Here is a 72089-nt window from a genome sequence, read left to right as displayed (position 1 = left end):
AGGAGATTTGTTACTCTGACAAAACATCCTTGTCAACTTAGTGACTCAGAAAGGTAGTAAAGATCACAGTAGCTAATTTGTACATTAAATGGTTCTGACAGGAATATTTTACAATTGGAAAATTACATAAGAAGCTCAGTGAGAATTCCCATTTAACCATTGCAGGCCTGATGTAGCATTATCTTCTCACTGCATTCAGATCATTCATGCAGTCAAATCAGTGACTATCTGATGCGTGAATCTTAATTTTCCTGGATTCAAACGGAAAAATTCAACATTTTAGAAACTATTTATTTATCATTTTTAGCTCCAATAGTGCAGTTCAGAACCATTGCTTAAACAGATCATTGAAAAAATGATTTGCAATGTTTGTGTCCACTTAAGGTGAGGGATACCTTGTGTTGAGGAATGGTACTGTTACACTTTGAGAACCCCAGTGTCCATATCAAGACTGCTAAAATTATAACTAGATGCAATGTAAAGCTCCCTCTATTTGGGCCCAACAATGGGGTAGATTTTCAACTCGTGCCTGGGCTTAAATCAGATATTGTGGATTGGCCGCGGGAATGGAAATGGTGCTTTTTACAATGGGCGGCCAATCCACAACGCCAGTTTTATGCCTGAGTGGAAAGTTGAAAGTCGAGCCCAATGTGTCTTTATCCCACCTTCAGAAGCACACTCCTCCTCCACATCATTTTATTTTCCGCTCTGCCTCTGAGCAATTTAATGCCAGTTTGTGGGTAGTTTTGAGCCTAAGGTCTTTACTCTCTAGGAACTGGATAGTGACCACCCTGTCGAATTTCACATAAGGCACCTTACAGCCAGAAGCGAGGAGAAATGTCATCTCGCCAGTTTAGGGCAACTCAAACCAAGATTTCAGAGATGAAAGAAGAAAGATCCAACCCTTTGAACCAGCTAGTGCTTCCTTAAATTTGCTTTTAGATGAGTTGCTGGGCCTATGCACTCAGTTACAAGGGAGGGGCAGGAGGCTGAAGGCTGACATGCAAGTGCTGCTAGTATTACTAAACATCTGTATCATTGTTGAAATGGGTTTTTAGATTGGCACAAATGTGGCCATGGTTTGAATGATAATGAGGGCACTACAATATGAAAATTTTCTAAAGAACTTAAATAACACTTTCATAGGGAAGACTTCATCCAACAACAGACGGATTCTAGAAGATGACAGGCCCATTTAAGAATCATGAAATAAACATTCAAAACGCCAAAGGGAGTTAGCTGGCAGTTCTCCCAGAGTATAACCTCCCACCAAAAAAACATAGAAATGTTGGCATTCATGTTTTAATGCACCAGCCATTGGATCAAACAACATCCTATGTGACTGTGACTGATGAAGGTAAATTATCGCTTCTTGACTTGTCTGCAGCCTTTGACATGGTTGAGCACACCATCCTCCTCCAACACCTCACCACTGTCGTCCAGCTGGGTGGGACTGCACTCACCTGGTTCCATTCTTATCTATCCAGTCATAGCTGCAATGGCTTCTCTTCCCGTTCCTGCACTGTTACCTCTGGTGTCCCCCAAGGATCTATCCTTGGCTCCTTCCTATTTCGCAACTACATTTTTTTTATTCGTTCATGGGATGTGAGCGTCGCTGGCAAAGCCAGCATTTATTGCCCATCCCTAATTGCCTTTGAGAAGGTGGTGGTGAGCTGCCTTCTTGAACCGCTGTAGTCCTTGTGGTGAAGGTACTCCCATGGTGCTGTTAGGTAGGGAGTTCCAGGATTTTGACCCAGCGACGATGAAGGAACGGCAATGTATTTCCAAGTCAGTCAGGATGGTGTGTGACTTGGAGGGGAACTTGGAGCTGATGGTGTTCCCGTGCACCTGCTGCCCTTGTCCTTCTAGGTAGTAGAGGTCGCGGGTTTGGGAGGTGCTGCCGAAGAAGCCTTGGCGAGTTGCTGCAGTGCATCTTGTAGCTGGTACACACTGCAGCCACAGTGCGCCAGTGGTGGAGGGAGTGAATGTTTAAGGTGGTAGATGTGGTGCCAATCAAGCAGGCTGCTTTGTCCTGGATGGTGTCGAGCTTCTTGAGTTTTGTTGGAGCTGCACTCATCCAGGCAAGTGGAGAGTATTCCATCACACTCCTGGCTTGTGCCTTGTAGATGGTGGAAAGGCTTTGGGGAGTCAGGAGGTGAGACACTCACTGCAGAATACCCAGCCTCTGACCTGCTCTTGTTGCCACAGTATTTACGTGGCTGGTCCAGTTAGGTTCTGGTCAATGGTGACTCCCAGGATATTGATAGTGGGGGATTTGGCGATGGTAATGCTGTTGAATGTCAAGGGGTGGTGGTTAGACTCTTGCTTGTTGGAGATAGTCAGTGCCTGGCACTTGTGTGGTACAAATGTTGCCTGCCACTTATCAGCCCAAGCCTGAATGTTGTCCAGGTCTTCCTACAAGCGGGCACAGTCTGCTTCATTATTTAAGGAGTTGCAAAAGGAACTTAACACTGTGCAATCATCAGTGAATATCCACACTTCTGACCTTATGATGGAGGGAAGGTCATTGATGAAGCAGTTGAAGATGGTTGGGCCGAGGACACTGCCCTGAGGAACTCCTGCAGCGATGTCCTGGGGCTGTGATGATTGACTTCCAATCACCACAACCTTCTTCTTTTGTGTTATGTATGACTCCAGCCAGTGGAGAGTTTTCCCCCTGATTTGACTTCAGTTTTACTGGGGCTCCTTGATGCCACACTCGGTCAAATGCTGCCTTGATGTCAAGGGCAGTCACTCTCACCTCACCTCTGGAATTTAGCTCCTTTGTCCATGTTTGGATCAAGGCTGTAATTAGGTCTGGAAATGAGTCATCGTAGCGGAACCCAAACTAAGCCTCAGTGAGCAGGTTATTGGTGAGTAAGTGCTGCTTGATGGCGCTGTCGACGACACCTTCCATCACTTTGCTGATGATTGACAGTAGACTCAGGGGGCGGTGATTGGCCGGATTGGATTTGTCCTGCTTTTTGTGGACAGGACATACCTGGGCAGTTTTCCACATTGTCAGATAGATGCCAGTGTTGTAGCTGTACTGAAACAGCTTGGCTAGAGGCGCGGCTAGTTCTGGAGCCGGGATGTTGTCAGGGCCAATAGCCTTTGTTGTATCCAGTGCGCTTAGCCATTTCTTGATATCACGTGGAGTTAATTGAATTGGCTGAAGACTGGCTTCTGTGATGGTGGGGACCTCAGGAGTAGGCCGATATGGATCATCCACTCGGCACTTCTGGCTGAAGATGATTGCAAACAATCAGCCATGTCTTTTGCACTTGCATGCTGGGCTCCGCCATCTTTGAGGATGGGGATATTCATTGAGCCTCCTACTCCCATTAGTTGTATAATTATCCATCACCATTCATGACTGGATGTGGCAGGACTGCAGAGCTTTGATCTGATCCGTTGATTTGTAGGATTGCTTAGCCCTGTCTATAGCATGCTGCTTCCGCTGTTTAACATGTGTATTGATTTCTTTGTGGGTTCAATGAGGAGGCATTTATGAAAGAGAATGTCTTTTAATCTAAAGCTTTGTTCAACTCTTTTATACAGCTTTTACAGGAGACATGATGCTGTGATGCATCTAGAACGAAACTGAAACTAAACTCCACTGCCTTGCTTGTCTCGGTCACATGACCTCTGCTGGTCAGGCACAAGCAATCAATACCTGCAATCATGCTGCTAAGGCATCATAATCGAACAGGCAAATACCATCTCTATTTGCTGATATCATTACATCTCCTTTTCTTAAAACAAAAGTATTTTACTTTTAACTAACAACATGTTTTCTTTGTATTAATCTGCATTTTAACTGTAACACTTAATGAACTTACATTATCATTATCATGATCAAGGTTTTTTAACCTTGCTTTGTGTGTTCGCATGAAATATGTCAATACACTAGAACTTGAAGAAAGGATAAGATAACATTACTTCCTTCTATAACAATAGTCCTTAAATTTGCTCAATGAGTCTCTCAGGAGGCTTCACGTGTCTTGAGGATTTTCTGATTGATTGTCCTTGAATCTGAGTTGTTGCCTCAGATGATTGGTTCTCAGCTGTGTGATCAGGTTGTCCAACAGTATCAGTCTCTTGACCTGCTGTGGCTGGTCCCATGAGAAGATCTCGACGATTTCTTCTCAGAACAGCACCCTCATCTGTCTGAATGGTGTATGATCTTGGTTGAACTTCACTCAGGACAGTTCCCTTCTGAGTCCATCTGTTTGTTTTGTCTTTCAACCTTACTTGGTCACCAGTGTGGAGTTCAGGTAGGTTTTGTGTTCCTCTGTCATAGTAGTACTTTTGCTTTTCTTTCTGTTGTTCTTTGAACTTCCTCACTTTCTCCCCCTCTTTTGTTTTCAGGAGGTTCTCCGGGATGGGTAGGTTTGACCTTAGCCGACGTCCCATCAGGAGTTGGGCTGGTGACATACCACACTCGAGCGGCGTTGTGCGGTATACAAGCATGCTTTGGTAGAAGTCAGTTCCACTGTCTTTTGCCTTGTACATCAGTCTTTTCACTGTCTGGACCGATTTTTCCACTAGTCCATTGGACTGTGGAAAGTGAGGACTTGACGTTGTGTGGACAAAGTCCCACTCTTTGGCAAAGTGTCGGAAACTTGCATTGTAAAACTGAGGTCCGTTGTCTGTGAAGACCTCGCTTGCCACGCCATGTCTGGAGAATATGGCTTTCATACATGTTATCACAGCATCTGCAGTGGTGGTGTGCAGTCTACAAACCTCTGGATACAGGGAGTAATAGTCTGTGACTACAAGATAGTCCTTCCCTTGACAGACGAATAGGTCAGCGCCTACCTTCTGGTAAGGTCTGTCTGGTGCTGGGTGTGGCTTTAGTGGTTCTACCGGATTGCTTGCTCGATATTTCAGGCATATTGTGCAGTTTGACACCTCATTTGTCACATCTTGGTTGATTCGTGGCCAGTACATCACCTCTCGTGCTCTTTTCTTACACTTTTCGATTCCCAGATGTCCTCCATGGATCTTTTTTAGCATCTCTCTTCTCAGACTCTTTGGGATAACTATTTTACTTCCTTTGTAGATGATGTCTTCGACCACTGATAGTTCCGCCCTGCAGTTCCAGTACTCTGCTATATCAGGTGAGCAGTCTTGCTTCATGTTGGGCCATCCATCCAAGATGCTTTTTCTCAGTCGTCTCATTGTTTCATCTTTGTTTGTCTCAGTCTTTATGAGCTCCATTTTTGCATCTGCTATGGGCAGTGCACTTGTGATCATGTCCACGTAGGCGTTCACTTTGTCATCCATTGTGGTGTTTGCGGGCTCACTTGGGTCTACAGCTCTGGACAACGTGTCTGCTGTATACATCAGCTTACCCGGTGTGTACGCAACATTCAGTGTATAGCGTTGCAGCCTGATCATCATTCTTTGTATTCTAAGTGGACAGCTATTTAGTGGCTTTGGGAACAATGCAATCAAGGGCTTATGGTCAGTCTCTACACTGATTGCTTGTCCTGCCACAAACTGGTGAAATCTTTCACAGGCGTATGTGATGCTGAGCAGCTCCTTTTCTATTTGAGCACATTGCGTCTCCGCGTCTGTCATTGAGCGCGATGCATATGCAATAGGTTGCCAGTAGTCATATTGTTGCAGAAGAACGGCACCGAGCCCACTCTGTGATGCATCTGATGATATCTTGATGGGTCTCGCTGGGTCATAAAACCTCAGAACTGGTTCCTCTGTGAGCAGTTTCTTTAGGTCGCTCCATGACTTCTCATGCTCATGATTCCATTCCCATTCTATGTTCTTTTCAGTTAGTCTTCTCAGTGGCGCCATCTTTTCTGAGAGGTTGGATATGAATTTACCCATGTAGTTGATCATTCCATTAAACCTCTGCACGTCCTTTTTGCATTGTGGCTTTGGCATATTCTCAATGGCGGACACCTTTCTGGGATCTGGTCTGATGCCCTCACTGCTAAGGATATCTCCCACGAATGTCAGTTCTGTCACCCCGAGCTGGCATTTCTCTCTATTCAGCTTCAGGTTTGTTTTCCTTGTTGCTTCCAGCACTTTTTTCAGTCTCTCGTCATGCTCAGTTCTTGTGGTTCCCCATACTATGATGTCATCCATTGATGTATCAACTCCCTCCATGTGCTCATAGATCATATGGATAGTCTTGTGATACACTTCAGAAGCTGAGGCAATGCCAAATGGTAACCTTAGGAATCTGTATCTGCCAAATGGACTGTTGAACGTGCACAGTCTTGAACTTGCTTCGTCCAGCTTCATCTGCCAAAATCCTGATGATGTATCTAACTTGCTGAAATATTTTGCATTTGCAAACTGTGCCATGATTTCCTCACGTGTAGGAAGCTTGAAGAGCTCTCTCTTTATTGCTCTGTTTAGATCTCTTGGATCCAGGCAAATTCTGAGCTTTCCATTCTTTTTGTCCACTACGACGAGGGAACTCACCCACTCAGTTGGCTCATCTATCTTCTGAATCACGTTCAGGCTTTCCATCCTGTCCAACTCTGCCTTCAGTTGCTTTTGAAAAGCAAATGGGACTTTTCTGCATGGATGTATGACCGGTGTCATACTTTTATCTACTCTGATCGTGTGTTCTCCTGGAATGCAGCCTAGACCCTTAAATAGGTCATTGTACTCTTTCATGAGTTCATCATAGACTGTCTCTCCTTCGCTTTCCACAATGAGGACTCTCTTTACCAGGTTCAGTCTCTCACAGGCTTTTAAACCTAGTATGGCTTGCACATCCTTTGGCACCACGATTAATGCTAGCGTGTGCTCTCTGTCCTTGTGTGTTACTTTGAAAATGCATTTTCCTTTCACTGGTATATCAGTACCTGAGTATCCTGTCACTTTCACTTTTATTCCATGTATCTTTGGTCTGGGTCTAATTTTCTTAAAATCAGTCTCTGATATCACATTAACTTGTGCTCCAGTATCCAATTTAAATGGAATGTGTATGTCATTCACTTTTAGTGTCAACATCCAGTCTCTCTCTTCTTTTTTGTTTTCAGACACAACATCTACATAGAACTCCTCTATCTCGCTTTCATCTACTGTATGGACCTTGCTTTGTTGCGCTTGGTTCTTACAGCAACGGGCATAATGGTTGTTCTTGTTGCAACTATTGCATGTTTTACCATATGCTGGACACTTTCTTGGTGGATGCTGTGTACCGCATCGACTACATGACTTTCGATTGTCCCTTTCATTTTCGTTCGCTGGCCATGCCTCTTTTTTCACATTGGCGCTCTTTTTGTTAACCGGTTTGTGTCCGTTCATTCTCACTGCATCCACGTTGCAGCTATTGTCACTGAACAGCTCCTTTGCCTGCAACTTCACAGTCTCTGTAGCCCTACACAGTGCTATGGCTTTTCCCAGGTCTAGATCTTGCTCTCTTAGCAGTCTTTCCCTTAGACCATTATCTGGAATACCACACACCAGTCTGTCTTTTATCAGCGAGTCTGTCAGTCCCCCAAATTCACAGGTTTTGCTTCTGTTTCTCAGTTCAGTCACATACTGATCAATAGTCTCTCCCGTTTTCTGTACACGTGAAAAATCTGTGCCTCTCAAATGTCACGTTACGTTTAGGTATGCAGTAGGCCTCAAACTGTTCCATTATTTTATCTAGCTTCATTTTGTCTCCATTAGCAATGAATGTGAAGTTATTATACACCTCCAGCGCTTCATCACCCACGACATGTAAGAACAGTGACGATTTCCTTTTATTACTTTTCTCGTCAGCTCCGATTGCCGCTAAATACAACTCTACACGTTGTTTGAATCTCCTCCAATTTTCAGCCACATTACCTGTCAATTGAAGCGTCGCCGGTGGGTGTAAACCTTCCATTCTTTCACTTCGTTAGCTATTCTCTAATGGTAAGCAACGATGTTCTCTTTTGGCTTGCTAATATGTGGAGAGCTGATTTAACTTCAGATGTTTTCTCTTCATCTCTTTCAGTCACTTCTGACACCATGTATTGATTTCTTTGTGGGTTCAATGAGGAGACATTTGTGAAAGAGAATGTCTTTTAATCTAAAGCTTTGTTCAACTCTTTTATACAGTTTTTACAGGAGACATGATGCTGTGATGCATCTAGAACGAAACTGAAACTAAACTCCACTGCCTTGCTTGTCTCGGTCACATGACCTCTGCTGGTCAGGCACAAGCAATCAATACCTGCAATCATGCTGCGAAGGCATCATAATCGAACAGGCAAATACCATCTCTATTTGCTGATATCATTACAGCATGCATATAGTCCTGTGTTGCAGCTTCCCCAGGTTGGCACCTCATTTTTAGATACGCCTGGTGCTGCTCCTGGCATGCTCTTCTACACTCCTTATTGAACCAGGGTTGGTCCCCTGGCTTGATGGTAATGGTAGAGTGCGGGATATTCTGGGCCATGGTGGAATACAATTCTGCTGCTGCTGATGGCCCACACCGCCCCATGGATGCCCAGTTTTGAACTGCTAGATCTGTTTTGAGTCGATCCCATTTAGTACAGTGGTAGTGCCACACAACATGATGGAGGGTGCCCTTAGTGTGAAGACGGGATTTCATCTCCATAAGGACTGTACGGTGGTCATTGCTACCACTGCTCTCATGGACAGATACATCTGTGACAGGTAGATTGGTGAGGACGAGGTCAAGTAGGTTTTTCCCTCAGGTTGGTTGTCTCACCATCTGTCGCGGGCCCAGACTGGCAGATATGTCCTTCAAGACTCAGTCAGCAGTGGTGCTACTGAGCCACTCTTGGCGATGGACATTGAAGTCCCCCACCCAGAGTACATTCTGTGCCCTTGCTACTCTCAGTGCTTCTTCCAAGTGGTGTTCAACATGGAGGAGGTACTGATTCATCAGCTGAGGGAGGGCGGTAGGTGGTAATCAGCAGGAGGCTTCCTTGCCCATGCTTGATCTGAAGCCATGAGACTTCATGGGGTCTGGAGTCAATGTTGGGGACTCCCAGGCCCACTCCCTCCCGACTGTACCGCCACCCCTGGTGGGTCTGTCCTGCCGGTGGGAGAGGACATACCCAGGGATGGTGATGAAGGAATCTGGGACATTGGCTGAAAGATATGATTCTGTGAGTATGCCTATGTCTGTGGGACAGCTCTCCCACTTTTGACACAAGTCCTCAGATATTAGTGAGGAGGACTAGGACTTTGCAGGGTGTGCTGTTGTCTTGATCTGAAGCCAGTGCTGAGGTCGATGCCAGGTAGTCTGTCCGGTTTTATTCTTATTGTTTTTTGTGGCTCGCTAGGCCATTTCAGATGGCAATTAAGAGTCAACCACATTGCTGTGGGTCTGGAGTCACATACAGGCCAGACCAGGAAAGGATGGCAGATTTCCTTCCCTAAAGAACATCAGTGAACCAGATGGGTTTTTATGACAATCCGATAGTTTCATTGTCACCATTACTGATACTAGCTTTTTATTCCAGATTTATTTAATTAACTGAATTTAAGTTTCCTAGCTGCCGTGGTGGGATTTGAACCCACGTCTCATGGATCATCTGAAGTTACTAGTCCAGTAACCTAACCACTATGCTACCACTGCCCCTCGGTGACAGCATCCAAAAACACAGTGTCAGGTTCCACATGTACGCTGACGATACCCAGCTCTACCTCACCAACACCTCTCTCGACCCCTCCACTGTCTCTAAAATGTCAGACTGCTTGTCCGACATCCAGTACTGAATGAACAGAAATTTCCTCCAACTAAATATTGGGAAGACCGAAGCCATTGTCTTTGATCCTTGCCACAAACTCCGTTCCCTAGCCACCGACTCCATGCCTCTCCCTGGCAACTGTCTGAGGCTGAATCAGTCTGTTTGCAACCTTGGTATAAGATTTGATCCTGAGCTGAGCTTCTGACCACATCCCACCATCACTCAGACCACCTATTTCCACCTCTAGAACATCACCCGATTCTGCCCCACCTCAGCTGATCTGTTGCTGAAACCCTCAGCCATGCCTTTGTTACCTCTAGACTTGACTATTGCAAAGCACTCCTGGCTGGCCTCCCACATTCTACCCTTCATAAACTTGAGGTCATCCAAAACTCGGCTGCTCATGTCCTAACTTGCACCAAGTCCCGTTCATCCATCACCCCTGTGCTTGCTGACCTACATTGGCTCCCAGTTAAGCAATGCCTCGATTTTAAAATTCTCATCCTTGTTTTCAAATCCCCCCATGACCTCGTCCCTCGGCCCAGAAATTCGGGTCTCCACGGGTGAGTACGCACGGGGTACTCACGCGTGGGCCTGATGGAAGTGCCGGTTTCCTGCATGCACTGCGCATGCGCAGGAAACCGGCACTTCCGTTCTCTGAACGAAGGGGTTCAGAGGTCGAACGCGTGCGCGGGAGAGTCTGCGCGTGCGCTTTGAACTTACGTTTTTTTTTACAGGTTTTTCCGGGAGGGTAAGTCTTTAGAATTTAGAAATGTAAAAAGCAGGCGTAAGGCCTGCTTTTTACAAGGTAAGTGGTCAATTAATTAAAATTAAAACATTTTTTCCACAGGTTTATTATTTTTAAATACTTTAAAGCAAGGTAAGTTTATTTTTAGCCCCGTTAGAATATAAAATTACTTTTTTCAAAAATTTAAATGATTGTTTAAAATAGTTATTTAATGTAATTTATAGTTTATTTAAAAAGTGTGATTTAAAAAAAAAATGTATTTGAAGGTTTACTGCTCTTTTGGGGCCGTAGTATTTATAAGCCCTGTCAAGACTTATGAATGGGCTTTTCCCTCCTCCGATTGGCTGCCCATGGCCCACGTGATCCCAGGGGACGCATCGAACTAACTGCGCCCCTGGGATACGCAAGCACCGCGCGCTGGCAGCTGGACCAGGCCCCGGATCGGAATTCCACGGGGGCCCACAGCTCAATTACCGGCGCGCAAGGTAAGTGCAGGTTGGGGGCTTACACCAGCGGGAAGCCCCCGACCCGAATTTCTGGGCCAAGGTTCAAAATCAATTAACTTTAAAATATCTGGGCAATGCAAATCAGGCCCAGTTCCACCAATCTTTTTTAACTAGATATCTTTCCACTATATACTGGTTTACATCCTGGACTACACAGCCTACCTTACCATCTCTAACTTATACAGTGTGTTGTGAAATGAAGGAATTGGAAAAACAGCATCAGCTTGGAAATCAGGTTTAGTGTGTCCTGAGCTTCACAGTCCATTGAACTCGGAGCTAGGACTAAACATTTAAAATGACTATTTCCTCACGAATATCAATGACAAACTGAATCCTGCCTGAAAGGGAAACAAAGTAATAATTGGTCAAGCTCGCTTTTAAATCAGGGCAAGCTCCTTCAGCCTGTTTTAATGTACACATCACTCTTTAACTGCCTTACGTGTCGAGATAATTCACAAGTCTTGTGTTATAAGTCTTTATGAATATGTTTTATTAATATTATATATTAACAATTATTATTTTAATGTCCCTTCCTGTATAAAAATAAAATAAACAGTTTAAAAAAAAAAATGGTAGTTAAACATTGCTCCAATATAGTTAGCAGAATACTCTGTGCAATGATGCATGTTTTGTGCACTGGTGCATGCTCTGTACAATGATGTATGCTCTGTGTGGTGATGCGTGCTTTATGAGGTGGTGCAAATTCAGTATAATGCATGTTCTGTACAATGATGCATGCTTTGTTGAATGATGCATGTTCTGTACAATGATGTATGCTCTCTGTGGTGATGTGTGCTTTATGCAGTGGTGCATATTCAGTATAATGCATGCTCTGTACAATGATGCATGTGGAGATGCACGCTTTATGCAGTAATGCGTCTTCTGTACAATGATGCCTGCTCTATGCAGTGATCCCTGCTTTTTACAATGATACATGCCTCCTCCATTCCTTTCAGTTTGTTTGCTTGGAGGCATCTCCTCAAAGCAGGAGACGGAAGAATCTGGACCATGGCTCTCTTCACACTACTCCATCCTCAGTCAGAAGGTTAATTGGAGATGGCTAAGGATCTCAAATTTTTCAAACTGCGATGCCTTGCAGTTTTATGGCACTTCACCTAGTACGCTAGCTGACAACTGATTAGATTCTCCCACTCAAGACAAGTAGATAAGAGTATTGAATGGCTCTGGGGCTTGATTCATTCCTGAGGCAAGTGCAATTGGAGTTCATGGTTGCCATTATTTATGTTTCATATATTTTTATTGTAAATTGAGCTTCTTTCCCATTTCTCCATTTCATCTCTCCAAATGGCTGTTTTACAAACTAACTGTCTCCCCCTAAATGATACAGGTTCTCGTTTTAATTAAGTATCCACCAGGTAATGGCTGACGACTCACTCCTGGCTCATATTATATGGCTAGTACTGCAAAATATGGTAAGTCACTCCTTCATGTACATTTTGTTCCCTTTGTATATAGTGAGTTCTATATCTATGTAGCTTATAAATCACATTTTACAGTTTATTTAAATCTCATTGCAACATGTTTTCTACAACCTGAGTGAATTGAGTGGTGGTGTAGCAGAAAAATTAGTATATAAGCAGGAAGAATGTGCTGGTTAATTCACTTATCGAATGTCTCGAATAGGTATGAGAACCGTGTCAAATTATAAATGTCTTGTATCTGCTGTACAACTGACTTGCAGCGCTCCTTTGATTTGCTTTGACACGTGTTTGAGATTCGCTCATACCACAGTCGGGATTTATGTCTTGTGTTTTATAGATCCCTTTTAAAGGGAACATTATTAAAAGAAAATAACAATCCTGCAGCAGGATATTTACTTCAGTGATAGTGCGCAAAATTGTCTGGCTCGCAGGCTATGGAATACTATGGCAGTCTCGAGGGTACGTTTATTACCTTTTGCCTCTGTGATCTCTAATATTAGGCAGCTGTTTAGTAATAACAATGGTTTTTCAAGCAATATGACCAATCCACTGCAGTGTGAGTTTTGCCAAATACTATTTGTCACTGGGCATCACATTAGTTGAAAATAGAACAATGATTACCTGGCAGTGATTGCACAGTTGTGTCTCTTTTACAATAAGTTCTGTTTTGGGGTCAGATCTAGAAAATTGAGTTGCTGGTGACACCTTTTTAAAAATTCGTTTATGGGATGTGGGCGTCGCTGGCAAGGCCAGCATTTATTGCCCATCCCTAATTGCCCGTGAGAAAGTGGTGGTGAGCTGCCTTCTTGAACCACTGCAGACCGTGTGGTGAAGTGCTGTTAGGGAGGGAGTTCCAGGATTTTGACTCAGCGACGATGAAGGATCAGCGATATACTTCTAAGTCAGGATAGTGTGTGACTTGGAGGGGAACTTGGAGGTGGTGGTGTTCCCATGTGCCTGCTGCCCTTGCCCTTCTCGGTGGACGAGGTCGCGGGTTTGGGAGGTGCTGCTGAAGAAGCCTTGGCGAGTTGCTGCAGTGCATCTTGTAGATGGTACACACTGCAGCCATGGTATGCCGGTGGTGGAGGGAGTGAGTGTTTAACCTGAGAATATCAACCTCACAATAATAATTATTGGCAGCGATTGGGATTCAAGGGTGTTTGCTCCGGTATGTTGGCAGTGAGATATATCCGGGAAAAGGATGCGGTTGCTATGGGAAACAACCTGACATTTTCTAACATCATGGACTCACCCACATTGTTTGCCAGGGCAACGGAGGGTTTCTCAAAATGAAGGTGACTTGAAGAGACTTTCTAGAAAATGTGAATGATGATCTAATGAGATAACCAAAATCACATGAGGCTAGATGTCCCACTGGAGTGACACCGGGGAACCAGCGTAACTCCAGCAGCATGTGGTGGAAAATTGCAACAGGAGCCAATTTGCCATTTTCCTGCACACCTCATCACTTCTGGGATTCCCAGGATGCCTATTTGTAAAATACATGTATGGGCAGGGATATTAAAATGGTATGCCAATGATGAAAATGCATCATCTGACATCTTGGCACTTATACCATAGCGATGCTGGATGCAATGGTGCCTGTTTATCCCTGGCATCCAGCATTGTTTTGGGTAGCCGATGCCAGGAAGCCTGCCCAGAAAAATGCAAATGACCCTCAAGAGGTCAGAGCTGCATCCTTGCGGCAGGTGCAAGTCCCTTCATGCCGCACATTTGCCATCATAACAGCCAAGCAGAAGATCCAAGCTCTTGGGTGCCTGAGAGTTGGAGTCAGCTTTCATAGTATTCTACACCATTAAAGAAATGTTGCAAATTGCTGGCATGGCTTTTATGGAAGCACTCTTCATCTGTTTGCCAAACCCAAGCCTCATTACAAAGTCTGACTTAGAAAAGCCTGCTGTTACTCACATTGGCAGGAAGATCCATACCTTTATAATGTGTCTGGCCCACTGTGCGATGCGGAAAACTGTCAATAGCGTCTGGCTAAAACTGGCTTTGGAGTGCGAGAGAGAACAGGAGAAATCAGACTCCGTGAAGGCAAAATAATTCCTCCTTCACCTAATACCTTTGAAATGAAAAAATAAGAGTTCTTTATTCATTTTTACCATATTTGGCAATGTTAAAATTTCAAATAAACCATCATGATTGAGTAGTACATCTGATTACTTAATATAGCTTCCACGGTATTATCTCCAGTGACACCTATAATTCGTATTGATTGTTTTTGCAGTAAAGTCCAGAGCTCAGAGTGTTCCAGACTGGGAGGACAGTTCAATTCTATTTCAACTGGGTACAAACTGGGGAGGGAGTTTCAATAAAAACTCACTATTTATTTTATTCACTCAACTGATAAATGTGCGGCCATCAGCAATGATGACAGCAGCAGTTTTTAAAGTGTTATTGACAGACTGATTATACTGTAACATTAACAGCCCCATTTCACTTACATTTATTGACCAGCCCTATCACCGGGAAGGATCAATACTTCAGCTGAGCCATGGCCGCGGGTGAAGAGAGGAAGAATTTTATATGTTGTGTCAGCTCCCCAACTGAGCCGAAAACCAGCCTACAGCTAACTTTGCTGATAGGCTTAATTGCTTTCAATTTCATCAGCCAGCCAGCAGGGTGGATAGGGCGTCAGTGTCCAGTCAGCTGTTTTAAGTGACATGGAGAAAACCTCTAAAAGGAGCTAGCCCCAGTGAGGAGATGCAGTGGAAGCATTCACCTTCACCAACCAAACCAATCGCGTGGTCGTTTTTAATTTGCCAAGTAATGACTCAATGGGCTCAATTTTAACTCAGCCATCAGGCGGGCTTTGAGGTGTGTGGGGGGTTAAAATAGCAAAACCTGGGGGTCGGGACCCCCCCGCCTGGTTCCCGACACCTAGCCATTTTAACCCAGGCGTGTCTGATGGTCCTGAATCAGTCCTGCCTGCAACAGGCGGGACTGGTCTTTAAGGCCCTTAAACAGCACTCATTGGCCTTTATAATCCAATTTTAACAGGCCCTTGCCTGTTTAACCCTTTTCCCACGTAAAACACACCTGGTGGGGATCACGCCTGTGAAACCTGGCATGAGCACTATTGGCTTGCTGACTATCAGCTGCAGGTCAACCATTAAAGAGGAGATTTGATCAGTCATCATTTGCAGGTGGCAGGACTTAGTTGTCTCAGGCCTGGGGCAACTTTTACCAGGCTTAACCACACCTGTGGAAGGTTGGAGCCTCATACACTTCTCCAGTGTGACCTCCTGCGAAACCCCTCTCACCACCCTCACTCAGTGCTTCCTCAACTGAGGCATCTGCCAGAAGCATGGGAGGCCTTTTTTTCCTTCCCTTCTTGGCATTAGAGGACCTCCAGCACCAGGCACGGCAGCAGCAGAACCAGGAACAACAGCAGCACCAGCAACAGCAGGAGCAGGAGCAGGAGCAACATGCTGCTGCTCACCCAGTTGAGGCAGCACAGGCCAGAAGGAGCCATCGCATGGAAGCCCGTCGGCGCAGGAGATGCCTGCCAAACAGGGTCTACAGACACAGGGTCAGCTACCTCAACATGACAGAGCAGCAGTGCCAAAGGTGGCTCCGACTTTCGCAACAGGTAGTGACTGACATCTGCGCAATGATACAGCAAGACCTGCTGCCCAGAGGACCAGGTGGACACTCCTTCCCAGTGGCCATCAAAGTCACCACCGCACTCAACGTTTTTGCATCAGGCTCATTCCAGGGATCAGCAGCAGACATCAGCGGCATCTCCCAGTCGGCCGCACACACTTGCATCACGCAGGTGACCGATGCCCTCATGCACAATCACATCCATTTCACCAGGGATTGCACAAATGTGACGGCGCGAGCGGTTGGATTAGCTCATCTGGCAGACTTTCCAAGGGTGCAGGGCATCACTGACTGCACACATGTGGCCCTTAGGGCACCCCATCACAATCCAGGTATTTTTGTCAACCACAAGGGCTTCCACTCCCTTAACGTTCAGCTGGTGTGTGACCACAAGGAGATTTTGCATGTTTAATAATAATAATAATAATAATAATTCAACTTTGTCATTGCACAAGTACATGAACAACAAAATGTGATCTTGCAAGCTCCCATGACTGGGAGAAGCAAAGCCGCTGCGTCGGTACGCGCCGCCATTCCACTTCCACCATTCCTCCTGTCCGACAATCTTCAGCCCAACACCCGGGCCTGCTCACCAGCCGCTCCTCCTTCCGTGACCTTCTCACCAACCGCCCCTCCTCGGGGCTCTTCCCGTGACCTTCTGCACCTGGTCTTCCCTGATGGTCACCCCTCCAGGTACTAACCAGGCCTGGCTCTGCTTAGCTTCCACAAGCCTTGCCAGTGACCCTGTCCCTAGTCCCAGGAACAGTGCCAAGTACCCTGGCAATTGCCATGACTCCTTCATACTGCGCCAGTCTAGTTTGCCTCCGCTATTCAGTCCGCCTGACCAACTTCACGGATGGCTGCTTGGAGACAAGGGCTATCCCCTGAGGACTTGGCTACTGACTCCGTTGAGGAGGCCAGCCAACGAAGCTGAGGAGCGCTACAACTCCAGCCACATTTCCACTAGATCCGTAATCGAGCAAACCATCGGCTTGCTGAAGATGCGCTTCAGATGCCTGGATAGATCAGGTGGAGCCCTGCAGTACTCAGCAGCCAGGGTCTCCAGAATCATCATGGTTTGCTGTGCACTCCACAACATGGCACAGCGTCGTGGTGTGCAGATTCCTGAGGACAAAGTAGCTCCTCACAGACCCTCCTCAGATGATGATGATGATGATGATGAGGAGGAGGGTGAGAACGAGCATCTTGCAGAGGCCCATCAACCAGCGGCAGCATTACGCGAGGACATTGCTGCCCGGGATGCAAGGAACGCACTCATCCTGGCCAGATTTGCTTAGCCTATTAAATCAAACTCTTTTGCCTCGCAGCTTCTTACCTGAGCAGCGACAATGGCCAAACCCTGTGGATTCCGAGCTATTTGACCAGCATCCTGACAACTGTAAGTAATCCTAAGCCCTCAACGTGAAAGCCCCATTTGCGAAATGACACACGCCAGAACTGCAGCAGTTGCCATCAGAATTTTTATGCCAAACAAACAACTGATGGCATTTTTACAAAATACACAACATTTCACCCAAGTGACTACCCTTGTGACTATTTGTGCTTTATTTTCCTCTTACGCGTGCTCCTACATAGTGGTTCCCCTGTGGCTTCAGCAGATGTGGAGGCCCCTTGCTCACTTTCCTGCTGCTCCTGTCTCGACACCTTTGGCGGGCGTCCTCTGGGGTGGCGAGCCTGTAAGGGCTCGTCAGCAGTCTGCTGCTTCTGCGGCTGTGCAGGAGTTGAGACGTCTATCTCAGTTGGCTGTGGACTCCGGCTGGGCTCTGACCAAGGGCTCTGCAGTGGCATGGAAGTGGGCGCGCTTGGAGAGGAGCCCCCACTTCCTTGAGGTCTGCCACCAACCTCCCTCTCATGGGTCAGATCCCCCTCAGTGCCTGCAAGTGGCTTGAGAGCACCTTGCTGCACATCAGGGGGGCCATGGGGACCCGTATCTGCAATGGCAGTCCTACTCAGAAGGACTTTCTTGAAGGTCTGGTTTCTCTGTTCAATAGAGGCCCATCGCTCCTCAAGAGATGTCATTCTATTCTGAACACTCACCATGTTTTCCATACCCTGGCAACTAACCTCCTCAATGGCCATAGCCCTCCTCTCCTCTACCATAGTCCTCCTCTCCTCTACTGTAGCCAGCCTTACCACAGAGGCAGCGATCATTTCCACGTAGGTAGCCATCCTTTCCGTGTTGATGCATTCATGCGCCACTGACTCCACAAAGGCTCTGCTCATGTTCGCTATGGACTCCTCCATTCGCTCCACACTCGCAGTGACCCTGGAGACAAAACCTGCCAGAGACTCCTGCATCTGTGCATGGAGTTCCATCACCTCTGATCTTACGGATGGACCCAGAGGCAGAGGGTCGACATGCAACTGAGCCGAGCTGGCAGAGTCCTGCGCCCTCCGACGAGGACTCTCCACTGTTGTCCCTGTCTCCACAATCTGCTGATGCTCACTTGTGAGCTGTGATACACCAGGTGACAACTCTACTCTATGTCCCGAAGGTCCCACCAAGGCGTGAGTGTCTGCGCTGGTGCTGGGTGCGCTTATTTCTGCTGACGCCCTCAGAGGTTGCAGATTCCTCTGAGGAGTCTGGCATCTCAGGCTCTTCCTCCTGCACACTGGGGACAAGGGCTCTCGATGGTCCTGTGGGGGTGTCAAGGAAAAAGTTAGAGATGTGATGCCAAGGTTACATGCACATTGCATTTTGCAGATGATCATAAGTCCATATGATGTAGCTTCAGATTCATTATCAGCGACTCATGCAATGCCAATGAGAGAGATGGAAAACTATTCTGTCACCAGCTTGCGGGGATGCACCTGTCTGTCCTTCTCCAACCTTCGCATCTCTGTCAGCCCCGACAATCTCCAGGACGGCTTCCTCCCAGGGGGTGAGCTGGGCTAATGAAGGCGGCCCTCCTTCTGTCCTGGCTCGCTCTCTCCTGCTGTGAGCTCTCTTTTCCTGCAATGAGGGAGACAAGTGGAGGTTGAGTGAGAATGAAGGAGTGAGTGCAGAGATTGCATAGCAGAGATACTTAGAAGGAGGCAAAGATGGAGTGAGGTTGCAAGACCAAGGGCCCTCTCTGTGTGTTGTCAGTTGTGTTCAAAGCATCAGAGTGAGAGGGAGTGTGAGGGCTGCATGGTGGAATAGTTAGGTGAATGTGAGCATAGAGAGAGAGGGAATGGGTAAGGGTGCATGGATGTGAGTGTCAAGTGGGATGTGGAGTAAGACATTGCTAAAACTGAGTGCTGGTGAGGAAAGGCAATGGGGATCAGATTGAGGGTGATGGGAACTTCATACAGTACTTACTTTTCCAGTGCGATGAAGGTCCTGGAATCTTTTCCTGCACTGCATCCAGGTGCTCCGTGTGAGCCCCAAGGAGTTGACTTCCCCAGCCACCTGTAGACACACAGCCTTGGTCTGACTGGGAAGCCTCTTCCTCCTTGAAGAAGGGAACATGACCTCCCTGTGGGCCCTAGCACCATCCAGCAATGCCTGGAGTGAAGCCTCATCAAATTTTGGGGCAGCTCTTGCCCTCCCGCTGGCCGTTGCTCCTGCAGGCTCCCGTGCCATCTCAATGGTGCAGTTTGGAAGCCTGCAGAAGAAGCAAGGCTTGCTGTGGACCTTAAAAGCAGCAGCAATGATGACGTCATATTCTGCGACTTTCTGACTGGAAATACTCAATTGCCAAGGCTTCCCACATGTTGGAAATCAATTGGCTAATTGAGTTAAAATTGCATTAATCTCACAGGCCCATTTAGATTTGTGTGGGAAACACTAAATTTGGGGAACCCACCAATTCCCCACACCTGAGTTAAAATTGACCCCCAAGTGTTCCAATTGCCTCTTGGAGTGCAAGGGGCGGGGAATGTTACGATCCGGGTCGAAGTGCTCAGCAGCGCCACAAATTAAAGGGAAGGGCCCCACGGTGCGAGCGCTGTAGGTTTATTTTTAGATATGTGGGCCAGCGGGGAGTGGGAGAGCTGTGCGATCAGCCCGGTACTCATGCAGAGTGCCGGGCTGACCAATCGCGACACGGACGCCGCAACTGGTGTCCGAAAGTAATTATAAAAATTAATCAGCAGATTTTTATGGATGGCCACCCACCCCGCCTTTAAGTTGTGCCCCGCGAGCGGCTGGTCTCGCGACCCCTGCAGCTGTCGGTAACATCGTCTGGCGCTGCTCCTGGGCGCAAGGGGGAATTTTTCTTCCGAGGCGCTACTGGGGCACCGTGCCTGGAGATGACATCATGATCTCCGGACGCAGAAGATCGGGGTGCTACCCAGTAGCGCCGCCGCTAACCTCCCACGGAATTTCAAGGGAGGCGCGGTTATCGCCTGGGGGGGGGGACGCGAAGCCATTCGCAAAACCGGAGGCGCAAACGAGGGGAATTTCGCACCCATAGATTTCATAAATGTTTTTAAAAAGGGAAACTGTTTGAACTCTAGCTTTGAAGACACAAAACTCCTCAATTGAAATGTGATCATTGTTCTTTTGATTTGACAAGTGGCTGATTGCAAACCCTGTTCGCTAGATGCCAGGGTCCAGATTGACATTATTATTACCAGGTTCAGTATTCATACACTTGATTATCAGAAATCAAATGCCTCCTCTGACTACAAATGACAGGTATTTTTCTATTTAATAATTATAACAATTAAAGCCTTTGGAGGAAAAATTTGGTTGCTTTGCACCTCCTGTTAGCGCCCTAAGAGCAACTAGCGCCTGGGCGTGGCGATGTTTGCGCCGCTCGCGAAATTGACCAGAGTTTTTGCGGCGACACTAAACTCTACCACCGTGATCTCCTGCGCCCACAGATCGTGACGTCAGTCGAGCGTGCAACACCCCGGTGGCGCCCCGGACTGGATATTGAGTGGCGCCCCCTTCCTTTCCACCTGCCGCAAGCAATGACAGGGAGACTGGAACGTTTTGCAGTCGGCAAGGGGCTGGGGGAGCGCTATTTAAAGGCGCCCTCTTCCTGCCTTTTTTTGTGGTAGACATTTTTGTACCACTCATTCTGACAGAGAGAGAGAGATTCTGAGAGAAAGAGAGAGAGAGACTTCTGCAAAGAGTCAACGCTGTGTAAAGTAGTTTTGGCTACTGAGCATCACTTTGCAGGTTCTTTTGGATTTGACCTTCATTGCTTCGATTGTCAAGAGACTATGGGGGTTGCGCTGATTCGGGGCGTCGTCCTGCACCTGCAGACTCGGAGGCATCAGAGACACAGAGTGAGAGTGGCAATCATGGCCAGACGGAGGAGGGCCAACAGGCCTCTGCACAGGAGACCTTACCCTCCCAGGGTATTCCGAGAACAATTCACCTACATTAATATGTCTGAGGAGCAGTGTTTGCGAAGGCTGCGCTTCAGCAAGGAGGTGGTTACTGAACTCTGCCACCTGCTGCAGCCAGATCTGCAGCCTCAACTGAGGACCAGGACGTCTCTGTCAGTGGCAGTGAAGGTCACAGTGGCTCTGAATTTTTATGCCACTGGCTCCTTTCAAGCAGCTACTGGGGACATCGCCAATATCTCCCAGTTCGCAGTCCATTGCTGTATCCGGGAGGTCACAAATGCCCGCTATAAAAGGAGATATCAGTACATCTCTTTCCCGATGACCTGGGCCAAACAGGGAGGATAGCGGGCTTCCCCATGCTGCAGGACACCATTGACTGCACACATGTGGCATTGCGGGCACAGCAGGAGAATGCAGAGGTTTTCCTAAACCGCAAGGGGTTCCACTCCTTAAATGTCCAGTTGGTGTGTGATCACAGACAGCTGATACTCGCTGTCAATGCCCGCTATCCTGGCAGCAGCCATGATGCTTTCATCCTGCACCAGACTGGTGTGCCAGAGCTTTTCCAGTCAGCACATCAGCCAAGTGGTTGGCACCTCGGGGACAAGGGTTATCCACTCTGCACCTGGCTGATGACACCACTCCGTAACCCAACACCCCTGCTGAGCTGCGGTACAGTGAGAGCCATATTGCCACCAGGAACATCACTGAGCAGACGATCGGCGTGCTCAAGCAACAGTTCCGCTGTCTGGACCACTCAGGAGGAGCCCTGCAGTACTCTCCTGAGCGAGTCTCCCTCTTCATAGTTGTTTGCTGCATTCTTCATAACATTACAATCCTCAGGACCCAGCCAATGCCACCAGGCATTGGTGTGCTACCGGAGGAGGAGGAGGAGGAGGAAGAGGAGGAGGAAGAGGAGGAGGATGATCAGCAGCAGATCCAAGGCGGGAGGGAGGTACACAATGTTGAAACTGCAAGGGCCGTCTGTCAACGGCTGATAACATGCTGATTCTAGGCCCCCACTCAGAAAATGGCTTATGGCATGGAGAACAACATGATGGAAAGCAACTCGCAACCCCTATAGCCTGAAATATTAACATTGTTTCTCTCTTCACAGATGCTGCTGACCTGCTGAGCATCTCCAGCATTTTCTGTTTTTATTTCAGATTTCCAGCATCTGCAGTATTTTCTTTTTGTAACTTTACATGAATGTGGAGTAGGGAGGAGAAGGAGTGCTGCCTCCTTGACCCCACATTAAACCTCCCTCCCGATCGCTGCTGCCCCCGGCCTCTCCCAGCCCCTAGTTCCCTGGCCCCGGCCTCCAGGCTACCCAATATCCCTCTGCCACCCCCCCCCGCTGCAACCCCCCATCCCCAGCCCCGACCTCCAGGCTACCCAGCACTGAGATTCCTGATACCGCAGACTGCTGACGCTAGACCCCCGCCCCCAGCCACCAGTCACTTCCCCGTCCCCCATGGCCCACGCTACCCCCCCACCCCCCGCCCCCACCCCCTCCCCCCCCACCCTGCCGAGACCATCACTGATCTGTGTACCGCTAGTAGCAGCCCAACTTTCTATCACTTTACTGTCTCGGCCTTCTCCCACAGCACAGTTTGTATGCAAATGAGGTCTGGGGCCCAATTTCCAGGCTCCTCAGATCCTACCACTCATGCAGAGGGTAAATATCCTGCATGGGGGGGAATTGCCCAAATGGGCACTACCAAATTTCTGCACCATTACATATGACCAGAAACAACAATTGACTTTCAGGCCCTTTTAGATTTTAGAAGAATTTTCTCATGTGGCAATGACTTGCATTGATCACTAAACATGAAAATTGAGGAGAAAACATGGAAATGAAAAGGTTAACACAAGAAGAAAATAATGAAAGTGGAAAGTACTGAAAAAAAACCCATTGGTGCAACAACACCACCAATCATAACACGCAAAAATATATAAATTGTCAGCTGTATGTTACCACCCACCTACAGCCTGACCCTATTTCCTTCATGAGATCACTGCCAAATGTGTTAGGCTTACTCCTGTGTCAATCAAGCCAGATGACTTGACTCTGGCAATGCAACACTCCCTCAGTACTGGGCTGAAATGTTAACTTAGAGTATGTGTTCAGGCCTCTGGAGTCGGGAGTGAACCCTGTACCTTCTGAGGTGAGAGAGTGACCTCTGAGCCACGGCTGACACACAATGCAGTTAACACTAACCTGGAGACAGTTTCAATCCTACATGTCAAGGTTTATGTCAACTGGGAAAGGTTTTATTTTAAATAGCATTTAAATGATTCAAAGAACATGATTTATGATTTGAGAATAGTGCAGTTTAAGTACAGCTCCCTGATAGACTGGAACAAGAAACAATCCAGAATTTTGTTTAACAATTTACATAAAAGAAGCAAATCCATTTTAATGTTCAGACTCCAAAAGCCTGCTTGTAGGATTCATTGATAAAAGCAGCAATGTATATGTTGCATCATTCTTTCAATTCATTTTCTTGATATGAAGAGCCACAGGTTACAGAAAAGTAATAAATAATGCCAAGATTTAAATAGCAGTCATGTACCTTCCCCTTAGTTTGGGGAGTGGGAAGAAGATTCCGTTAAAAATCTTTAAAAGTCTGGCTTGATTGAAAAATCTGGCTTGATTGAAAAATCCTTTAAAAGCCCCTTCGCCAGGGCTCTGATTGCTTGTTCTGTAACTAGGAGAGTTCCCCCTTGTTAGCAGTGAGTCCCTCCTGTTAGCAGTGAGTCTCTCCTGTTGGCAGTGAGTCCCTCCTGTTAGCAGTGAGTCCCTCCTGTTAGCAGTGAGTCTCTCCTGTTAGCAGTGAGTCCCTCCTGTTGGCAGTGAGTCCCTCCTGTTGGCAGTGAGTCCCTCCTGTTGGCAGTGAGTCGCTCCTGTTAGCAGTGAGTCTCTCCTGTTAGTAGTGAGTCCCTCCTGTTAGCAGTGAGTCCCTCCTGTTAGCGGTGAGTCCCTCCTGTTAGCGGTGAGTCCCTCCTGTTAGCAGTGAGTCCTTCCTGTTAGCAGTGAGTCCCTCCTGTTAGCAGTGAGTCCCTCCTGTTAGCAGTGAGTCCCTCCTGTTAGCAGTGAGTCCCTCCTGTTAGCAGTGAGTCCCTCCTGTTGGCAGTGAGTCCCTCCTGTTGGCAGTGAGTCGCTCCTGTTAGCAGTGAGTCTCTCCTGTTAGCAGTGAGTCCCTCCTGTTAGCGGTGAGTCCCTCCTGTTAGCGGTGAGTCCCTCCTGTTAGCGGTGAGTCCCTCCTGTTAGCGGTGAGTCCCTCCTGTTAGCGGTGAGTCCCTCCTGTTAGCGGTGAGTCCCTCCTGTTAGCAGTGAGTCTTTCCTGTAAGCAGTGAGTCCCTCCTGTTGGCAGTGAGTCCCTTCTGTTGGCAGTGAGTCCCTCCTGTTAGCAGTAAGTCCCTCCTGTTAGCAGTAAGTCCCTCCTGTTAGCAGTGAGTCCCTCCTGTTAGCAGTGAGTCCCTCCTGTTGGCAGTGAGTCCCTTCTGTTGGCAGTGAGTCCCTCCTGTTAGCAGTAAGTCCCTCCTGTTAGCAGTAAGTCTCTCCTGTTAGCAGTGAGTCCCTCCTGTTAGCAGTGAGTCCCTCCTGTTGGCAGTGAGTCCCACCTGTTGGCAGTGAGTCCCTCCTGTTGGCAGTGAGTCTCTCCTGTTAGCAGTGAGTCTCTCCTGTTAGCAGTGAGTCCCTCCTGTTAGCAATGAGTCCCTCCTGTTGGCAGTGAGTCCCTCCTGTTAGCAGTGTGTCCCTCCTGTTGGCAGTGAGTCTCTCCTGTTAGCGGTGAGTCCCTCCTGTTAGCGGTGAGTCCCTCCTGTTGGCAGTGAGTCCCTCCTGTTAGCAGTGAGTCCCTCCTGTTAGCAGTGAGTCTCTCCTGTTAGCAGTGAGTCCCTCCTGTTAGCAGTGAGCCCCTCCTGTTAGCAGTGAGTCTCTCCTGTTAGCAGTGAGTCCCTCCTGTTAGCAGTAAGTCTCTCCTGTTGGCAGTGAGTCCCTCCTGTTAGCGGTGAGTCCCTCCTGTTAGCAGTGAGTCCCTCCTGCTGGCAGTGAGTCCCTCCTGTTGGCAGTGAGTCCCTCCTGTTGGCAGTGAGTCCCTCCTGTTGGCAGTGAGTCCCTCCTGTTGGCAGTGAGTCTCTCCTGTTAGCAGTGAGTCCCTCCTGTTGGTAGTGAGTCCCTCCTGTTAGCAGTGAGTCCCTCCTGTTAGCAGTGAGTCTCTCCTGTTAGCAGTGAGTCCCTCCTGTTAGCAGTGAGTCTCTCCTGTTAGCAGCGAGTCCCTCCTGTTAGCAGTGAGTCCCTCCTGTTAGCAGTGATTCTCTCCTGTTAGCAGTGAGTCCCTCCTGTTAGCAGTGAGTCCCTCCTGTTAGCAGTGAGTCTCTCCTGTGGCAGTGAGTCCCTCCTGTTAGCAGTGATTCTCTCCTGTTGGCAGTGAGTCTCTCCTTTTGGCAGTGAGTCCCTCCTGTTGGCAGAGTCCCTCCTGTTGGCGGTGAGTCCCTCCAGGTAGCAGTGAGTCCCTCCTGTTAGCAGTGAGTCCCTCCTGTTAGCAGTGAGTCTCTCCTGTTAGCAGTGAGTCTCTCCTGTTAGCAGTGAGTCTCTCCTGTGGCAGTGAGTCCCTCCTGTTAGCAGCGAGTCTCTCCTGTTAGCAGTGAGTCCCTCCTGTTAGCAGTGAATCCCTCCTGTTGGCAGTGAGTCCCTCCTGTTGGCAGCGAGTCCCTCCTGTTGGCAGCGAGTCCCTCCTGTTGGCAGTGAATCCCTCCTGTTGGCAGTGAGTCCCTCCTGTTGGCAGTGAGTCCCTCCTGTTAGCAGTGAGTCCCTCCTGTTGGCAGTGAGTCTCTCCTGTTAGCAGTGTGTCCCTCCTGTTAGCGGTGAGTCTCTCCTGTTAGCAGTGAGTCTCTCCTGTTAGCAGTGAGTCCCTCCTGTTAGCAGTGAGTCTCTCCTGTTAGCGGTGAGTCCCTCCGGTTAGCGGTGAATCTCTCCTGTTGGCAGTGAGTCTCTCCTGTTAGCAGTGAGTCTCTCCTGTTAGCAGTGAGTCCCTCCTGTTGGCAGTGAGTCCCTACTGTTAGCAGTGAGTCCCTCCTGTTGGCAGTGAGTCCCTACTGTTAGCAGTGAGTCCCTCCTGTTAGCAGTGAGTCTCTCCTGTTAGCAGTGAGTCTCTCCTGTTAGCGGTGAGTCCCTCCGGTTAGCGGTGAATCTCTCCTGTTGGCAGTGAGTCTCTCCTGTTAGCAGTGAGTCTCTCCTGTTAGCAGTGAGTCCCTCCTGTTGGCAGTGAGTCCCTCCTGTTAGCAGTGAGTCCCTCCTGTTAGCAGTGAGTCCCTCCTGTGAGCAGTGAGTCCCTCCTGTTAGCAGTGAGTCCCTCCTGTTAGCAGTGAGTCTCTCCTGTTAGCAGTGAGTCCCTCCTGTTGGCAGTGAGTCCCTCCTGTTAGCAGTGAGTCCCTCCTGTGAGCAGTGAGTCCCTCCTGTTGGCAGTGAGTCTCTCCTGTTGGCAGTGACTCCCTCCTGTTGGCCCAGGAGTAACAGAAGAACTAAAACACAATTTTAAAAAACTGCCCGCAACCAAGAATGACTCACCCTCTTTCCCCCACCCTGAGCAGCAGTTCTCCGGTCTGTGCTCCCACTGGGTGAGACGCTGCACTGGGAGACGAATCCTTCAAATTCAGGGCTAGTTTAGAAAAAGAAGAAAGATGGAGCCTACGCAAGGTCGGTGGTCCAGTCGTGGCAGTTGCCTTGTGACTGTCACCAGTATATTCAGGTCACTGAGACAATAGAGATAACAAGATCTAATCAAAAAAGTGTGATTAGAATGACTTATGATTAGATTGTTTATCTTTCAGAACCTGGAAGGCCCTTTTGAGGCCTTTAGAATACCAAGTAAAATTAGCTACATTTCCACGGTGTTGCTCATGATAGTCTGGGTCCTGGAGCACGGTCATGATGTGTAGCTGCTAACCTGGTAGTGACCTAAATATTTACTGAGATCAAACAGTTTAATTGCTATTTTGTGAGGGAGTTTCTGGCTCTCGGTCAGACAAACACAACATTTTGTTCTCTTTTATATACTTTCGATACTTTGAAGCTCTATGCGTGGTGAACTCTCTCAAAACTTTTATATAAATAGATTGGCAAGGAGCATGTTCCTTCAGAGTTGAGGAAAGAGATGGTAGCTGGTTTTATTTTTTGTTCAGGTTGTCCATTAGAGTTGTTATTTGCTACAAGTAAAATATTCCAAGATTATTGGAAGTGGTTACTAACTGCCATGAAAAACCTCTCATTTTCAGCCAGTAATTTCCAATGTATAATTACTCATCTTTACTGAAAAAGACAGACATCTTATTCTCCATGCAGTACTTTTAGTTGACTAATTACTTTATGTCCCACTTTACATGATTACAGTAGCAGAGCTAATTTATGTAAATGTACATACCCTGAGGAGTTTTTCTATAATTTATCTTCACACGCACATGCTCACAATAGACACACCTGCAACGGTTTCAATTAAATATTCTATTTTAAATGACGATCTGCTTTCTATATCGGCACAGTCACACACTTAAACTTTAGGAATGCTGCTAAATTTAAACAAACTGCTCTTAAAGAGATAATGGCCTAGAAATTGGATAAGGCTCAAAAATGGGCGCGGGCATTGTGCAGTGCGATGTGCTCGTGCCCATTCTTAGTGGTGAAGGCAGCACATAACATTCATGCTGCCTGTTCATTATAACGATTGCAGCACTGACCTCAGCGCTAAACACGCTGCTGATTGGCTTAGCACTGAACAGGGGGGGGCAATATCGAGTGCAGTCTGCTGGCCAATAAAGTTTGGCCCAGGCTCTGTGCACTACTTAAAGGGGAGGTGCTTTGTTGCAGAAACACCTCATTGTCCTTGTGGAGAGAGCCAGAGCCCAACAGCCAAGGGAAAGGGCATGGCAATTTTTGGATGTGGCACTGGAGGCCTTGGTCCTGGGGGTACAAAGATGCCCTCTACCTGCAGGGGAGCAGGAGGGCTTCAAGGCTAAACACCAGAAGGATGTAGGAGGAGATCGCTCGAGTCATCACTGTGACAAGTGTTGCCCCCAGGACCTGGATCCAGTGCCACAAAAAGTTTAATGAGCGCCCACGAGTGGTCAAGGTGAGTGAATGCATCATCAAATGCTATAACCCACCATCTGCACCACAAGCCTCACACACTGCTCAATGCACCACACCCCCATCACTCACCTATCAACAAGCTCTAGCAATCATCACTCATACCTCACAATCATAGCTTCACATCACTCTTACACACTTACCACTGCTGCAAGACTCTCACCCACATCTCACACCTTGCACACACTGCCAGCTATTCAACCATGGCAGGCCCACCAGCCAAACACATTGCACCACACTCACTGACACACTTCCCTTTCTCTTGCAGGCAACGGTGGCACACAACCGCCGGGAGCAGCAGCAAATGGGTGGAGTGGAAGCCAGACTTCAGAACCTGATGGAGCTGGAGGAAGCAGTTCTGGACATCATTGGGGGGGCAGTCACATAGTCCGTGGCGAGCAGGGACATTTGAAAGCATTGCTGATGATGGCGGTATGCTCATACCTAATCCTTCTTCTCACACCCCACTTCCCCCTCATCCCACAATCTCTTCTCACTTACAAGCTGCTGATGGTGTATGCATGGTGTGATGAAATATTCCATTCATCACTCATCAGTATTTCTCTGCCTGTGACTGTGGTTGGTTTCAGTTTCATTTCCATTGTATTGTACTGTGTGTAGGGCTCCGCCCATACCTGGCTCCTATGTAAGCTGGCCCAGCCTGCAGCACATCCAGTATGGCAGACCTCTGGATGGAAGATACATTCTCCTCTGTGTGTTACCTTCTAAGTCAATAAAAGCCTTGTTTTATTTCGCTAACATCGAGTCCCGGATTTATTGAGGCACATCACATGGATACCTTGCTTCCCCCCACCACCCCCCCGTCCGACCCTGCCCCCGCTCCCCTCACCACAACCTGACCCTTGTGCCTTCTTCCAGATAGCCAAGAACTCCAACCTGGCCATCCAGTTCCTGAAGTGATGGAGGAGGACAGTGATAGGTGAGAAGAAGACACACCGTCATTGCATCTGACACTCTCAAACCCCAGCTCAGAAAACGGCACTACGGGTACTTCAGAAGGTAGTAGAGATGTAGGATCTGCATGTGGTGAGTCACCAGGCACGAGTGGGCTGAAGCCAGGCCAGGGGGAAAGGGTAGCTTGGGTGCCAGCCAGTGTTTCCTCTAATTTTTATTTTAGGTGCGCAGTCCCTTTAACTGGCTGCGCGGCCCATTCAAATTTTCGCACATGCGCGGTTTCTTCAATGTAAAAGCCAGTGAGCAGCCTGCGCGGGACATCCAGACCACCGCCCGGCCATACAGCTTACTGGGAACGGTGGTGCCAGCTTCCCGGAGGGCAAGTTTGCACACGAATTCTGCTGCACAGGACTCAGATGATGGCCTCGCTGGGGCGGCCTTCAGAAGAAGGGTGATGGGCATGTGCATAGAAATGCTAGGTGCAATGGCAAGCCTGCCAGAGAGCCTCTTGTCAGTGTCAAGGAGCATGGAGGAGTCTGGCTCCAACATTGCACGGGACTTTGCACAGAGCTTGGAGCCCATGATTTCCAGGGTGGAAGTGCTAGGCAACTCCCTAAAAGACCTTGTGGACCCAGCCAACATTCCCTCTAAGCTCTGTGACCGAGCAGCTTTTCTAATGTTAAATTTCATGCATGCGCGAAACTGTGAATGGGCCGTGCAGCCCCTTAAAGAGGCCTTGCAACCAAAAAAAAATAGGGGAACATTGGACCAAGTCATGATGTTGCATGTGATGGGCGATGTCGCAGCTTCCATTGCAGCACAGGCGGAAGCGACCCAACATCTCAGTGCTGCAGTGGTAGCTCAGACTGCTCCCATTGTGGCTGGGTTTAAGAGTCTGGAAAATGGCTTGCAGGATCTCACAGCACTCCAGCAATCTGTCCCCCAACAGATGGGTAGGAATGCTGAGGCACCGCCCCGGGGGAGTAGCAGTGGCTCCGTGGAGCAAGAACCTGCTGCCCTCTCTCAGAGGACAGCATTCCTACTTCCACCACTGCCACTCCGCCAGTGCCCTTGCTGCTGCCTGTCATCCAGCCAGCCCAGACTGCTGCCACCCATGCCGAGGTGGTGCAGTCTCCAGCTGGGCCTTCTCGGCCCAGAGGTACTCAAGGTCATTCTGCCAGGCCAGCTACAGCCTCCCCCACTGAACTAGCACTAGAGTAGGAAAAGGTACACAAAAGAGAGACACTAAAGGAATGCACAAGGGTGATTAGTTGATGTTGTTGTTTTGATTTGCATTTGATAAATTTATAAATTATGTTTGAAATGCTTGTTTTGTGGTGGCTCTCATTTCGCCTTTGTGCCCAGGAGGATGCTGTGATGTTCCGTGACAGAGGGATGGTAAGCTGGAGCATGGTGAGCAACGGGGATCTAGGGTTTTATTCACTGGAACCGGAGTCTGAAGAGGCGCTCGTGGACAGCCCATCCGGAACGGGGTTCTGCTGTCGTCATCATCCTCGTCCTCATCCCAGAACCGGTGGTGGCAAGGGCTGTGCCTTCATGATGGCCAAGTTGTGGAGCATGCAGCAGACCGCCACGAAATGGGGCACCCACTCTGGCGTGTACTGGAGGGCTCCTCCCGAGCAGTCAAGTCAGCGGAACCGTTGCTATAGCACTCTGATGGGCTGCTCGATGACGTTCCTCATGGCAGCAGTGCTGTTATTATATGACTGCTGGCAATGAGTGGTGGGGTTGTGGAGGGGAGTCATCAGCCAGGTGCAGAGTGGATTGCCCTTGTCTCCAAGCAGCCACTCTCGGGTTTGACGTGGTGGCTGGAAGATTGCTGGCACAGTGGACTGGCGCAGGATGAAGGCATCACGACTGCTGCCAGGATAGTGAGCATTCACCATCATGATGCGCTGGGCTTGGTCGCACAACAACGGCACATTAAGTGAGTGGTAGCCTTTGTGGTTATGGAACATCTCAGGATTGGTATGCGGTGCTCGCGAAGCCACATGGGTGCATCTGCTCAGAGAGAAGACAATGAAGTCTCTTCTCCTGGAGTAGAGAGCCTCTGTGACCTCCCAGATGCAGTGATGGACAGCAAACTGGGGGATGTTAAATATGTCACCTGCTCCAGACTGGAAGGATCCTGTGGTGAAAAGGTTGAGGGCCACTGGGAGAGCTGTTGCTCGGAGGCTGCAGGCCTGGTTGTAGGAGGTGGCAGAGTTCTGTACCCACCTCCTTGGTGAAGCAGAGCCTCCTAATACATTGCTCCTGGCTTAGGTGCAGGTAGGAGAACTGCTCCCTGAAGACCCTAGGTGGGTAAGACCTCCTCCTGAGAGCCCTCCTGCCCCTCCTCCTTCTGTGAGCATCTTGTTCTCCTCTTCGCTGACTTCGCTCCATCTCCCTGTCATACTCAAGCGCGAGGGGGACTGCAAGTAGAGTCCCCATGACTAAGATAAAGTGGTGTGAGCAGAACCCTTTAAATGAGAAGCAAGGCGTTCTGCGCTTGCAGCAACACTCCCTGTCACCTCATCAACTTTAAACAACTCTAGAAAGCTCCAAACAGTTGCACAAACTTACGCAGAGCCAGTAGAAATGAATTTCAAGTCAGCAGCAAGTTGTTGATGATCCCTTTAAATAACACTGGCTGGGGGGTCCTTCCTGCTGCTAAATGCATGGTCAGCTGGTCATGATTAGGAGAGGGCGTTAAATGGAGCAGCGATGTCCAAAATGGCAGATCATGCAGCAAATCAGCGTTGCACACTCATTGACGTCACCATATGCCTCATCTAAATATCTGCAGCGAGTGCAGGCAACAGCAGCGCTGCCGACCTGCCCAAAATGGCGGCCGCCGTGGGACCCACCGGAAGCGAGGCGGCTGCCATTTTTCCTTCCAAACCGGCCTTAACGGCCGGTGCTATTGGATCCAATTTTGCAGCCATTGTGCTTAAGTTCTCCTGATGTCTCAGCAGGTTAATGATGCGTTACTGAGACATTCAAACCACAAGGTCCCAGATTGAATCCTCATTCTATGCTGTTTGCTGATCTCAGCCAGAACAACAGTTGGGTGGTACAATTGGCCACAGCTAGCTGCTCCCATGCTTTTATTTTACATATTTTCTCTTCTTCTTTCTTCTCTTTTGAGCTAATTTAGTGAAATTTCTGCCAAAACCCTCTGCCACTCATTAACATAGCTCAGCCCACGAGAGAACATGAGTTTCCTGTATTTACACCCAATCTGAATGGGATCTAAAGTCATATTTCTGGAGTTTTATGGCGATTTAGTAAAATTTCTCCTCAGTGAGAGCTACACCGTATTTTCTGCATCTTTGAATGCGGCATCAAAATTAGTTGCATTAAAAATTGAAAAGCTTCCGTGATTGCTGTGCCTAAAGCTCATAAAAGGGATGGTTTGATGGCTTCAAACTTTCATTTTCATACATAAAAGAAGTTTTGCGCTTTCCTCGGGCTCGGACTGTTTAAGTTGATTTCCGCTTATTTTACACTGGTTTTTACATTTACCTGCTGATCAGATTCGCAGGAAATTTCTGCCCAAATTACCAGCGGCGAGATCAGTGTAAATTTTGGTGCAACTTGTCAGGAATTTCTTCAAACAGCATAACCAACAAGTTCAGTGTCTAAAGTGGTGCTCTGCCGTGTCAAACCTAAATAGATTTTACATTTTCGTTTCTAGAAATTAGCCTCCCAGTGAAGGGAAAAGTGCTGTTGTGAGGCATGGCTGGAAATATTTATACAATTTTTTTGAACTTATTCTTGTGTGCTGACCAATTTGTCAAGTTAAAAACATCAAATGCATTTTTCTTTCTGGCTGTTTTTTTTTAAGTAGGAATTCTGAACCCACGGCAATTTAATAATAGAATACCTTTTGGTCTACGATTTTTTTGTGGCAAGCTAAAAGTTCTTGAAATAAGGCAAAGCAAAATATTACGAACTTGATTCCAACGGTTGCTGATATATGGAAAATATAGGCTGCTAGCAGACCTTGTTGTAAAGCACCGAAAAAAAAGGAGACTATCTCAGGGAGCAACTCGGGTTCAGGCTTGGGGCGCAATAGGCAACGAGGATTTTAAAAGAGAGGCGAGAGTGGTGGAACAAGGTGAGGTGCTGAAAAGGTGCCAGTGGAGTAGGGAGAGAGACCAAGGTGTGACTTGATGCTAAGGGGCACACCGCCACCGCAGTGGCTTAGGTTGGGAGGTGGTAGAAAGTATAATAGGGCAGGGAGGCTTCAGTACTGGGAAGGGTGTTGCCACCTGTGAGTCAACTTTCAGTCAAAGCCAGGAAATGCAGAGTGTGGCCGTGATTGTTGATCCCTGATCGCTGGCACGGTCCAAGGGGGTGCGGTGGCGGGTGGTGTTAGTGGGATCTGGAGGGAGAGATCCAGGAAGACAGGTGGGTAGCAAATTCAGAGGGCAAGTGGAGCAGCGATGGAGATTGAAATCGCCGAGGATAAGGATCTCTTTCAGTGGGTGTGCTAGGCGGGAAGGTCAGTGAGAGAGAAGGATGGGGTAGCTGCTCATTGGGAGGCAGCGACAGGTGCCTTAATGGGACCTTCAGCGAATGCTAAGAGAGGTACAGAGGGTAGGAGTGCAAAGAAGAGTCACAAGACTAATCCCTAACATCAAAAGATCAAATACTGAGGGAAGACTGGGAAAACCTAGGCTTTTCTATATTGAAATAAAGTGACAAAGAGGGAAACATTCTACAAGTATATAAGATAGTGAAGAGTGTAGAAAGATCAATATGGAACATTACTTCAAATCAAACAATGACTGTAGGACAAGGGACATAAGTTTAAACTGGTGAAAGATACATTTAGAGCAGATTTCAAGGAATTCTTCATTCAAAGAGTGAGCAACAAAGGGGGCGGAATGTATTTCCAGGTAGGATACTAGTCCTTGAATCATTTAAGAAAAAGCTGGATATTGTGATGGGGGAACTGTAGTTGCTTTCTGGTTGGATGAGCTAGGATTAGGGCAAACGGACCTCCTTGTCTATATCTATCTTGTGATCTCGTAAGAGGAATAATGATCAGAATTAGTCAGCAGAAGCTGGCCTCGTGCTGTCCAGAGTGCACCATTGAAATATTACCCTGAGAAAAATCTGAGTGATCCATCCTCCCTGTGGCAAGGAATTCAGTTTGGTAGCAAGAGAGCAACGGAGGCCAGAAAGGAAGGGTAAATGAGATGAATCCAAAGAAAGGAAGGGGAAAAGATATACAAATCAAGGAGCCAGACAGGTTAATGTATAACCTGTAGGCACTGAGCATTGGTGTACTTACCAGTTATCTACAAATGGACAAACAGGAAAGAAAAATAAACTGCAAGAGAAGTCTTTCATTTAGTAGTCAGACATCTCTCTCCTTTGGTGCAATGTCTATTTTCACTAAGATTGAGACTTGATGAATTTATATAGCAACATTAGCATATCAGCTTTATGCTTTACCGAAGACAAAGTCACCCACATATTGTTATGTCTCTGTCAGATGAGTCTACTGCCCATTTACACATTGTTATGTCTTTGTTAGAAAAGCCTGAAGAATTGTATTAATGCAAAACAGGCAGATCTCCTATTGATAACATATGTTATCCAGTTTATAGACATATACTTGGCCTTTTCAAACGGGCCGGTATCTGTTAACTTTGCAAACCCAGACAAAATTACACGCTTCTGTCTGTTTGGATATTGGGCACCACTGTTTTGGAACTTTTCACAATAAAAATAGCCCAGATCTCTCTTTTTACAGATTATAAAGATCAGTTTTGTGCAGCTTTGAATGATATATATTTTCTACATTCACTTTCACTCTAAAGAACCGTTTTTGTATCAGAATGTGCACGTACACTGTAAGTTTAGAGTTGGCGCACTAATTCAATGCTGAAGTTGTACATTGTAAATGTGACGTTCAGCTGCAACTGACCCCTCCAGAGGGAGCTCCCTTTATTTCACTTTGGTTTCAGATTGGGCCCTAACTCTGAATTTCAGCTGTGTTTACACTATAACTATAGTGTTACTGGGAAGCAAGACTGTCTCATGCCTATGTGTACAGTCGTTGTGTAAAAGATCTTAAGCTTCTCTGTGCGGTAAGCAGAGAAGAAAGATTTGTTTTCTCCCTTCCTCCAAAATCCCAATAGAACTCATTTCTGGAACATGGCAACTTTGTCCCAGGTTAATACTGAAGATGCTGATCATGATAATATGGCATGGATGAGGGTTTCAGCAGCAGATGGGCTGAGGCAGGGGCGGAGTCGGGCGATGCTACGGAGGTGGAAGTAGGCGGTCTTGGTGATGGAGCGGATACGTGGTCGGAAGATCATCGACACCAAGGTTGCAAATAGTCTGGTTCAGCCTCAGACAGTTGCCAGGGAGAGCGATGGATTAGGTGGATAGAGAACAGCGTTTGTGGACGGGACCGAAGACAATGGTTTTGGTTTTCCCAATATTTAGTTGGAGGAAATTTCTGCTCATCCAGTACTGGATGTTGGACAAGCAGTGCGATAAATTAGAGACAGTGGAGGGGTCAAGGGAAGTGGAGGTGAGATAGAGCTGGATGTCATCGGCATGTGGAACCTGATGTGTTTTTGGATGATGTCGCCGAGGGGAAGCATATAGGTGAGAAACAGGAGTCAGCGGCAATCATTAAAAAGAAGCCGTTGCTTTTCCTTAGAAGAATATGCTGATAGAGTAGATGAACTAGGGTGGGAGGAGGCTCGCGTGGAGCATAAACACCAGCATAGACCAGTTGGGCCGAATGGCCTGTTCCTGTGCTGTAAATGCTACGTAATTCATTTGGTCCATGCTGGTGTTTATGCTCCACGCGAGCCTCCTCCCACCCTAGTTCATCTACCCTATCAGCATATTTTTAGTTTTATACACTATGACAGGCCTCGCTGAATTCTCTTTTTGGACCCTAAGATAATTGTTTCCCAGGCACATCTTTGCTTGCTTTGAGATCTGTTTTGAGGAAAACTAAATTTAGGAAAGTATAGGGAAAATCAGCAACTCTTTATCATGAAGATGGTTGACTGTAAGGGATAACGAGGTGCAGTTTTATTTGGCATAAATGCAGAAAATGATGCAACAGATGGATCAATATCCAAAAGGAGAAAGGGCAGGTCACAGTTTTGAATGAAGATCCCGGGTTTCGATGAAGGGTCTCCAAGATTAATTAGAGACCAAGGGGGCGATTTTGTTAATGGGGGCGCGTTGGAAGCGGGACTGCTGCTTGTCGGTGGGCTTTGTTAATGGGCAGCACGGTGGCATAGTGGTTAGCACTGTTGCCTCACAGCGCCAGGGACCCGGGTTCAAATCCAGCCTCGGGTGACTGTCTGTGTGGAGTTTGCACATTCTCCCCGTGTTTGCGTGGGTTTTCTCCGGGTGCTCCGGTTTCCTCCCACAGTCCAAAGATGTGCGGGTTAGGTTGATTGGCGATGATAAAAATTGACCCTTAGTGTTAGGGGGGATTAAATACGTGGGGTTACAGGGTTACGGGTATAGGGCTTGGGTGGGATGGCTGTCGGTGTAGGGACCGGGTGCTAGGGTTTGGATGATCAGCCATGATCTCATTGAATGGCGGAGCAGGCTCGAAGGGCCGAATGGCCTACTCCTGCTCCTATGTTTCTATGTTTCTATGTTGTCGGGTTTTAGTCCTGCCTCCATCGATTTGTGGCCAACCCACACTATTTTCCCTTGATTGACTTTGTTAAGCCCGCCCAGCAGGCTTAGCAGGCCAATTAAGGGAAAGCCGGTTGCAGAGAATGTCAACGTATGACACTGACATTCTCTGTAGTTTGATGAGTTCTTGCATTCAAGACCTCATCAATCTTCTTTCTTTTACAGAAATGAGATGGTTGTTGCATCTGAGAATGCAATGGCCATCTGTCATCTCCAACATGGAGGTCCGAGACTCTCCGCATACAAACCAACTGAAGCCTGCAGGAAGAAACAAAGGTGAGTACACTTTTATAAACACTTTGCACTTACCTCAGATACTCACCTCTACACTCTTGCACCCATCACTTACCTTCACACCACACTTTTGCACCCCACCACCGCCCCCGACCCCCGCAGACCCAGTACTCGCCTCGCTGAGCTGCCGGGTTTTGGAGCCTTCGGGAAGCCCGCACTTGTGAGGGCAAAAAGGGGATTATCCTATTTTCTGCCTGTTAACTACCTGTTAATAGGCAGTTAATAGGCTTTAATCCCTTCCCATCTCCAAGGAGACGGGACCCGGCGCGGGACGGCTAGCCGCCTCCTGGGAAGATGGCATGGAGGCGGGTTGGGGGTGGGATGGGCACCCGCCCCCAAATTCTGCCATTTTCCCAGCAGTCCCGCCTCCATACCTGCCCCCCAAGTTCCAGAAATGAGCTATTTTGGGGGTTTCCTCTTTATAGATGCTGATGGTGTGAAGGAATAGCCATGATTCAGAGAAATACACGATACCATGAACAGAATTCTGATATTATTAATACAGAATATACTGGGTTTAAAAGTCTGGAAAGCCTTGGAGACACAGGCTGTAAACAGAAATACAGGCTTCTGAGAAAAGATCAGTTGATAACAAAGTTGTAAACAAGCTTTGAAATGGGAATTAGTTAAATATACTAAAACAATGAAAGATTGAAGAAAACCATTGGTGCTTCCGAAAGATCTACAGTTTGCAACGAACACAATGAGAATGCCCAGTTTAAAGTGTGAAGAGCTAACATGTAAAGCAGAAATACAAACATTAAAAGAGGCATGTGCCTTTGAAACATGACATCAAGTAAAGAAGCCTGCTGGTCAAATAGTTTTATGTTAAACTTGGCAAACAGGAACCATAAGATTAAATATGCAACCAATTGAGATAGCTAGAAATGCATGAAACACACAGTTAAAGTGGTTTTGATTTACATATTGTAAATATAATACCAACAAGAAGGCTTTGAAAATATGACTTCAATAGAGATACCAAGCAATTGCATTGTGTTTGTATTGAACTTGGAGCAGTAAGGAGAGTCACAATGTCTGCAAAAAACCAGTAAAGCCAATATTAAGAATTGAATGAAAGTATTTTGTAGGAATGACATCAAACAGAAACCATAGCTGTCATTGTTTTTATGATGGTTTTTAGAACACCTAAAGGTAGAGAAATAATTATGCATGCAATAGTTGAATTGACAATAAGATAGAAAGCATTCGAAAGAGGCATCAATAAAGACAATTAGCTGACATCAGCAGGGAACATCAAAGGAGAAACCACTGCCAAAAGTGTATAAACATAAGACTTTTTAACAGAAAGTCAGAATTCGCTGAACGGGCAGAGCGTTTCTCAACTCTTCAGAGGCATCTCTGTAAGTCTTTAACTATGAGTCCCGGGAAGTCAATGTGATTGATTTTGGTGGATGTTCTGGATTTAGAAATAAGTAAGAAATAAGAAATGTAACAAAGTAAAGATTTGATAATAAGGATCTCTGAGAAATAAGAAATGTAAGCTAATTGTATTTTGAATTGTTAATGTTGCGACTGATTCAACAGATGTTAACTGAATGTCGGCTCTTAAATAAAACTATATATTTTTAGAATTGTCTCAAAGAGTAATTCTGTATAGACTCGCGAACCCACAAATTCTGTACACTCTTTTGTAAGGAGTTGCAGAACTCTGGGGGGTATTCTGGACCCTCATAATATCCGGAAGGCTACAGTCTAGTTCAACTTATTAAATGTACTATCTGGAGGATGGTAACATCTTTAGTCATTCCTTTCCTTTAGGGAGAGATAGCCTGAACCTTTCGACCCATTTAAGCGTCTTATGGAATTCAGCTATCTCTAACTTAAGTTGAAGGTGAACGTCTGGGGAATACACCTGATCTGGGATAGCCCAAAAGGGCTAGGACTGTAATTATCCCTTCAATGGAGCTGCTGTTGATATCCAGTATTTTCTGCTTTTCATTTCAGATTGCCAACATTTGCACTTTAAAAAAAATCATTGCAGTTTTACCTGGTAAATGATTGATTTTGATGCTGACAATTAAAAAAAACCTTTCTCTGCATTTCTATTAAACTATTTACATTTTGGGTCTCTATTTATACAGAAGTATAGAAATGCACAGGACAGGAGGAGACCATTGTGGTCCTCCTGACTGATCCCAAAGTTTTAAAAAATACCATTTGTTACTCCAACAATCAAGCCCTTGAATGACTTCCTCTGCCAAATATCTATCCAGTTCCTTCTGGAATCTGCCAGTGTTTTCCAGCTACATTGCCTCTTCTGTGGTATTAGCATTGCCTCCTCAAAAAAGTGCAACATCCCCACCGACACCTGGGAATCTCTGGCCCAAGACTGCACAAAGTGGAGGAGAAGCATTCAGGAAGGCGCCAAACACCTCAAGGGGGAGAAATTCAGTATCGCCCCATTTGGGGCGCAATTATCGGCCGGGCGCAAAGATTAGCGCCTGGCGCTAATTATCGCCTCCGATTGCAAACTTAGCTTTTATCGTCCATGGAGGTGATTGGAGCGCTAAATCAGGTGCTACACACCTGTCTTAAGGCGCAAAGGCCGAGGAGCGAGGTGCTACCTCAGAGCGCTGGCGAAACTCGTGATGTCAGTCAGCAATGGAACACAGACACACTGGAGCCAGCCAGTTCTTAAAGGGGAGGGTCGATCTTGCTCTCCATCCACACCCTGCTCATTGCAGCCTTGAATCTCGGCCTGGAGAGACCTGTACATCAAATCTGTTGGAAAGAACAATGGAGAGCCCCAAGGAAAGAGCTCAGAGTGCAGGCCCTACATTCTCTTCTAAATTGATGCAAGGAAGCTCAAATCAGAAAGAACCTGTAAAGTGCTGCTCAGTACCCAAAACTCCTCAACACAGCTTTGAATATCTCCTGCAGTCTCTTTATCTCATTCAGAATGCATGGTGCAAAAATTTCGCCAACAAAAAAAGGCAGGAAGCGGTCGCCTTTTAATAGCACTCCCCCAGTCCCTTCCCGACTGCAAAACGTTCCCCTCAACCTGTCGTTGCTAGCGGCAGGTGGTAAGACAGGGGGCGCCACTCAATATCCGGTCCAGGGCACTACCGGGGCGTTGCACTCTCGACTGACGTCACGATCTGCCGGCGCAGGAGATCGTGGTGGTAGTGTTTAGCACCGCCGCAAAATGTCTAGTTAATTTCGTGAGTGCCGCAAACATCGCCATGCACGGGCGCTAGTTGCTTTGCACCCCATTAGTGCCCTCTTAAGGTGCTAACGGGAGGCGCAAACCAACTGAATTTTTCCCCCAAGTCTCTTCGCCGGGAGCAAGCGGAAGCCAAGTGCAAACAGCGTAAGGAACGCACGTCAACCCAAGCACCCCACTCACCCGCCCCTTCAATCACCGTCTGCCCCACCTGTGACAGAGACTGTAGGTCCCGCATTGGACTCATCAGCCACCTGAGAACTCATTTCTAGTGTGGAAGCAAGCCGTCCTCGGTTCCGAGGGACTGCCTAAGAAGAAGAGAGACATTTCCTTATAATATCTGCCTAAATAACAACAGTGACTGCTCTTCAAAAGAAATACCCTGATTATAAAGCATTTTGGAATGTTCAGAGGAAGTGAAATGCAAGTTCTTTCTTTCCATGTTATTGGTATCTTATGCTTTTCCTACGTTTAATCCTTCTCCTGCATCAGTGCTTTTCCATTGCATTTCATAGTCCTTATGTAGCTGAATATGATTGTGCATCGGTTATGACAGTGGTGAAATTATGCATGCCAGTTTTATAATTCAGTTACAAACATACATGTTTAAGCCTAACCAACTGCATACAATGAATATAAATTAGAGATGATTTTCATTTCCTAAAATCATACACACTTTTAAACAGATTCAGATCCAGAGTTTCACATGAGCAATTTTTATTTAACTAGTTGTGATTATATTAGCTGCTAGCTTAACTCAATTGTCATGGCTAATTGACAATGTAACACAGACTGCTACTGCATGCCTTTGTTGGAGATCTTGAATCATATACTGTGACACCTTTACAGGGTATAATGCTACAGGAACAGGATACACTCTTGCTAGCGTTCCCTTTTCTTCACCCTTGTGTCAACGGGTATTCCTTTTCACAGGGAAGAGCAAGTACACAGGCTTAAGATTGGTACACCCCATCACTGCACTGGGCACAGCCAATAGGATATGCTGGTTGTCACAGTTGTATATACTGTCTACTGTCAGAGACAGAAGAGCTTCAATGTGAACCAAAAATCTGAATCAACTGAAATTTATGTTGTTTGGATCCATTTGCGTAAATCTCTCCACCCAACAGATTGAGAATATATTCTGATTGAGAAAAGTTTGCATTTGGAACTAATTTTTAAATGTTATTAACATAATCTTTTGATGAGTATGGTAGTCTACTGGCTATGGTGCTGGTCTAGCAATTCAAATGCCACATGGCAGCTGGCAAAATTGAAATCAATAAATGTGTTAATTTGTAGGCTAGGATCAAAAAATAAATCAGCAGGAATGTTGCCAGATTGTCATAGAGTAGAATTATACAGCACAGAAAGAGGCCTTTCGGCCTATCATGTCCGCGCCGGCCCTGTCTATTCTAATCCCATTTTCCAGCACTTGGTCCGTAGCCTTGTATGCTATGGCGTTTCAAGTGCTCATCTAAATGCTTCTTGAATGTTGTGAGGGTTCCTGCCTCTACCACCCTTTCAGGCAGTGAGTTCCAGATTCCAACCACCCTCTGGGTGAAACGTTTTTCCTCAAATCCCCTCTAAACCTCCTGCCCCTTACCTTGAAACTATGCCCCCTGGTTATTGACCCCTCTAACAAGGGGAAAAGTTCCTTTCTATCTACCCTATCTATGCCCCTCATAATTTTGTACACCTCAATCAGGTCCCCCCTCAGCCTTCTCTGCTCTAAGGAAAATAACTCCAGCCTGTCCAGTCTCTCTTCATAGCTGAAGCACTCCAGCCCAGGTAACATCCTGGTGAATCTCCTCTGCACCCTCTCCAATGCAATCACATCCTTCCTATAGTGTGGTGACCAGAACTGCACACAGTATTCCAGCTGTGGCCTATCTAGCATTTTGTACAGCTCCATCATAACCTCCCTGCTCTTGCCTTCATTAGCCGAGGCATAGAATATAAGTATCCCTTTTTAACCACCTTATCTACCTGTCCTGCTGACTTCAGGGATCTATGTACATGCACACCAAGGTCCCTCTGATCCTCTGTCCTTCCTAGGGTCCTACCATTCATTGTGTATTCCCTTGCCTTGTTAGTCCTCCCAAAATGCATTACCTCACACTTTTCAGGGTTAAATTCCATTTGCCACTGTTCTGCCCATCTGACCAACCCATCTATATCGTCCTGTAGCCTGAGGCTTCCCTCCTCGCTATTTACCACTCCACCAATTTTCGTGTCACCTGCGAACTTACTGATCATACCTCCTACATTCATATCTAAATCATTAATGTACACTACAAACAGCAAGGGACCCAGCACCGATCCCTGCAGTACACCACTGGACACAGGCTTCCAGTCACAAAAACAACCTTCGACCATCACCCTCTGCCTCCTGCCACTAAGCCAGTTTTGGATCCAATGTGCCAAATTGCCCTGGATCCCATGGGCTCTTACCTTCTTGATCAGTCACCCCTGCGAGACTTTTTTTACCATGTACCAGGGCTGATTATATGTAGTGCATTCCATTAAACAATACTGCAGAAGGCTCTGGTTAGAATTAAAGATGGATATGGGGACGGTCTAACATGAAAAATATTCTAGATAGTTAAAGGCTGGGATCTGCTTTGAAGTCTGTTAAGTGACTCACGCGAGTGTGATTATTTCATGCAACAGACCAATTTGCCCATGTGGGAGTAATTTTATGTAAGGTTATTCCATATGAGTACAATTGTTCACGTGATCTAAAGGTTATCAACTCAACGTGATTGCCTGGGCATATGACAGAATAATTCCTACACTATTTTACATGAAGCCTATTGTGCTCACCCAGTGAACTCCAGTCTGTACTACAGGGTTTTAACAACAATTATAAACCTAGGTTTCCTTTTGAAAACCTCATCAAATCAATAATATTAAATTATGCCTTTTTCAGTGTTACAGTATCAAAGTGGTTCGGTAAGTAGGGTTCTATTGAGGCTCAAGATCTATATTGTATTATGATGTAATGCATTTAATTTTGATAAGTTCTAATAATCAAGTGCTTTTGAGAATTAGAGGTTCAGTGGCCCTCTATTTTGAAGATATTGACAAACATTGTATGACTTGAGAGTACTGCAGTGGTGTTTGTCTGTGTTATCACATCACCCGTGTGCTCGCTGGCCTACACTGGCTCCTGGTCTGGCAACACCTCAATTTTAAAATTCTCGTCCTTGGTTTCAAATCCCTCCATAGCATTGCCCCTCCCTATCTCTGTAGCTCCTTCAGCTCTACATGTCTTCGAGATCTCTGCGCTCCTCCAATTCTGGCCTCGTGCGCATCCCCGATTTTATTCACTCCATCCTTGGCGGTCGTGCCTTCAGCTGCCGAGGCCCTAAGCTCTGGAATTCCCTCCCTAAACCTCTCCACCTCCCTCTTCTCCTTTTTAAGAGGCTCCTTAAGACCTACCTCTTTAACGAAGTTTTTGGTCACCTGTCCTAATATCGCATGTGCCTCGGGATTCACATAGACAAAAACAAGGAAATAATGGTGAATCTGTACAAGATATTGGCTGGGTCAAAGAATTGAATGTGGGAATGATTCTGGTAGGGGAATCCTGAACAAGTGGACATAAGCTTAAAATTTGTGCTATACTGATTTTCACAACGGTTTGTAAGAATGTGGATTGCACTGCGCAGAAGGCCACAGAGTCGATTGAAGTGTTTAAAGGTGAGATCATTACTTGGGAAGTAAGGGTATTTGCAGATATGAAGAAAGAGCAGGAAATTGGGATTAAAAAAAATAGATTTGCTATTCTAACAAAAATGGTGGAGCAGGTTTGATGTGCCTTATGGCCTACTGCTGTTACTAAGGAGCTATGATGGTGACGGGTACTGGCGCGGTTGGAAGCTGCTGTAATATGTGTGGGTGAGAGAGGAATTGGGGTCTGTAATGCACATTACCCAAAACTTACCATTGCAGTCCATCTGGCCAGTCCCAGTTTCTAGAAAATATCAGGGATGAAATCGGTCTTGAGCAATAGTGAATTGGCAGCCCGTTTTACACCCCAACCAATTTTCTTTGGTTGCCGATTCGCTATCTCCCATTTTGCACTATTGCCCAAGATCAATTTCACCACCATCATATACCATGATACCTCCCATACCCCTTTATCAAATTTTCCACCGGTATTTATCCACACTCTTGAATTTTCTGATACAGTCACTCCCCATTGCCTCTATTTGCAGTCCATTCCACAAATTCATCACCCTCTGCGTAAAGTAGTTAAATCTAAAATGTCTTGTTACCCATCCACTTCTAAGCTTGAGGATCTGCCCTCTTGTAGAATCTGTGGCTCTGTTTAGCATATTGACATTTATCTTGTCTGTACCCTTTATTTATGATCATAAAGGGGCGAAAATGGGTGCCTTTGTGCCTCCTGTTAGTGTCGGGGTGCTAACGGGACGCAAATGGCTTTGCGACCGGGCACGGCGCTGACATCGACTCCCGTTTTGTGGCGGCGCTATAGCATTGCGGCCCGATCTCCTTCGCCCGGAGATCGTGAGGTCATCGCCATGCGCATCGCCCCGTTAGCACCTCGGAGTTGAAATTGACTTCCGCCCCCTGCAGCATCACCAGGCAAAAACACCGACAGCTGCAGGAGGCGTGCATCGGGTAGCCGGCCTCTTCAGGAGCGATGTTTAAAGGCGAGGTGGCCGAGGTAAGTAAAAAAAAAATTGTTTTCTTGTTCCAGTTTTTTTGTGGGTTCCTGCCTGCGATCGACCAGCCTGTCTCTCTGCTTGAGTGCTGGGCTGATCGCGCGGGATCGCGGCTGCCTTGGTGGTCCAGGTAAGTACTTCTTATATTGCAGAGCCTGCAGCGATGGGCCTTCCCTTTAAGGGGGGGGAAGGAGCCTTTGAACGCGGCAGTGCTGCATGGCCCAGTGTGCAGCGCCGCTGAAGTCTGTTTATCTAAATATGTTTAGCACTCTATCTGAACTTGGCAAATAAAAAGGGATCAGGCCATGCACTGAACCTGTTACTGGGAGGAGGCCAGGGCTTTAGTTACTCATAACTTCACCATTTGTTTGTTTTCAATAGATAAATACGTTTCAAGCTGGTGGGATTACTAATCTGCAAACTTCAATTGATATATTGATGGGCAGAGATCATAACCAAAGAGATTCATTAAGTGGGGGAAAAATTGGGTGGTGCCCCTTTTGGGGTGCTAACGTCGCCCGGAAAAAGTTAGCGCCCCTCCGCTGTATATTCAGTAGTAGCGCCCCAAGCAGGAGGTGGAGCACTACTGGAAAGCGCTCCACCTTCTGCTCTGGGGCGCTACTGCTGAAGTTCGTGGCGCTACGTGCAACAGTGCCATGCACAGTGGCACGTAGCGCCGCGTCATTGCAGGTCTCCTCCCCTGATTAATGGGGAGGGGTCTAGTGCTGCGCATACCGGGGCCCTGCTGGACCACCGGGGAGCAGGGTGCCGTGGAAACAGCCCGGCATTCAAGAGGAGTGCCGGGCTGTGCGATCGCGGCCGGCACCCCGAATAAAAAAGGGAAAGTGGGGGGGCAGGTGCTGGCAGTCGGCCAAAATAAAAATGGCCGCCCAACACCTGCCCTTTAACTTGCGCCGCCGCCGCTGCCAAACCGCCCCCTGATCCTGTCGGACATATCGTCCGGCGATAGGTCAAGAGACGCAAGTGAAGTTTGCGGCTGTGGTGCAAGGGGGGGCGCTGCGCACGGTGATGACATCATTGCCGGCGGTGCAGCGCCGCTAACCTTCTGCTGAATTTCGCGGGAGGTGTTAGTGGTGCCACGCCTGGGCGCTAGGGGACTTGCGCCCCGTTAGCACCCCCGGGGGTGCTAACAAGAGACGCAAAACAACCCAATTTTTCCCCCATTAAATTTTAAAGTTGGGGGGTCTCAACACATTCACGAACAAAAATTCGAATTGCAGGTTGATGATCAGTCTTTAATTATATTTAGAGTTACATTTTATGCAGTAAATCAAGGGATGAGCTAAAAATAAGTCCTGAATCAACAACAACTTGCATTTATATAGCACCTTTAATGTAGTAAAACATCTCAAGGTGGTTCACAGGAGCGTTATGAAACAAAATTTGACACCGAGCCACATAAGGAGATATTAGGACAGGTGACCAAAAGCTTGGTCAAAGGGATAGGTTTTAAGGAGTGTCGTAGAGGAGAGAGAGGTAGAGAGGCGGGGAGATTTACGGAGGGAATTCCAGAGCTTAGGGCCTAGGCAGAGTGGTGCCAGGATTTGGGGCGGGGGGAGACAGAGTATCTGAGAGGGGTGAAATGAAAGGAGGCATGCTCCCTAGGGAACTAATCAAAGTTAAATTCTCTGTTGAAGATTTTGTTCATGGAATAAAACTTATTTTATTTTAGGACAGAGTAATTTCAGACAGGACAGAAGGGCCGAAGAGGGGTAAAGAGACAAGAAAAAAAAGGAAACGAATGTGATGGGCACGGGTCTGGAGTGGCAGCCATAACCCGCATGAGATTGATCAAAGGGAAACTCAAATTACATAGGCATGGTTACATAGCAAGGTTAGGATAGATATGTCCTGGTAATAAATGGGGAATAGGGAGGAGACTATAGGACGGAGTCTAAAGTTAAAGTCAGAGGACCCGTGATGGGATAAAGTTGATGCTGATAGGGTGGAGTCCTCTTGGAGCATCGACAAACTGGTTCAAAGATAGGTGTGGAGGGCGAGTGAGTCGAGAAGCCATTTGAAGGCGAGAGTATCGGAGCACTGCTGGAGGTATTTCTATGGAATGGAGAGCTAGGAGGTGTGCAGAATCTACCGTGGGGCAGGCAAACGGTGCTGAAGTTGAAGGTCACTATAAGATCCAGAAGTGGTGGAGAAATGGATTTCGACCCAGGAGAATGAATTCCTGGCCAGGACCCACACTGTAGCCAAATAAAGCTGAAAGACCAGTCATAAGTCAGCAGATAACAGCAGTGGAGAGGGATGGGCTGTAAGCTAGACAAAGTTACCTTAAACTTAAGCAACTGAATAGCAGACCAGAGTCACAGCTGCTGAGTCTTGCAGTGTAGTCCAATGGAGTTGTGTGGTCTTGACAGCAGGGAAGTCCAGGAATTCAGGCGTCAATTTGAGCAAAGTTCCAGTGCTCACTGATGAAAACAAAGAGCAGGCATGGTCGGAGGATGGGCAGTGGACCCAGGTAACTTTAAACTTGCAGCTTGAACTTGTAGTTAGGGCTAAAATGCGCTCACTATCAGAGCCAGAGGAACTTACAGTGGATGAGAGGAGATGGGGGAAAGGGCAAAGGATGGCCAAGGATAGCGTTGCACAGCAAAAGAGTTCCCTAGGGAGCTGCCAGCACAGGTGCCATCTTGAATATCTTTGAATATATCAATAAATAGGTCAAGAACAAAGCAGGTAATGACTTCTAGTTTATTTTCCCCACTTTTTCATCTTACGGTCTATAATAAAGACAAAGGCCGGAATTATTCGGGGGGTTAGTGGGCGGGATCGGTGGCGGGTCGGGTGGGAAAGTTTTTTGACAGCGGGTTGGGAACACATTGTCAGCCCGCCACAACGTGTCTTTCCCAATGTTGAGTCTGTCAGGGCTGAGCAGACCCGACAGTCAGCGGCGGGCAACCCAATTAAACTAATTATAAATATACTTACCAGACCCTTAACAGGCTTTTTTACCTTACTTTTTAACTTTAACTTCATGTACACGGGAACCACACTGTTCGGTGACCATATCTGTCAACCTGAGGCGGGAGTTCAGTGGCCATTGCCTGACAGCTTCAAATGTACAGTAAAAGCTCCCACCTGACAGATCATCACTTTCCTCAGGCACAAGCTGTTCCTCACTGCATTTCCACAACCGATTCAGCAGGCTGCAAGTCTTTACATAAGTCTCCAACCAGTCTGACCTCATTACCTCTCTCACCATTGACAGATCGCTTCTGTCATCTTTACCTCACCTTTCATCTATTCCATCAGCATGGGTGCTATTTATAATGTCTCACCTTGGTCCTCAGAATCGGAGCACGATCAGCCCCAACACCAGCAGCACCAACAACAACAACACCAACCTTCTCTGCAATTACCTGATGCTGCACAGGACAGAGGGCATCAGCTCCCGAGCACATTGCTGCCCGGGAGGCTAGGAATAGCCTCATCATGGCCAGATTTACTTAATGTTACACTGTACACCCTGGCTGCCACATGATGCGCCAGGTTGGCACCACCCCACACCAACACCATAAAGCATCTCTACAATGACCAAGCCATTCCTTTCACACTCATTACAATTGCGGGGGATACCGTTATATCTCACCATTCACTGCAACTCACTAAGCCACTTCCAAAAGTGCACACAAGACTGGAAAGTGTTGAAAATAAAGATTTTTATGTTTGACACCACATCAACAGAAACTTTACATAAACATTGGATAAAACACCCAACTGGCTACCCTTGTGTGTTGTTAGCTGGTATGATTGCACTAGCATGAAGGTGAGTGTGAGGGGTGGCTAGCGAGATGGGGATGTGATAATGTAGATCGAGAGGGATGTGTGGATGTGCAAGATAAGTTGGTGTGATTAAAGATGTGCAGGAGTAGGGTAGGGAAGGCAGAGTGATGGGGATGTGATAAGAGGCACAGTAGGATGAGATTGGGTGTGGCTTTGTACTAACGTTTCGTGATCTACTGAGATCATTGAAACATTTGCAGCACTGCACCCAGGTCCTCCTGACCACATCCCTGCTTGTGCCCTCCTGTGCAATGTGCAACCAAGCTGTGTTGGTCTCCTAGGGAGGTGTCTTCCATCCACCGGAATGGAAGAGGACCTCCCTGCGTGCTGTGACTCCCTCCATAAGCATAAGGAGGGAGTCATGGGAGAGTCTGGGTGCAACCCTGCACCTCTGTGCAGTGATTGTCAGTGTTTGCAGCACTTCAACGCTGTCGAACACTGACATCACAAATGTCAAAAGAAAGTTGGTCATGGTCCCTTTAAGGAAACCGGCTGATGATTTGTCATGAATGACGTTGCCAGACCCGCTTCCTCTAATTGGGCCAGGAAACACGCTGGGTAGGTTTAACAAGCCCAATGTAAATTCATTTCAGACAGCAGAATGGAGCCAGCAGCGGGGCTGCGACCTACCACCGACATTGCCTGCCCCGGACCCGCCCAGGTAAGCAAAATCCCAGCTAAAGTAAGGATACTATATTGGACTAGAAATTCGTTATAGACAAGAAATGGGCAGTTTTTATACTAAAAATGGTTAAGTAGCGCCACCTGAAAATCATCTAGACTGTACACAAAATTTGTCCTCACTCCTCATTAAATTGATTGCAGTCATGATTCTCGTCTAAAAACCCAAGCTCATTGGCACTACATTGAAAAGATGGACCAATATCGGGGGCAGTCTAAACGTATGTAATGATTGCCACAGGCTTTTTTCACTACTTAAAGAGGAGGTTCATTGATGCTGCAGCACCTCATTCTCAGCATTGTTGGGTGTGCAGCTGCCTCAACATCCATAAGGAGAAAGTCAAGGAGAAGGAGCACTTATTTACAAATCCTGGTGGCAGATTGCCGACCCAGGGAGAGAGCCCGGAGGTTTTCCAATGAAGCTTTGGAGCCATTGGTATTAGCGGTGGAGAGAAGGCGGGCGGTCCTGTACCCACCAACTGGCAGGAGGTCCTCACCACAAGTCTGCCTGACTATGTGGCGGAAGCTGGCACACCATGTCATGGGCAGTACTGTGGTCCCCTGCGAGCTTGACGTGGTGACTGGAAGAGTGCTGGCACACTAGTCTGGCAGAGGGTGAAGGCATCATGGCTGCTGCCAGGATAGTGGGCATTCACATTGAGGATTTGCTGTGTGTGGTTGCACACCAACCGCTCATTAAATGAGTGGTAAGTCTTTGCGGTTACAGAAGCTCTCAGGGTTGGTATGTGGTGCCCACAAAGCCACATGGGTGCAGTCAGGTGCCGTGCACCATCGGGAAGCCCAATATCCTGGCAAAGCCACATGCACGCTCGTCCTGCTTCTCTCTGGTGATGGGGAAGGAAATGTAGTCCCTTCTGCTGTAGAGAGTCTCTGTGACCTCCTGGATGCAACGATGGACGGCGAACTGTGAGATGTTAGCTATGTCTCCTGCTGAAGGCTGGAAGGATCCGCTGGCAAAGAAATTGAGGGCTATGGTGACCTTGACTGCCACTGAGAGAGCCGTGGTTACCCTGGTCTGAGGGTGGAGGTCTGGTTACAGGAGGTGGCAGAGTTCTGTGACCACCTCTTTGGTGAAGCAAAGCCTCTTATTACACTGCTCCTCGCTTAATTGAAGGTAGGAAAAGCGATGTCGGAAGACCCATAGTGGATAAGGCCTCCTGCTGAGAGTCCTGATGGCCCTCCACTTCCCTCTGCGCACATGTTCCCGACTTTCCCGCTGCCTCCGCTCCCTCCGCCATAGATCCTGGAGGACGAGGTCAACTGCCAGTACAGCCCCCATGACTGTGAGGAAGTGTTGTGAGCAGAAGCCCTTAACAAATAATGAGTGACTTCTGCACTTGAATCAACACTGCCTGTCATAAAAAAAAACATGAAATAACTAGAGAAAGCTGTTTCGGTTGCAGAAAGTAGCAAACAGGCACTGAAACTGTAGAAACCTGTCAGGTGCAGCTGATTGGGGATGGTGCCTTTAAATAACGCTGCTGTAGCCTGCTTTCTGCTTGTAGACACCAGCTCTCCCTGTCATTGTTCTGCGCTGCCGTTAAGGCAAGTGGCTAAACCCGAGGTTGGAGATCGGACATCCAGTGAGCGTTGCACAACCACTGACATCACGATATCTTTCATTTAAATCTCCCCTGCGCTAGTGTTTACCGGCAGCTGGAAAATGGTCCGCACTGATGGATCCGCCACCAGCTGGCGGAACAGCGCCAGTCGCCATCTTTTTCCCATGTTATGGTGGTAGCGGCCGGCACTAATGCTTCCGATTTCTCCCCCTATAAATTTATTTTATCAAAGGAAATATGATTCACCAGAATGATACCAGGGCTGAAAGGGTTAAATCACGAGGATAGGTTGCATAGACTAGGCTTGTATTCACTTGAGTATCGAAGATTAGTGGGTGATGTCATTGAGGTGTTTAAGATGATTAAGGGAGTTGACAGGGTAGAGAGAAACTATTTCCTCTGGTGGCGGAGTCCAGAACAAGGGAGCATAACCTCAACATTAGAGCCAGGCCATTTAGGGGTGATGTCAGGAAGCACTTCTTCACACAAAGGGTAGTGAAAATCTGGAACTCTAGCCCCAATAAAGAGACTAGGTCAATTGAAAATTTCAAAACTGATAGATTTTCGTTAGGCAAGTATATTAAAGGTTGCAGAACCAAGGTGGGTAGATGGAGTTAAGATACAGATCAGCCATGATCTCACTGAATGGCGGAGCAGGCTTGAAGGGCTGAATAACCTATGTTTTATTTTTTACAACAGACTATAAAGACCTCTGAAGTTACTTCCAATAGCCAATAGCTGCTGAATTAATTTCTGTATAGCCATGTTAGGACCACCACCAACCCAAAGTAAACAAACCAGATTTGCTAATGCTGCAACCAGGAAGACCAGGTAAAAATGTGTCTTGCCAGCCTTAGCAAATCAAACACGTTTATTTTGGAAATGGCTTCCATCTATGTAAAATCTGTCTGTTGGGAGCTGGTGGCAATAGCACAACAGTGCAGCAATATAAAAACAATATTAAATTACCTGTTTGAAGCCTGCCTCTTATTGCACAACAGATTCTAATGGGTTGTGCAGCCTGTGAAGGTGAAGAAAGGACATTTTGCAGTAATGATTGAGAATGTCGTATAAGAACATAAGAACACCATGCTAGATGACTGAAAGTCTAACACAGACTTTCCAAGTGTACTATTACTGACCCAATCAAACAGTTGGATCTTTATGTAGGTGTTTCTATTTTAAAATTGTACTATTTTAACGAAGTATATTGAAAATATCTTGATGGACTCCTAATCCGCCAGCTGGATACTGATGAACAGATGATTTGGTATTTCTGGTTTAGGATTTGCAAAATACCTTGACTGTTTAAACTGTCTCAAAGGACTATTTATTGCAATGTTTATGTTGGGCTTGAAGTCAATATTTTGATAAATGTAATATTTGCTTGTTAAACAGACTTGCCCAAGGAAGCCCCAATGTATCTCCAGGGAGCGAGGAAAGAGAACCTAAGAGAGAGGGAGCATATACTGCCGAACATTAATGAAAGAAATTCCTTATCCATTATATATTAAAAAAAGAGTGAGGGGTCTCAAGATTCCTCAGGTATTACACTTGTAGGTGCTGCTGTGATGTAATAGTACATTACTGACTATAACGAGGCAGCACCTAATGTTATGCGACAGCTCCTTACTCATCCATCAAAAATCCTAAAATATCACATTTAGGAAAACATTGGCCTGGAATTTGCGGTCCTGATGACGGTGAACTGCCAGTGTTCGCCGCCATTTTGCCTTTGAAACTGACTGCAGCTTCAGGATTTAGCCTAATGCGGAAATCCTGAAGTTGCGGTCTATCATTCACTGCTCCTCCATAGGCTACACTGTGCCCCCGCCCACAGAGCCGGCAATCAATGAAATCTCTCAAATCATGGAATCTGACAAAAACTTCGGCTCTTCCGCAGTAATACCGCTGTTAAATACCCCATTAATAGTTAGAACCTTTGGATTAGGTGTAACTGGGGTTTTAACAGAGTATTAACTGCTAAACAAGCGTTATGGTCCTGAAAAACTAATTTGTTTGTGGAGTGTCAAATTTATCCATTTTTATAAAAATTTAAAAAGTTTGCTCATCTTTATGTCAGGTTTGTTTTTTCCCCATGCAAGAGCCCCAAGTTTTGTTTTGCTCTCTCTAACATTTTTTAAAAGTTAGTATCAAAGGAGTTTACCCACTTCCTGGTTCGTTGGCTGTGAGAATTGTGCATTTTGATTGGCTGCTTAGACAGTTTGTTGCCGTCACAGCAGCTCTTCGCTGGGAATCCCCATCAACTTCCATTGATTTCAATTACGCGTCGGAAAACCCGAAATTCTCACCACAGAGATCACGAGATCTTTGCGCGAAGCTTACTTTGCGTCCAACGAAGAACGCCTTTGCTTCGCCGCTGACCGCAAATTCCGGGCCAGTACTGTGGCCTCTGGTAGCTAAGAGATGTGCAAGCAAAAAAATATAAAGTTTTAAAGTAGAGTACTAGACTTGATCTTGACTCCCCATGTGCAATCATAGAATGATACAGCATAGAAAGAGGCCATTCGGCCCATCGTGCCTGTGCTGGCTCGTTAAAAGAGCGATCCAATTAATCCTACTCCCCTGCTCTTTCCCCATAGCCGTGTACATTTTTTCCCCTTCAAGTATTTATCCAATTCTCTTTTGAATGTTACTATTGAATCTGCTTCCACTACCCTTTCAGGCAGCGCATTCGAGATCACAACAACTCACTGTGTGAAAAAATGATTCCTCATGTCGCCTCTGGTCCTTTAGCCAATCACCTTAAATCTGTGTTTTCTGGTTATCGACCCTTCTGCCACTGGAAATAGTTTCTCCTTATTTATTCTATCAAAACCATTCATGATTTTGAACACCTCTATCAAATCTCCTCTTAACCTTCCCTGTTCTAAGGAGAACAACCTTAGCTTCTCCTGTCTCTCCACATAACTGAAATCCCTCATCCCCGGTACCATTCTAGTAATCCTGCACCCTCTCCAAGGCCATGTCATCCTTACTAAAGTGTGGTGCTCAAATTTGAACACAATACTCTAGCTGAGGCCTAACCAGTGTTATAGAAAGGTTCAGCATAACTTCCTTGCTTTTGTACTCTATTCCTCTATTAATAAAGCCAAGGATCTCATGTGCTTTTTTAACAGCTTTCTCAACTTGTCCTGCTACCTTCAAAGATTTGTGTACATACACCCCCAGGTCCTGTGCCCACTTTAAAATTGTACCATTTAGTTTATATTACTAATCCTCATTCTACCAACCAAAATGTGTCACTTCAAAATTCTCTGCGTTAAATTTCATCTGCCATGTGTCTGCTCATTTAACCAGTCTGTCTACATCCTCCTGAAGTCTGTTACTATCCTCCTCACCGCTTACAACATTTCCAAGTTTCGTGTTATCTGCAAACTTTGAATTTATGCCCTTTATACCCAAGTCCAAGCCATTAATATATATCAAAAAGAGCAGTGGTCCTAATACAGACCCCTGGGGAACACCACTGTATACTTCCCTCCAGTCTGAAAAACAACACTTTACCACTACTCTCTACTTTCTGTCCTTTAGCCAATTTTGTATCCATGCTGCCACTGTCCCTTTAATCCCATGGGCTTTAAATTTGCTAACATGTGGTACTTTGTCAAATGCCTTTTGAAAGTTCATATACACTACCCTCATCAACCCTCTCCGTTACTTCATCAAAGAATTTGATCACGTTAGTCAAACACAATTTGCCTTTAACAAATCCGTGCTGACTTTCATTTATTAGCCTATACTTTTCCATATGCCAATTAATTTTGTCCCGAATTATTGTCTCTAAAAGTTTCCCCACCAACAACGTTAGGCTGACTGGCATGTTTATCCCTCTTTCCTTTTTCTTGCTGGGTTTATCCCTCTTCCATTTTTCAAACAGGGGTGTAACATTTGCAGTCCTACAATCCTCTGACACCACCCCCATATCCAAGGAGGATTACCACAGGGGATTGACTAGTTTATATATTAAATTCAATGGTGTTATGTATTGTGTGTTCTATTGTGTGTTCTCCTCCCACCTGTGGTGGCGCTGTCACAGGAGATAAATGGTTGGGTATTCTCTCGGTTAAGTTTAGCTCTTTGTTCGGAACTTGCCAGAACTTCCTTTCCTTCCAATAAAGCACTTCATGTTTGAATCTCTGAGTTCTGAGTCCTAAATTGTGACTAGGTAGAAAGGTACCGACACAACAAGTGGCAACGAGGAGCGGATGAATCTGCGTATGTTGCGGGTGCAGTGAGTAAACAGAAAATTTAATTTGAAATGTGAGATGGCTACTATATTAGGAAACATCGGTGATTTTGATGAAAATGTGGAGCAATGGAGCGCATATACGGAACGTTTTGACTATTTTGTATTGGCGAATGCGGTGGCAAATGAAAAGGTCGTGCCTACCTTTTTGAGTGTAATCGGGCCGAAGACATTCAATTTACTTCGCAGCCTCGTGCAGCCAGATAAGCCAGGAACTAAAACATATAAGCAACTAGTGGAAAATCTTGGAGCACATTTTTCACCAAAACCTCTGGTTATTGCTGAGAGATTTAGATTTCACAAACGGAATCAAGAGGAGGGGGAATCAGTGACGATGTTTATTGCTGCTTTAAAAAGGTTGTCGGAACACTGCCAGTTCAAGGAGGTGCTGAATGACACCATTAGAGACAGACTTGTGTGTGGTCTGCAAAATGCAGCCACACAGAAGCGCCTTCTTACTGAGGACAACCTTGCTTTTGAAAAGGTCATTGAAGTTAGTGTCTCCATGGAGATGGCGGAAAAGGAGGCTCACCAGTTGAGTTCAACAGGGAAAGTTCACAAGGTGTCGTCTGAGCCTAAAGGTGCGCGGAACGGCACATGTTACCGTTGTGGGAAAACGGGCCATCACGCTAATGACTGCTGGTGTACGGAGCTGGAATGCCGAAATTGTGGCAAAAAGGGTCACATTGAACGTGCCTGTAGAGGTAAAAAAAGAACAGACAGAGCTGGGAAGCATGGAAGCAAAATGTCTGTATTTGGACAAGAGAGGAAAAAGAGTGTTCATTCAGTGCAGTATGATGGAACAAGCAAAACAGAGGGGAGCGACACCTCTGAGGAGGAAGAGGTGCATATACTGACGGTTGCAGGTGGTTCAAATGGCTACTGGGTGTCACCACTGGTGGAGGGACAATCAGTGCGGATGGAGGTGGACACAGGCGCGGCTGTGTCCCTTGTTTCAGACACTGTCTACAACAAAATGCTAAAGCATCTTACCCTTCAGCCAACAAACATTGTGCTAAAGACGTATACCGGCGAACCTGTGGCCATGAGAGGCGTCATTGAGGTGACAGTTAAATTGAACGGACAGACTGCAAAACTGCCACTATATGTGGTATAGGGAAATTACCCATCACTACTGGGACGTGCGTGGCTAGAGAAAATCGCGCTGGACTGGCCTGCAGTCCGCATGATGTCAAAAGGGGAGTCAGGTCTGACTGCAGTGTTAAACAAATATGCAGAACTCTTCAATGGGGAACTTGGGAGCATGAAAAAGATCAGCGTGAGACTGGACATTAAACCTGACAGCAAGCCGAAGTTTCACAAAGCCCGACCTGTACCCTATGCAATTAATCCAAAAGTTGAGGCTAACTTGGAGGCCTTAGTTGAGAATGGAGTCCTGGAGCCTGTGAGCGTGAGCAACTGGGCCACACCCATTGTTCCTGTCCTGAAAAAGGATGGATCTGTTCGAATCTGCGGGGATTTTAAAGTGACTATTAACCCGGTGCTGTCTGCGGAACAGTACCCTCTTCCCCTCATTGATGATCTTTTTACGGGCCTGGCCGGAGGGCAAAAGTTCAGCAAAATAGACTTATGCCAGGCTTATCTACAAATGCATGTCGATGACAAATCAAAGGAGCTGCTGACAATTGTGACACACAAGGGGCTATACAGGTACTGCCGCCTTCCGTTTGGAATTACGTCGGCCCCTGCTCTATTCCAAAGGGCAATGGATCAGATTTTGAGTGGACTGCCAGGAGTCCAGTGCTACCTGGATGACATCCTTGTCACTGGGACAAATGAGGAGGATCATCTTCTGAACTTGGATGCGACACTACAATGACTGAAAGAGTACGGACTCAGAGTTCATAAAGACAAATGTGAATTCTTTCAGTCTTCAGTTGAGTACCTGGGGCATGTGATTGACGCTACTGGCCTGCATAAGGCGCCGCCAAAGGTCAAGGCGATCATGGAGGCCCCAGCACCCCAGAATGTGAGCCAGTTACGTTCATTTCTGGGGCTACTTAACTACTATGGGAAGTTTATTCCAGACTTAGCAACATTGCTGAAGCCGTTACATCAGTTGCTATGTCAAGGCAAAACATGGAAATGGACTGAACTGTGCAACGAAGCTTTCGCCCAAGCAAAGAAAGCATTGCTGAATTCGGAGTTCCTGACACACTTTGACCCAAAGCTACCCGTGCAGCTAGCATGTGATGCATCACCATATGGTGTGGGAGCAGTCATATCTCACATCATGTCTTCGGGTGAAGAGAAACCTATCGCCTTCGCATCATGCACCTTGAACAAGGCCGAGAGTAACTATGCGCAGATCGAGCGCGAGGCCTTGGGAATCGTTTTTGGAATTCGAAAATTTCATCAGTACCTGTTTGGGAGAAGGTTCACACTCCTGACGGACCACCGTCCATTGACTTCAATCTTCGGGCCCCACACCGGAATTCCGTCTCTCGCTGCAAGCAGGATGCAAAGGTGGGCTTTACTGTTGTCAGGACACACATACGACATCAAATATCGCAAATCAGACTTGCACGACAACGCAGACGGTCTCTCGAGGCTACCCTTGCCTGTTACTTCCCCAGAGCCTCGTCAGATAGACATCTTCTACTTTAGACAAGTGGAGGGAGCACCTGTCACTGCAGTTCAGGTGCGAAGGTACACCCGCAACGATCCAGTCCTGTCTGAGGTAATGGACGATGTAATTCGAGGGAGAGCGATAGGAGATTCTCCTAGTTTGAAACCTTACGTTTCAAAAAGAAATGAGCTCTCCGTCCAGGCAGGTTGTCTTCTTTGGGGACGCCGTGTCATCATTCCGCCACCTCTGAGGGAACCTATACTGCAACAACTTCATACAGGCCACAGTGGGATGGTTCGGATGAAGGAAATGGCAAGAAGCTACTTCTGGTGGCCAGGTCTCGATGGGAATATTGAGGAGAAAGCCAAAACATGTTCCCCATGTCAAAGGGTCCGGAATGTTCCACAGCTGGCAACCCTACACCCCTGGGATTGGCCTGCAGAAGTGTGGCAGCGAGTACATGTGGACTTCGCCGGTCCTTTCGAAGGGAAGATGTTTATGGTGGTTGTGGACGCTCGTAGCAAGTGGCCGGAGGTCGCTGTGATGAGGTCTACCACGGCAGAGAAAACAATTGAGAAACTTGGTGAGATGTTCAGCCATTATGGCTCACCGGAACAACTCGTAAGTGACAATGGTCCACAGTTTGTATCACAGGAGTTTGCAACCTTCCTGCATGTGAATGGTGTCCAACACATCAGGTCTGCGCCCTATCATCCCTCTACTAACGGCCAGGCAGAAAGGTTCGTGCAAACTTTGAAGCACGCCTTGAAAGCATCGCAAGGTCAGGGCTCAATCCACCAACGTCTGAACAGCTTCCTGTTGTCCTACAGGAACGAGCCGCATGCCACAACCAAAACTTCCCCCGCTTCGCTCATGATGAAGAGGCAGTTGCGGACAAGTTTTGACTTACTCAAACCTCCAAGGGCAGAGCAGGTTGTCCATCGTCAACAACAAGCTCAAGTTGAAAAGAGAGAGAAAAGAGCCAAGGAGAGACGGTTTCATCCGGGAGAGCACGTCCTAGCTCGAAACTACAACACTGGACCGAAATGGGTTCCTGCTACGGTGATCACGCAGATGGGCCCTGTGTCTTACACGGTTGAGACTGCTGAGGACGTCGTCTGGAGAAGACAGACAGATCAACTGTTGCTAGGAGCAGAGACAGCCACAGAGGCTCCAACAGCTGGTTGGCCTGAACTGTTTCCGAATGATACCGCAAACCAGCATCCTTTGCCACCGTGCTCTTCTCCAACACAGGAAGTCAAAGAGACTGTTCCACCTGTGCAAACTCCTGACTTTCAACTGACACAGGCACCTTCTCCATCCAGGCCTGTGTCAATGCCTACTGCTGTGGAAGCCAGCGATTGTAATGATGTCAGCAAATAGTGATGTTATTTGCCTGTTCGATTATGATGCCTTAATAGCATGATTGCAGGTATTGATTGCTTGTGCCTGACCAGCAGAGGTCATGTGACCAGACAAGCAGGCTGAGAGTTTTTAGTTTCACTTTAGCTGGAGCTGAAGCAAGGTCTCCTGTAAAAAGCTGTATAAAGTCTTGAACAAACCTTAGATTAAAAGTCATTCTCTTTTATAAATGTCTCATCATTGAACCCACAAAGAAATCAATACATGGTGTCAGAAGTGGATGAAAGAGAATCGAAAAAAAAAAATCGAAAAAAAAAAAATCGAGGAAAAAAAAAAAAATCGGAAGTTGAATCAGCTCTCCACAGATTAGCCAGCCAAAAGAGAAAATCGTTACTTTCCTTGGAGAATAGCTAACAAAGTGAAAAAATGGAAGGATTACACCCACCAGCGATGCTTCAGTTGTCAGGTAATGTGGCTGAAAATTGGAGAAAGTTCAAACAGCGTTTGGGGTTGTATTTAGCGGCAATCGGAGCTGACGAGAAAAGTGATAAACAGAAATCGTCCGTGTTCTTACATGTCGTGGGTGATGAAGCGCTCGAGGTGTATAATAACTTCACATTTGATGTTGATGGAGACAAAATGAAGCTAGATAAAATAATGGAACAGTTTGAGGCCTACTGCATACCTAAACGCAACGTGACCTTTGAGAGGCACAAATTTTTCACATGTGTACAGAAAATCGGCGAGACTATTGATCAGTATGTGACTGAACTGAGAAACCGAAGCAAATCGTGTGAATTTGGGGGACTGACAGACTCGCTGATAAAAGACAGACTGGTGTGTGGTATTCCAGATAATGGTCTAAGGGAAAGACTGCTAAGAGAGCAAGATCTAGACCTGGGAAAAGCCATAGCACTGTGTAGGGCTACAGAGACTGTGATGTTGCAGGCAAAGGAGCTGTTCAGTGACAGTAGCTGCAACGTGGATGCAGTGAGAAAGAACGGATACAAACCGTTTAACAAAGAGAGCGCCAATGTGAAAAAAGAGACGTGGCCAGCAAACGAAAATGAAAGGGACAATCGGAAGTCATGTAGTCGATGCGGTACACAGCATACACCAAGAAAGTGTCCAGCATATGGTAAAACATGCAATAGATGCAACAAAAACAACCATTATGCCCGTTGCTGTAAGAACCAAGCGCAACAAAGCAAGGTCCATACAGTAGATGAAAGCGAGATAGAGGAATTCTATGTAGATGTGGTGTCTGAAAACAAAAAAGAAGAAAGAGACTGGATGTTGACACTAAAAGTGAATGACATACACATTCCATTTAAATTGGATACTGGAGCACAAGTTAATGTGATATCAGAGATTGATTTTAAGAGAATTAGACCCAGACCAAAGTTACATGGAATACAAGTGAAAGTGACCGGATACTCAGGTACTGATATACCAGTGAAAGGAAAATGCATTGTCAAAGTAACACACAAGGACAGAGAGCACACGCTAGCATTAATCGTGGTGCCAAAGGAGGTGCAAGCCATACTAGGTTTAAAAGCCTGTGAGAGACTGAACCTGGTAAAGAGAGTCCTCGTTGTGGAAAGCGAAGGAGAGACAGTCTATGATGAACTCATGAAAGAGTACAAAGACCTATTTAAGGGTCTAGGCTGCATTCCAGGAGAACACACGATCAGAGTAGATAAAAGTATGACACCGGTCATACATCCATGCAGAAAAGTTCCGTTTGCTCTTCAAAAGCAACTGAAGGCAGAGTTGGACAGGATGGAAAGCCTGAACGTGATTCAGAAGATAGATGAGCCAACTGAGTGGGTGAGTTCCCTCGTCGTAGTGGACAAAAAGAATGGAAAGCTCAGAATTTGCCTGGATCCAAGAGATCTAAACAGAGCAATAAAGAGAGAGCACTTCAAGCTTCCTACACGTGAGGAAATCATGGCACAGTTTGCAAATGCAAAATATTTCAGCAAGTTAGATGCATCCTCAGGATTTTGGCAGATGAAGCTGGATGAAGCAAGTTCAAGACTGTGCACGTTCAACACTCTATATGGCAGATACAGATTCCTAAGGTTACCATTTGGCATTGCCTCAGCTCCTGAAGTGTATCACAAGACTATCCATATGATCTATGAGCACCTGGAGGGAGTTGATACATCAATGGATGACATCATAGTATGGGGAACCATGAGAACTGAGCATGACGAGAGACTGAAAAAAGTGCTGGAAGCAACAAGGAAAACAAACCTGAAGCTGAATAGAGAGAAATGCCAGCTCGGGGTGACAGAACTGACATTCGTGGGAGATATCCTTAGCAGTGAGGGCATCAGACCAGATCCCAGAAAGGTGTCCCCCATTGAGAATATGCCAAGGCCACAATGCAAAAAGGACGTGCAGAGGTTTAATGGAATGATCAACTACATGGGTAAATTCATATCCAACCTCTCAGAAAAAATAGCGCCACTGAGAAGACTAACTGAAAAGAACATAGAATGGGAATGGAATCATGAGCATGAGAAGTCATGGAGCGATCTAAAGAAACTGCTCACAGAGGAACCAGTTCTGAGGTTTTATGACCCAGCGAGACCCATCAAGATATCATCAGATGCATCACAGAGTGGGCTCGGTGCCGTTCTTCTGCAACAATATGACTACTGGCAACCTATTGCATATGCATCGCGCTCAATGACAGACGTGGAGGCGCGATATGCTCAAATAGAAAAGGAACTGCTCAGTATCACATACGCCTGTGAAAGATTTCACCAGTTTGTGGCAGGACAAGCAATCAGTGTAGAGACTGACCATAAGCCCTTGATTGCATTGTTCCAAAAGCCACTGAATAGCTGTCCGCTTAGAATACAAAGAATGATGATCAGGCTGCAACGCTATACACTGAATGTTGCGTACACACCGGGTAAGCTGATGTATACAGCAGACACCTTGTCCAGAGCTGTTGACCCAAGTGAGCCCGCAAACACCACAATGGATGAAAAAGTGAACGCCTACGTGGACATGATCACAAGTGCACTGCCCATAGCAGATGCAAAAATGGAGCTCATAAAGACTGAGACAAACAAAGATGAAACAATGAGATGACTGAAGAAAAGCACCTTGGATGGATGGCCCAACATGAAGCAAGACTGCTCACCTGACATAGCAGAGTACTGGAACTGCAGGGCGGAACTATCAGTGGTCGAAGACATCATCTACAAAGGAAGTAAAATAGTTATCCCAAAGAGCCTGAGAAAAGAGATGCTATAAAAGATCCATGGAGGACATCTGGGAATCGAAAAGTGTAAGAAAAGAGCACGAGAGGTGATGTACTGGCCACGAATCAACCAAGATGTGACAAATGAGGTGTCAAACTGCACAATATGCCTGAAATATCGAGCAAGCAATCCGGTAGAACCACTAAAGCCACACCCAGCACCAGACAGACCTTACCAGAAGGTAGGCGCTGACCTATTCGTATGTCAAGGGAAGGACTATCTTGTAGTCACAGACTATTACTCCCTGTATCCAGAGGTTTGTAGACTGTACACCACCACTGCAGAAGCTGTGATAAGAAGTATGAAAGCCATATTCTCCAGACATGGCGTGGCAAGCGAGGTCTTCACAGACAACGGACCCCAGTTTTACAATGCAAATTTCCGACACTTTGCCAAAGAGTGGGACTTTGTCCACACAACGTCAAGTCCTCACTATCCACAGTCCAATGGACTAGTGGAAAAATCGGTCCAGACAGTGAAAAGACTGATGTACAAGGCAAAAGACAGTGGAACTGACTTCTACCAAAGTGTGCTTGTATACCGCACAACGCCGCTCGAGTGTGGTATGTCACCAGCCCAACTCCTGATGGGACGTCGGCTAAGGTCAAACCTACCCACCCCAGAGAACCTCCTGAAAACAAAAGAGGGGGAGAAAGTGAGGAAGTTCAAAGAACAACAGAAAGAAAAGCAAAAGTACTATTATGACAGAGGAACACAAAACCTACCTGAACTCCACACTGGTGACCAAGTAAGGTTCAAAGACAAAACAAACACATGGACTGAGAAGGGAACTGTCCTGAGTGAAGTTCAACCAAGATCATACACCATTCAGACAGATGAGGGTGCTGTTCTGAGAAGAAATCGTCGAGATCTTCTCATGGAACCAGCCACAGCAGGTCAAGAGACTGATACTGTTGAACAACCTGATCACACAGCTGAGAACAGATCATCTGAGGCAACAACTCAGATTCAAGGACAATCAATCAGAAAATCCTCAAGACACGTGAAGCCTCCTGAGAGACTCATTGAGCAAATTTAAGGACTATTGTTATAGAAGGAAGTAATGTTATCTTATTCTTTCTTCAAGTTCTAGTGTATTGACATATTTCATGTGAACACACAAAGCAAGGTTAAAAAACCTTGATCATGATAATGATAATGTAAGTTCATTAAGTGTTACAGTTAAAATGCAGATTAATACAAAGAAAACATGTTGTTAGTTAAAAGTAAAATACTTTTGTTTTAAGAAAGGAAGATGTAATGATATCAGCAAATAGTGATGTTATTTGCCTGTTCGATTATGATGCCTTAATAGCATGATTGCAGGTATTGATTGCTTGTGCCTGACCAGCAGTGGTCATGTGACCAGACAAGCAGGCTGAGAGTTTTTAGTTTCACTTTAGCTGGAGCTGAAGCAAGGTCTCCTGTAAAAAGCTGTATAAAGTCTTGAACAAACCTTAGATTAAAAGTCATTCTCTTTTATAAATGTCTCATCATTGAACCCACAAAGAAATCAATACAGCGAAGACTGCCGGTATCCTGTCAGAGAGCGGCGGCCTCCAAGATGCTTGGATCTGTAGGCTTAGTGACTTACCCACAAGACTGGGGCAGAATAAACCCCAGGGTAAAGTCAGGGTTTGAGGCCATCTACCTCTACCCTAGGTTAGTTCAGTGTATTGAAAGTAACTTACTTATTGAGGAATAATGTGGGCCTTCCATTTAAGAGGGGAGGAAATGTTATGTATTGTGTGTTCTATTGTGTGTTATCCTCCCACCTGTGGTGGCGCTGTCACAGGAGATAAATGGTTGGGTATTCTCTCGGTTAAGTTTAGCTCTTTATTCGGAACTTGCCAGAACTTCCTTTCCTTCCAATAAAGCACTTCATGTTTGAATCTCTGAGTTCTGAGTCCTAAATTGTGTCTAGGTAGAAAGGTACCGACACAACAAATGGGGCGCATGTTTCATTAAAATCTCTCATTCAAACTTGCTCCCATGATTATGTCCCTAATTTTGAAACAATACTTTTCCATTTCCTGCGTATTCTGTTAGGAGAGATGCCTGGTGCCTGGTTCTCCTGTGTAATATTTGGAAAACGATTACAGTACCTGCAGTACCAATTGTGCCTGTAGGCAGCGCTGTGAGAGCAGTTAGCACTGTTAAAGGATACCATACCTTGCCTATCTCAGATTCACTAAGTCTATTACCACCAGTCTTTACAAAGTTAGCTAATCTTACCTCGGGTAACAGTAAACGTGCTACAATTGGCTCTTGTGCCCCAGGACTAGGACTGGGAAATTCAGCCAGAATTCCTAGCCCTGATCACTTCCAGTGACTGCTGCTGAAACATGCACATGTGTAGATGCTGGGTGATGACATAGTGGGATTTGGTGGCGATGCCTCTCACGGTCCAATATCCTGCCAAAGCTAATTGTACAGAGCTTGGCTCATATTACTTCAGGTACAGAAGTTTGAGAGGTGATCTAATTGAGGTGTTTAAAATGTTAAAAAGGTTTCATAGGGTAGATACAGAGAACAGAAAATGCTGGAAATACTCAGCAGGTCAGGAGCATCTGTGGAGAGAGAAACAGAGTTAACGGGCTCGATTTTGCCAGGCCGAGGAGGCAGGATTGGAGACGTGTGAGGTGTTAAAATCGCAAAAACTGGCGGGTGGGCCCGATCCCGCCTCCACCTCGCCTCCGAGCAATTTTCGCATATGCGAGTTTTCTGACCCCATCTCCATCCCGCCTCCAAGAGGCAGGATAGGCCCTTAAGGCCCTTAACAACCAGTTAACTGCCTCTATAATCCCATTTTGAGAGGCCTTTCTGATTTTAACAGTTTTCCCACATGCTGCACGCCTCCTCTGAAACATGCCAGTGAAACCTGGCAGCACAAGTGGATTGCTTACTAACAGCTGCAGCTCCACCATTAAAAAGGAGTTTTCACCAATCATCATTTGCAGGTGGCAGAACTTTGTTGTCTCAGGCCTGGGGGAACTTTTAGCAGGCCCACTCATTGTTGTGGAAGTTTGGAGCCTGACACCCATCTCCAGTGTGACCTCCTGGGAAACCCCTCTCCCCACCTTGAATGAGCGCTTCCTCAACTGAGGCATATACCAGAAAAATGGGAACCATTTATTTCCTTTCCTCCTGGACATCAGATTTGGATGAGGACCAGCCGCGACAGCAGCAGAACCCTGAACAACAGCAGCACCAACTGCAGGAGCAACAGCAGGAGCTCCAAGCTGCTGCTCACCCACCTGAAGCTGCACAGGCCAGAAGGCGCCAGCGCATGGAAGCCCGTCGGCGCAGGAGATACCCCCCAAACAGCTACCTCAACATGACTGAGCAGCAATGCCAAAGGAGGCTGAGACTTTCGTGAGAGGTAGTGGGTGACATCTGCGCAATGCTGCAGCAAGACCTGGAGCCCAAAGGAGCAGGTGGACACCCCTTATCAGTGGCCATCAGAGTCACCACCGCAATCAACTTTTTTGCTTCAGGCTCATTCCAGGGATCAGCACCAGACATCAGCGGCGTCTCCCAGGCGGCCGCACACACTTGCATCATGCAGGTAACCAATGCCCTCTTTGCCATCGCGCACAATCACATCCATTTCTCCAAGGATCAAGCCAGTGTAACTGCGCGTTCAGTTGGATTTGACAATCTGGCAGGCTTTCCAAGGGTGCAGGGCGCCATTGACTGCACACATGTGGCCCTTAATGCACCCCATCACAATCCAAGTATTTTTGTCAACCGCAAGGGCTTCCACTGCCTCAACGTGCAGCTGGTGTGTGACCACAAGAAGAACATTTTGCATGTTTGTGTCAAGTACCCTGGCAGTTGCCATGACTCCTTCATCCTGCGCCAGTCTAGTGTGCCTCTGCTCTTCAGTCCGCCAGACCAACTTAACGGATGGCTACTTGGAGACAAGAGCTATCCCTTGAAGACGTGGCTAATGATGCCGTTGAGGAGCCCATCCAACGAAGCTGAGGAGCGCTACAACTCGAGCCACATTTCCACCAGATCCATAATCGAGCAAACCATCGGCTTGCTGAAGATGCGCTTCAGATGCCTCGATAGATCAGGTGGAGTCCTGCAGTACTCAGCAGCCAGGGTCTCCAGAATCGTCGTGGTTTGCTGTGCACTTCACAACATGGCACAGCATTGTGGCTTGCAGATGCCTGAGGAACAAATGGCTCATCACATAGCCTCCTCAGATGAGGAGGAGGAGGAGGAGGAGGAGAGCGACAATGACCAGCTTACAGAGGCGCATCAACCAGCGCCAGCAGCATGCAAGCACATTGCTGGCCGGGATGCAAGGCACGCACTCATCTTGGCCAGATTTGCTTAGCCTAGCCAATCAAGCACTTTTGCCTCGCAGCTTCTTACCAGAGCATCGACAATGGCCAAGAACCAGCGGTTCCTACCACTCTGACCACCATACTGACAATTGCAAGTCATCCTAAGCCCTCAATGTGGAAGCCCCATTCGCGAAATGACACACGCCACAACTGCAACAGTTGACATCAGAATTTTTAATGACAATAACCAACTGATGGCTTTTCAACATTAAACATAACATTTCACCCAAGTGACTACCATTGTGACTACTTGTGCATTATCTTCCTCTTACACGTGCTCCTACGTGGTGCTTCCCCTGTGGCTTCAGCAGATGTGGAGGCCCCTTGCTCGCTTTCTTGCTGCTCCTGTCTCGACACCTTTGGCGGGTGTCCTCTGGGGTTGTGAACCTGTGAGGGCTCGGCAACAGTCTGCTGCTCCTGCGGCTGTGCAGGGGTTGAGACGCCGATCTCAGTTGGGTGGGGACTCTGGTGGGGCTCTGACCGAGGGCTCTGCAGTGGCATGGTCATGTGAGCGCTTGGAGAAGAGCCCCCACTTCCTTGTTGTATGCCACCAACATCCCTCTCATGGGTCAGCCCCACTTCTGAGCTAGCAAGTGGCTTGAGAGCACCTTGCTGCACATCAGCGGGGCCATGAGGACCCGTTTCTGTACTGGAAGTCCTACTCCCGAGGACTTGCCTGAAGGTCTGGTTTGTTTGCTCAAGAGCTGACCATCGCTCCTCAAGAGATGTCAGTCTATTCTGAACAAATACCATGTTTTCCATACCCTGGCGACTAAGCTCCTCCATGGACATGGCCATCCTCTCCTCTACCGAAGCCATCCTCTCCTCTACGGTAGCCAACCTTACCATGGAGGTAGCCATCCTTTCCACGGAGGTTACCATCCTTTCCGTGGTGATGCGTTCATGCGCCAACGCCTCCACAAAGGCTCTGCTCATGTTAGCGATGGACTCCTCCATTCGCTCCACACTCGTAGCGACCCTGGAGACAAAACCTGCCAGAGACTCTGCACCTCTTCCTGGAGTTCCAACACCGCTCTTCTTCTGGATGGACCCGGAGGCAGAAGGTCGACATGCAGCTGAGCCGAGGTGGCAGAGTCCTGCGCCCTCCGACTAGGACTCACCACTGCTGTCCCTGTCTCCACCATCTGCTGATGCTGTCAATGCTGAGTGCTGGTGAGGAGAGGCAATGGGGATCAGATTGAGGATGATGGGAAAGTCATACTCACTTTTCCAGTGCGCAGAAGGCCATGAAACCTCTTCCTGCACTGCAGCCAGGTTCTGCGGCACATAGACAAAGAGTTGACCTCCTGGGCCACTTGCATCCACACTGCTTTCGTCTGCTGGGGAGGCTTCTTCCTCCCTGAGGAAGGGAAGAGCACCTCCTTATTTCCTCTTGCTCCCTCCACCAGAGCTTGCAGGGCGGCGTCATCGAACCTTGGTGCAGACTTTGGCCTACTGCTGGACATATTGGCTGGAGGAATCTTTCACACCAAAGGGCATAAGGTTTGCAGTCTGCAGAAGAAGCAAGGCTGCTTGCAGGCCTTAAATCCACCAGCACTGATGACGTCATCGGAGGTGACTTTAAGGATGGAAAGACTAAGTAGGCCAGGGGTTCCCACATGCTGGAAATCAATTGCCTAATTAGGGGAAAATCGCATATTTTTCTCACATCAAATTGGAGTTGGGTGGCTAACACGAAAAGCGGTTGACACGTCCCCAGCCCACACCAATGGCAAAATCGAGCCCAATGTTTCAGATCGATGACCTTTCATCCACAGGTGCTGCCGGACCTACTGAACATTTCCTGCATTTTCTGTTTTTATTTCAGGTTTCCAGCATCCGCAGTATTTTGCTTTTTTAGATACAGGGAAACTATTTCCTCTGGTGGGGGAAATCAAGAACGAGGGGACATAATCTTAACATTGGAGCTAGGCCACTCAGGAGTGAAATCAGGAAGCACTTTTTCACACAAATTGCAGTAGAAATCTGGAATTCTCTCCCCCCACCTCCCCCCAAAAAAGGCTGTGGATACTGGGACAGTTGGAGCTTTCAAGATTGAGATCAATAGACTTTTGTTAGGCAAGGGTATCAAAGGATATGGGGTAAAGATGGGTAAATAGATTTGAGGTACAGATCAGCCATGATCTATTTGAATAGATCGAGGGGCTAAATGGCCTACTCCTGTTCCTAATGTTCCTAAAGGCTTACATGCCAATTATGACCACTGGGAGACGAGCAAAGGATAGCTTGCACGTGAGGAACTGTAACTCAGTATGAGCCAGCCCCTTTAGGAGAAGAAGGGAGAAAACTCGAGGCGGGGGGAGAAAGTGAACTTCACTTTAATATTGTTTGAACGCAAATGTTAGCACATTTTAAAATGTATTTGTGAGCCATATGGTTGGCATGGTTATTTTCTTGTTAAAAATACCTGAAAAGCTCTAATCATCCCTTCTGATCATTTAAAGTTACCCAGTCAGCCTCAAACTTTCACCCATCACACATTTGTACATTCATATTTCTTTAGGCGAAGTGTTCTGGCGTAAAATTTACAATATGCTCCATCTAGCCTGTGGGAGGCGTAAAATATTCACCACAAGCAACCATTAGAGTCAATCTAAATCAAGAGTCACAGAAGCAATGTGAGTTTTTTTCCTTCAACATTTTAGCCACTTTTTACTTAACAGTGTAAACAACAAATTAAAAATGGTGTCTGTAAAAGCAACATTTCTGTTGAAAGAGGGTATTTTGCCATATGTACAAACAAGCAAAAGACTAGTCATCGCAGCTTCTTGTTAACGAGCACACTCTTTCCCTCTCTTTACAGTAACATTGTGCATTAAAGAGCAGGTCAGATTTTAAAATTAGTTTTACCAACACAGATGGACATTGTGTTCCATGTAATGTTCTTCTGAATTTTTATTTTTTGAGCTAATAAATTATACTTAAAATGTAAGAAGTTGTAAATCTATTCAATTAAAATTAATCACTATGGGCACAATTTTTTTAAAGTAGCCTCTATTTGCATGATTATAACTGACCTCTTTTTTTTGTCCCTGAAAAATAGCTGCAGACAGCTGTTAGTCCGTCAGTGTGTCTCAGCTTTCATTCCTATTTTATATTAACCCCCATTATCACAGGAAAATATATTTTCTCAAGGAATTTTGTAAATTAAGTTACTTGCACTACTTTACCTGCAGCACAGAAACAGATCATTTGGCCCAACTGGTCTATGCTGGTGTTTATGCTCCACCCGAGCCGCCTCCTCCTCTAATGCCTTGTCCCACTCTTCCCTCATATCCCTCTACTCCCTCTCCCTCTTGTAGGCACCAAGCCTCCCCTTAAATGCATCAATGCTGTCGGCTTCATCCACTCCATGTGGCCGCGAGTTCCATAATCTCAACGCTCTATATGTAAAGAAATTCTTCCTGAATTCTTCATTTGCTCTGCTAGTGGCTATCTTATATTTATGCCCACTTCTTCTGGACTCATCCACAGTGTCTCCATGTCCACCCTATCGAACCCCTTCAGAATTTTAAAGGCCTCTATCATGCCTTCTCTTTCCAGAGACCAGAATTTTGAGAGTTTACTCATTTTAAAGCTGAGTTGGAAATGGCACAAAGGGCTTGATTTTAATTCGGGCCAGGCTCGGTGCCTGGGTGGGCCCCCCGAAGCTTGCGGTGCACCCAAACGTCATAAAGGAAGCGAGGCCCAACCGATTTTAACCACCGGGCCTCTTTAAAAATTTTCAAATCTGTCTCCCTGCCCGAAGCTGGTGGGAATAACGTCAGGGCCCGCAGGCGGGAGCAGGAGATAGGGCTGGAACCAAACGCTGCCAGGGACCCAAGAGAACGGTTCCCGCCTTAAGGTAAGTGCTGGTAGCGGGGAGCGGCTGCGGAGATGATGTCAGTCGGCAGACCCAAGGATTCCTTGCGGGACCCTGGGGAGCATTCCTGCTCCGCCTGACCCACAAGGATTCCACATAAAAGTAACATTTTTTATACTTACCTTGGCCTCTACAGGCCACTCCGCAGACTCCCACCATGGTAGAGCTGTCAGGGTTGGCCACGTGCGGGCCTCCCGAATCCGTGAGCCAAAATGAGATTGCAGCGCCAATGACATCATCAGGCCATGACATTTAAATGTATATTAGGCCCCCCGCGTGCTTGCAGCGGGAGCCTCGGCCGACTTCAAAGTCAGTGAATGTTAAATGTTGCCAGGCGTACGGCCTCGGGCTGGTAAGCGGACTCTGGGGGATAACCTCTCCCACACACCATTCCCTCTGGGTGGAAGGGGTAGGGTTAAAGTCGAGACCAAGGTCCCAAAATTGTGCCTTCCTCAAAGCCTTCATTTGAGTGATTTTTTTGCACTTAGAAAGACGAGCAATTAAGTGTTAGCGAATCGATCTCACTTTTCCACTTTTTGTCCCTGGTGTCGGACATCCCCACATCAGGTGCAAGCTAATGCTCCCTCTACAGTGCTGCAAGAATTGTATCTTGACCCCAAGAATCTGAAGAACGACCTTACTTCACACACCAAACGCTGAGTGAGACGAACATTTTATTACCACATTATGGGCAGTTTGTGCTGTGGGCCAATGTACAAACGTCATTCGAAACTACATGAACAATGACAAAGCTCATTCACATAGGACCCGTTCAGCTTTTAAAGTGAGGAGACTACATCAGTATGAGCTCGTTTGAATCTAGGTCCCAGAAGTGTTATAACCCACTGCATCATTCACTCCCTGAAGTTTTTGCTTTCCACTAATTTAAAGTGAAAACTGTGGTTTGTAAGAAATGAATTACAATTTTTAAGTTGTAAAGTTTGAAATGAATAAGAAGAATAAAAAAATATTCTACTTTCACACCAGAATGATAAATAAAAACAAGATTAAGCACCAACA

This window comes from Somniosus microcephalus, chromosome 11 (assembly GCF_052327205.1).
Source record: "Somniosus microcephalus isolate GS21.2 chromosome 11, FLI_Smic_1.0, whole genome shotgun sequence".
Taxonomy (NCBI): domain Eukaryota; kingdom Metazoa; phylum Chordata; class Chondrichthyes; order Squaliformes; family Somniosidae; genus Somniosus; species Somniosus microcephalus.
The sequence above is the reverse complement of the archived record's forward strand: the minus strand, read 5'-3'. Positions refer to the sequence as shown.